Below are 71,920 nucleotides of genomic sequence, written 5' to 3' on the forward strand. Positions count from 1 at the left end.
TTAACCAAATGAGCCACGTGGGCACCCCCCCCCCAAGCTTTTATTTTAAAAATATTGGCCATGGGGCACCTGGGTGGCTCAGTGGTTGAGCATCTGCCTCCCACTCAGGGCGTGATCCTGGGGTCCTGGGGTCAAGTCCCACATTGGGCTCTCCGCATGGAGCCTGCAGATTCTCCCTCTGCCTGTGTCTCTTTGCCTCTCTGTGTCTCTCATGAATGAATAAAATCTTTTAAAAATCAATCAATCAATCAATCATAGCGCATGTGGGCTACTTCTGTGGCTCAGTTGGTTAAATGTCTGCCTTGGGTTTGGGTTCTGGTCCCAGGGTCCTGGGATCCAGCCCTGCATTGGGCTCCCTGCTCAGTGGAGGGTCTGCTTCTCCCTCTCCTCCTGGCTCCCTCTTGAGACCCCCCCCTCCCCGTTCCTGTTCTCACTCAAATAAAATATTAATAAATTTTTTAAAAATCACAGGACATGCTCCGGGAGCAGAAGGCAGCAAAAGCTTTCTATAAAGGACCAGACAGTCCATACCTTCGGGACTCAGCGAACCATAAGGAGCCTTTGCCCTCATAGCGCCAAAGCAGCCCTGGACAGTAATGCAAAACACACAAGTCTAAATAAAACTACAAAAACAGGCAGTGGGCTAGATTTGGCCCTCAGGCTGTAGTCTGTGGACTCCTGGGGTAGAAGGATGGCTACCAATATGAGGTTGCCTCTGCAAAAGAACCAGGATTGGGGCTTGGGAGACAGAGGCCACTGGCTCTGCTTCATGTCGAGCTCTGTATTAACTATATGGCAAATGCCATCCTAAGGAGTTTATGACTCACTAAACTCACCTAAGCCTTCTAATAACTTGAAACAGAAACTACCATTGTCCACGTCTTATAGGTGAGGACACGGAGGCACAGACAGGTTAAGTGGGTTTGCTCAAGGTCACACAGCTCGTCCCTGGTCGAGCCGGGGTTCACATCAGGCAGGCTACGTCTGGAGACTGTGCATCAGTGTTACTTTTTTAAAGGCCTTTGGAGGTGTTCTATTTCCTTAAATAGTGTGCTTCTAATATTCTAAACCACCAATTTTAATAAAGAATTCCATTATATATATATATGATTTCATTTATTTGAAAGAAAGAGAGCGAGCACAAGCAGGGAGAGTGGTAGGGAGAGGAGAAGCAGGCTCCCCACTGAGCAAGGAGCCCCAAGCAGGGCTGGATTGCAGGACCCTGAGATCAGGACCTGAGCTGAAGGCGGATGCCCAACCAGCTGAGCAACCCAGGCACCCCAAGAATTCCATTCTTTTGTGTTTTAAGATTTCATTTATTCATTAGAGACACAGAGAGAGAGAGAAAGAGAGGCAGAGACACAGGCAAAGGGAGAAGCAGGCTCCACGCAGGGAGCCCGACGTGGGACTCGATCCCGGGTCTCCAGGATCACACCCTGGACTGAAGGCGGAGCTAAACCGCTGAGCCACCGGGGCTGCCCCAGAATTCCTTTCTCATAATAAAAAGTATGACTGCATGGAAAAAGAAACGATGTTTCTCTATGCTGAGACCACAAAACATCATCATTTCACTGGAGTGAATAAAAAAAAGTAAAGCATGTAAAATGATGCCAACGTCACACTGCCCACTGGGTCTCCTGTTCAAAGGAAATCCGGATTGTGCCCTTTTTCAGGTAAGGAAAGTCACACGGTTGAGAAGAGAGTCCAGACTTTTTAGAAAAACAAAAGTTTGAGTTGCAGGTGGGCACCTCCCCAACAAGTCCCTCAACCTCTCTGAGGCATAGCTTCTCCAATGGCAAAACAGGTCCTTCCATGCAGGAATCGGGGGTTGGTAAGCTTACGATGGGATGATGGGATTTGCACATAAAGCACCCAAAAACCGTTGAAAAATGGGGGTACGAGGGTGGCCTGGCCCCTCTCCTGTGCCCATCACATCAATTCCTGCAGTACTGGCAGGGTCCGTTCCTGTGTCTGGTCCCCAGCTGGCAGCACACAGAGAGGCCGGAGCCTGCATCGTCCGTAGCCGCGGTTTACCTTCTGCCAAAGGCTAAGGGAAGAACTGCAGCCACAGCGGGAACCTAGGCAGGCCAGGCCCAGGGCAAGGCCGGCACCCCATGTGGTACAGCCTGGGACACAGAGGGAGGTGGAGGTGGAGGGGCAGGGTCTGAACCCTGAGGACATGTATCTGCAAGTTTCAGACCCCTGACTGCCCGGTATCCCAGACCCCAAAGCCATTTCACAGGTGGACAAGGTGAGGCCCAGGGAACCAAGCAGCAGCTTCTGAAGGACCCTAGGAAGGCATCCACCCACACATTCTCCTGAGGCCCTGACCAAGGAAGGCCCAGGTCAGCCTCGTGCACAGGGCCTCAGAGGGACAAACACCTGACTGTGAGTGTCCTGAAGGGGACCTGCAGCCTGCAATCCACAGCTATCTCTGGGGTGCCAGCTCCACTCACCTGTCCCCGGCAGCGTCCAGAGTGTGTGCCTCCCCCGACAAGCGGGATCTGGTGGGACTGTTACCATCAGCCTGGGATATTGTTACCCAGCCTCATGGGAGAGTGAGAGGTGACGAAGGACAAGATAGGCTGCAAGCTTGGCCCTTCCCAACTGGCCCGGCCACTGGATGGGGCATCGCAGCAGGGGAGGAGGGTTCTTAGGGGCAAAGAGGGGGGCTGTGGAACCTGGCAGCAGACTTGCTGGGCTCAAATCCTAACTTCAGCAACACCCGACCCACCACCAGGGACCCACCTCCACCCCCACCCCCGAGGAGCCCTGGCCCAGGAGGACAGTCCCTTTAAGGCTCTGGTGGGCGGGCCCAGCTGTTACCATGGAGCTCGCTGAGCAGTTTCTCAGTCTTCCAAATTCCAGGCCCAAACAGGAAGTGAGTCATGGCAGGAGAATGCAGGGCTCCCGGCCTTAGGGAGCCACTCAAGGGCAACCAGGGGGTCCCCCTGTGGGGGTCAGGCCTTTGCGGGGTGCTTGGCTCAAAGGGGAGTGGGACAAAATTTCAGCCTCTGCTTGCGTCATGAGCTGGCGTGCAAGTGACAGGGTCTCAAACTCAACCCAAGTTCATGGGGGTTGACCAGGGTCAGGCAGGTCACACGGGCATCTCTTTGGGTCCCTGGCCAGACCCCCAACATCAGGGGCTGTGGAACACACACCAAGAACACGCTGAATGATGTACAGATGCTCACAGCACTGTCAGGCAGTCACCTTTGTCATCCCTACTTCACAGAAGAGTAAACTGAGGCTCGGTTAAGGGGACCTCCCCAGTCCCAGTGAATTTTTGAACCCGAGCGCGCCGAGACAGGAAAGAAGCCAGACAGATCTGGGGTAGGATCCTGGTTTGGCCATTCCCTGACCCTTTCTTGGCAGAGATGGCCTCATCCTTCCAACCACTACTTACTGATTGTCTATTTCCCGAACGGACGCAGGGACAAGCCAGAGCACACACGGCCTGCGGGAAAGACAGACGCCAAACAAAAGCAGTCCAGTAAATAAAATAAATAAATAAGTAAATAAAATCTCAAGACGGAATGGGAAACAATGACCAGAGACAACAATGCATGAGTGGAAGGTCAGGGGCCTCTCCCATGAGGGGACGTGGAAATGAACTGAAAAGAGGACAGCCTTTTCAAAAAGTGGGCAGAAGGGCAGCTCGGGGGCAGACGTAAGCCAGAGAACTGTAAACACCCTGAATTGAGTGTTTAAAGGACGGAGAGGCCTGTGCCGAAGGTTCCAGCGGGGTGGACACCAGGCCCTGCCGGGTCACGCCCAGGACGGGAAATCCTCGCTGCTGGCACCTGGTGGGAAGGCCAGCCCAGGTGCCAGCACATGTGGCCCAAGCTCAGTCCTTCCCGGCCTCAAAGAGGGCCAGCCAGCTCCACACTGGGGGCCTGGAAACAACTGACCGCCCCCGCAGCACTCCGAGGCGCAGCACTCCCCGCCCCCCGCTGGGCCGGGAGCCTCGCAGGATTGCAGGACTGCAATCATTGGGCCGGTGACCCCACTGGCCAGCTACCCGTGCCTGGGACATCTGTCTGCGCTCTGGCTTCTGCTGCTGGAGGGAAGCCCACGCGTGATGGACGGAGGGAGGCAGCCCTGACTTGGCAGATTTCTTTGGGCAGGTCAGGTCCCAGCAGAGGCAGCTCTGTGGGAGCCCCCCTGGTCCTGCGTTGTGGGCGGGTTGAGGTCGAGGTCAGGGCCTTGCAACACTGGGAACAGACAGTTCCCTGCCCTTTGAGGTGGGTCCGTGCCAACCCCAGGGGTGTCACCTAAACTGTTCCGGGGGACACTGGCTGCACCTACACTGGCCGCTGACCTCAGCGCACCCCCTCCTCCTCCAGAGCGCCTCTCGCTGGGGCAGCTTCCAGCCCACCACTTCGGGAGGGCAATGGACAAACTGCAGAGCACCCAGTCTCATGGCCACGGTGCCAGGATTAACTACTCCACCACATGCCAGGGACCCGCCCATTCTGGCATTACCTCGGTTCCTACTCGCGACCCTCTTTACAGACAGGGAAACTGAGGCAGGGCTGCTCAAGAACTTGCCAAAATGGGGGACATCGTAAGCACCGAGCTCTTGGCCCTCCAGGCAGTGGCCACAGGCCCTGCACAGGGCAGCAGCCAGGAGTCACTAAAGTCTCAGCTCCCCATCTGGTCGATGGGGAGGAGGGTGGATGTTCTCCAAGCAACTTTGGGGGCGCAGGATGCAGTCTGCACAGGCGGGTAAGGGTCCCTTCCGTGTACTGTTTTTCAGGCAGATGTATATGCCAGGACACACATAACAACGTTTCATAAAGGACACCTAGTACCTCCAGACAAGGTAGGGAGACTTAGGGTGTGCAGGGGTGTGGTGGGCACACCCCGCCCTGCTATCCCGGCACAGGGACAGGTCCCTGCAACACGGTTCCGGGTTGAGAGGGGGCAAAGGTCCAGCTCCCCGCTCAGCTGCGGCCACCCGACTCCAGGCCCAGCTGCACACACAGGCACCCAGGAGGCTGCTCAGCAGCGGAAGCAGCTTCACCTGGGACCTTCCTGTCCCAACTCCCCCCAAGTGTACATACTACCCATGTCATCTTTCAAGTGTCAACAGGTAACCGGGCGGCAGGCCTTGGGAGCCATTTTTGTTTTATTCTCTTCCAGTTACCCTGTCCCCATCCCAGATCTCTGTGTTTGAGGGATGTGGGTAGTGTGCCCCGGAAATCTATTTTAAACCCCTCCCAAGCTGACATATTCCCAAACCAGGTGCAGGAGTCATCATGGGGGCATGCCTTCCAGGTCACTCCTGGTGAGCCATGGTTCACCACGCCCCAAAGCCCTGTGGGTGCAGACTTCCTCCTGCCAAGCCCCGGAAAGCACCCTGCCCCGGAGGAACGCGCTGGTCATGTCCAGACTTCCTGCAAGCTCGAGGGACTGAAGGTGGATGGGCAGGCAGCCCGAGGTGAGGGCCAGAGTCCTGACAACACCAGCTGCCCTCCGCCTCGGGGATAGTAGAGTCCAATGTCACTGGCCACCTGCCCAGTAAACACCCTGGGCAAGGGCCCCAGCAACATTCCCTCCTACGTGGTCTGCAGAAAGCACCAAAGCCCTCGTGCAGTGTGGAGCTTGGGAATCGCTGGCACCTGCATCCCATGCCGAGGAGCACCTCTAGTTTGCCTTGGGTACAGCCTGGGTGGGGCGGACTCTGATGTGCGGGCAGCCTGAGAACCATGCAATCTGAGAAAAGGGAGGAACGGGGGACAGTGAAGCTGCAGGCTTAGAGCAGAACGCGGGGAGAGCCCTCCAACAAGGGAATTTTATACAGGCACACAGAGGGCGGGGAGCACACTTAGCGCCTAACGGGTGCTGTGCTCACCATGTGCCAGCCGCCCCAGCTGGCATCTACCCCTGCCCCAGAGCCCTGGCAGGGACGCCTCCACTTCACTGACCCTGAAGTCCAGCTCTTAACCACCACACCCTGCTTCTGGAGGTACCGTGAAAGTCCAAGAGGAAAAGCAGGGCCTTTTCATGAAAACCTAGAAAATCATAAGCCACCTTTTTTCCCCTACTGTCTGGGTACCAAACTGTGCCAGCCACAGATGCCCAGAGAGCCAGGGTTTCCAATCTGGTTGTGAAATGGATGTAGTAGGATCACAAACAGCAATCTAAGGAGATAGCAAGAAACTGTGGAGTGCAGAGACAGAGGGGAACGGCCCTCTCAGCTCTCTTAGTAATAGTGTGTATGGGTCTACATCCACAGTCGGTCTCCAAGGACTGTGGATCACCATCCGAACAGCCGACAAACAGAGACATGGGCAAGAGACAAGCCTTAATGTACAGATACAAGTGGAAGCAAGCACAATTCCATGTTTGTGTTAACCTAAGCCTCCAACAGCAAACCAGAACCTCTTGGTAGTTACCAATTTTGAGATCCACCTTGACACCAACCCTGCCATTGGAGTTACAAGATTCTCTTTGGGGGAAGCCATCCATCTCTTCCCATGGCACTCAGGGACTGTTGGTAAGGTGTTCCCCTGTAACCCCCACCCCCCCACCAGGAATCTCAGCCGTGGCACCAGCACCCCCAAGGAGTATCAATGGTCTGAGATGCTCCCTCATATCTCGTCATCAGTGGCACATACCTTGGTGGATTTGGATTTATGGAGGACGCGAGCCTGAGTCCACTGGCCCAGGTGCTGAAAGCAACCCAGAGAACTGGCGGTTCCCGAGTTACCCGAGCCATCTTCCTCAGTCGACTGAGCCTCCCCACTGCCGAAGCTGGATACAACCTAAGAATCCCGGAGCTCTCGGGGGCAGGTCTATAAGTGATCGGAGCCCTGGACACTTAAGGCGGCTCAGAGTGACACATCCAACGCTAAAACAAAGCAGGGCCACGGCCCTAACTTGTGCTGTGACAGAGGTCTTCACCAAGAGCTTTTGTGACACACAGCAAACACCCCTTCATCCCAGATTCAAAAGGCGCACACCTCCCTCATTGGAGTTAAAGACCAGTGATGTGAGGCCACCTGTATTTGCTGGCCCGTGGCATCTCCTTGGGTAGGCACTCTGTCTGAAAATAGGGGCACATTCTCGTGTGGACAACTTTTGCTCTGAAAAGGAACCACTTCACACAGCACGAATGCTTCCCCATGTGTCTAATACCTACCCCTCTGGTTTTAAACTGCATTGGAACACGGTGAAATCAGTCCATTTCCAAGATTGGAGACTCCAGTTCATTTCCCACAGTGATTTACATCCCCAAAGTGTATTACCCAGCGCTCAGCGCTAAGTCCTAAGTAACCATCAATCAACATTGCACATTTTTAATGGCTGCACACATGAAAGACAAACATTAGGAAGGTTATTCTCCAGAACAATTCAGTTTTTACCTTTGGGGAAGACAAACTAAAAGGACCTTTATATTCATGTCCAACATTTTAATTCTCTTTACAAAAATGTGAGTTTTTATGTGCAAAAATGATCAGCCACAACCCAGAGCACTCAGGGGCTCCCCCGATGTGGAGGCAGATTATAGATGCAGACGGAAATGTGCCCAAGGAATTTGAGTCATTGAGCTTTATACCATTCTTTTTCTTCTTGATATATACCTATTTCACAGATGACAAAACCAGCCCAGGGAGGCAAACTTACCCAGGTTCTCACACCCATTAGTGGTGGAGTCAGCACTCAAATCCACAGGCTTTCGAGCAAAGATTCTTCCTTCACATAAGGGGGTTAAAAAAGCAAATGAAAATGGTGAGATCATCACCGCCTGCAAATGGTACAGATAGCCAACACCGGCTCAGATGTAGGGAGAACCAAGTGGATGCTTTCATTAACCGGCATTTTACAGAAGGTCCTCTGGGAGGACCCATCTTACCTGCAGAAATTTGTCCTACAGAAAGTGAAAGACACTATGAAGTTCCCTACTACACTACCACTAATTACCAGAAGCTAAAGGCTCATCCATTCAAGGAGTACCACTGAGTCATAAAACCTCCTATATAGACTCTGACGCAGCGAAGATCTGTATACACTGTAAACAGGTGTGGCTGGACTTTGGTGGGGAGTTTTATAGTGTTTCTTCAGAACATTAATGCCATACAAATGCAACAAGAGGCCCTCAGAAACTCAGAACAGCCATCAGTGAGACTCCTCGGTTTTACCAAGGACCCGGCCCGGTTCGTGTTGGACCCTCCAAACCTGTCCTACCTGCCGTCTGCTGAACTTCACAGAGAACATGCAGGTGTGTAGCAGAAGTTAAATCCGGATCTCAGCGCGTCACACGCATCAGTGCAACATGGGCCTGCTGGTCTCTCAAAATGTCAGACATTACACACCGCAGAAACATTACAATAAGGAGTCTGCAAGGTGGCCATGAACAGAGTGGTAACTGCTTTCAGGGAGAGGGGGAGTAGGTACAATGGACATCTGACCAGCACCACCACCTTTAACTAAATTAGACAGATGAACCTTCCATTTCTTTTACCTTTACGATAAACAAGGGAGGGCTCCTCTGGCAGAACCTTTCGAGTCACCGCCCCTCTCCCTACCCAGAGAGTCTGGAATGGATCTCTGAAGACCCCCCCAACCCTGTGACTAGACACCTAGGTAGTCACTCTCATGAGGTTGGCAGGCTCTAACAAACAATATGAAATCAAATGCAAGGAGGTAAATATACTGTCTCAACACCCCTCAAAAAAATCATGCCAAAAATTCAGTGATTCATTCATAATACTTTTCTGTCTACGCAGCCCGTGTTCCCAACTAGATCCCCAGCTCCATTTCCAAAATCATCCCTTGGCGTCTTGCACCTTCACTGCACTGAGGTTGGCTCACCCTCTTTGGGCTTCGGCTGCACCCCTTGACTCTCAAAGGAAGAAGCCGCCCTGCTTTCACTGCTTACGGGGAACCCCTATGGCCCAAAGACATAGTCAAGTTTAATGTGTTCCAATAGCCCCTAGGGAGGGGGGAAAAAATTAAGAAGGATGGTTCTTATCTAAAAGCCTGCACTTGATTACATCAAAAAATTCAGATGTGATGACCAAAACAAAACTGCAGACAAGCCCCATAGTTTTTCGGTTTTTTAAATGATTTATTCATTGAATGATTTAAGGTGTGTACCACTACTCCAGGTTGGGTAAATAAACCACATTGAAGAATTTGACTGTGGGTCTTTAGATTCAGCCAAATGCTTTCCATTAATTTTGCTCTATAAGGTACTAAACATTATAATTAAGTTTTTAATGCTTCAGCCATGCTCAGAACACTGCAGCAGAAGGATGAACTCAACCCACTCATGCCAAGTTAGGGTGACAGGAACAGATCTAACGAGCTGTGATGTCTAAAAAAATCTGAGAATCTAGCTTAAAAGATAAAGGGAGGTTCCATTCCCCCAAAGTAAACTGTTAAGTTTTAAAATTCAGCCTACAATGTTCTCAAGAGACTGAAGAAAAAAAAATATTAAAAAAAAGGTACCACACAATATGCAATCTTCCATGATTTGTTTGCATCTAAAATGGCACAAAGGTTTCAAAAATCTAGCAGTCAGAACTAAGTATTCCTATGAGAAATCATTTCCCTTTCTACTCCTAGATCTTAGGGTTATTTTGTGCTGGGGGGTGGGGGGAGGGGGGTCGCGGAAGAGAGCCAGGAGACAGAGCAGGTGGAGGAGTTATGAGGAGGTTGACAAATAGCATTTGAGGTTAAATGCAGTGGAAAAAAGTAACGAGTGCTAAAGTTTTTTAAAAGTTTAATGGAGCCAATAAGGCATATAAATCGTGTTCTGGCAGACATGAGACCTGCTTTCTCTTACCAAAGAAAATGGCACATGTTTTATCAAAATTTGACAATCAAGAATAAAGGGTACTGAGATTAAGCGTCAGAGCACCAACTAAAACAAAAACAAAAAAAATTAAAAAATGGTTATTCAACTCAGAGGGAGGGACGAGAACCAAGGCATAGAGGGGAGGTTATACAGGTGTTCCTCAATCTCAAAATCCTTTAGGAAGAGGAGTTCTGGCCACTTGTGAGCAACGCTTCACACCACCAAACGCCAATTCCAGAATCTAAATTTACAACGACAGAAAAAACAAAGATAACTCCAAATGCATTTCTGGGCATATTCCAAAGGGAAGCTTGAAAGTATTCATAATACACAGGCTTGTCTGTTTTAGGTAAAATGACAGATTGCTGTAATTCTTCCTCCTATTATATTCAAACAAAAACTGATTCACTTTCGCAAAAATTTAGAAAACACCTCACTTTCATTCCTAGTTTAAGTATGGAATTGACTTGTTTTTAACTAAGGGCTAGATCTATAACAAGCACAGAACTTCAGCTCACACATCTGTGACATTCCATTCACCTCCCACCCAATGAATATTATGGTTAACTTAGCAACATTTCTTCACAGAAAGATTATTATTAAATGGCTGAAGGAATTGCAAACTTCAACAAAGTGCTGTAAGTTAATTACTGGAAAAAACCCTTACACTGATTTGCAATGGTCTTTTCAGGATAAAAACAGGAAGTTAACTGATACTGGACTACAAGTTTGCAAGGAAACATTTTCACTGTCCTACTTGATATATAATATAATAATATGATAGAATAAATTACAGTACCTGGCAGGCTGACATCAGTTCTTCTTCTAAAAAAGACTATCATTCAGTTCAAGATATTAAAAATGAAGAGGAAACAATCAAACATGCTCTAAAACATTGTGGCTACAAGAGGTCTTATAGGGACTCAACAGAGGATCTACTTGGAACCTTTATTTAGGTCTACCTAACATCTAGAGAGCCTCCATGCGATTCCATCTCTTCCAGAATAAGATTCCAAACTGCAATTTTTAGGGGAGAGGGACTGCAGAGTGGGCTGTTGCTACTTAAGTTGTGATCACATTATTAGCAGATAAAAGACCTTTATCTCCCACCATTCCAACGGAAACTGCACAAAGTAGGGCATTCATAAAAAAAATGTGGAACAGGACACAAAAGACTGGAATCCCTACCCTCCCCCACCATCCATCGCCCTCTTGCTAATACTGAACCAAAAAGGAAGCCCATCCTCAAAGGTCATGACCTCTCTACTTCAGGTCCCCCTTGAATCCAGTCTACATGTTTACATTTACCATAAGGAACAGTACCCTGCATGGGAAGTAGTACTTGTCTTAAAAATGGGAGTATTTTAAGCCTACAGGGTCAATCTGGGGACAATTCAATAATATTGCTACTTTTAGAGCGCTAACACACACAAAGTGAATCCGATAAAGTTCTGTGTATTGATTCAATATTAAGTATTAATTGCATGACCATCATAGCACCTCTTTACATCACACAATCACCAGAATTAGAAACTGCTTGGAAAACTAAAAACAGGGCACAGTCCAATCGTTAGAAGTTGCACACTGACTACATAGAGACCAGGTGCATGGTACAGTGCTGCTGCAAAAAATGGAAGCCTGCAGATTTGACGAGGAAGCCAAATCATGGGTTTGAGATAATTTTAGGAACCTGGCAATACTGTTGAAGCAAAATACTCAACACAGCAGGAAATGGACCAAAAAAAAAAAAAGAAAGAAAAAAGAAAAAAAAAAAGCATTCTATAAACCAAATAAACATCTGATATTTCCTTTCCCTTTGAGAATAAATACAGTTAAGGTCACTTTTAGCCTTGGAACGGATATATGTTTGCCTATGATGATCTTGCTAATGACTACACGATATCTGATGTCCTCTGCTAGGATTATAGTTTTAAGAAAGCCATAGTTACAAGAGGCATCTACTGTAAATACCTAGAACTTCCTTTTATGGCAACCACTATAGAATTCACTTGTCTTAAACAGTGAACAAGGGAAGATGGCCTCATGTTTCCTTTGCAATAATAGTATATGTTGAGGATCAAGTGGCTTTCAAGCAGCATGGTGGGTGTGAAAATGTCTGCAGTTTAGATCATTCTGTTGCGTTTATGGGTTGGTGAGTCTGTAATGACATCGCCACACTGGGCTGAGGTACGCTTTCTAGTTCCACCATTGTCCAAGTGGAGTGCCATTTCTTCTGATATGAAAGTGTTCAAATCGACATCATGGAGTCCATTTCTCCTTCGACTAGCATTCGATCCACTGCTTACATGTGTAGGAGAGCCTGGGGTACTCGAACGCACGCTTATACTAGCCATTGCACCACTAAGACCTAGGAAGAAGAAAACAGGTTTTAGAGTTGCTCGATTCTGTAACCCTCTTGAAAGCAACCCACTTTACTCTCAATGTTTCACAGGGTCAAAGGAGGTCAGCCTGCTTTCCTAAGGGGTCACCAGGGAGCAGTTATGCTTTCTTCTGGAAAAACAGACTGCTGGGCTTTGGACATACGGAGATATTCTCTTAGTAATACAAATAATGTTGTAGATATTGGTAAATAACCAATTGGAAGCACACTGTGTCGCAAAGCACCATACTAGGGCATTCACATATATCACAAAACACTCCCACCTACTCTGCGGGACGTATATACATATATACTACTTGTAGTTTATGGCTGAAGATAGCAGATGCCTGCTTTTAAACAGGACAGTTTTGCCATCTGGTTACCATCCCCAACAGGTCCCTCCAGTGTTGTGTATGCACACACATGGGGCGGGGGGAGCAATCATTTCCAGGTCTTGGGCAGGGAGGGGGCTTGTTCCAACTACCCCTCCAAATAAGGTGACTTTTTAACTTATCATCTGAAACAGAGCACTCTTGAGCCCCTAAGGGGTCACTATTAAAAAGTATGCTGGGACATCAAATATAAAATTAGTCTGTCCTTGGACAAATCAAGATGATCAGCAAGGTCTGGACTGTATTTGGTTGGTACTCCTTAGGACAGCCTAATTTATTATCATATATAATCCCTCAGAGAAGGAGGGAGCACAATGCTGCTTGTGCTTTCAAGGTTGAATTAAACCCAGAATAAACCCAGCACTCATTGTTGGACACTTATTCCTTAGAATAGTTACAGAGGCTAACATATGTTCCACGCTGAAACGTACAGGATAAACCTGTGAGGGGCACCAGTGAGGCCAGGAAACATTAACCATAGTGGTAAGTTTGAAAACCTCCCAACCTGGACAGTGGGTCTTGCCTTATGAACTTCCCCTTATGTTATTCTAGTCTCACAGGAAATCTTGTTATTGTTGGACTAAATGTATAGAATATGATCTAGTATAACCAATGTTCCCAAAGACCAAAACCATAATTATCTTAGATTTTAAAATAGGCTTAGAGGTTGGCTTGGTAGGGGCCCCTAATTTTATGCTCTGTAAATGTGATTTAAATTTGATCATTAACTCGAGAAGAAAGTCTCTGCTTTCTACATCAAAATCTCTTTAATAAATTCCCTTGGACATCGTTCTTACTCTACAAATACTCCGTGAACATTCTCAGGTCCACAGCCTCCCTTAGGCTGACCATGTTCTACAGCCCACACCTCTTCTGAACTGTTCTCAAGTGGCCTACCTGGCACCAATCAACCCTCTTACTGCTCTTCCAGTGGAAGATGGGTCCTCCCTCTCCACTGATGGTCAGAGGAAGGCTGAACAGGTCCCTTTTCAGCTCTAAACTGTTCCAAGGCTGGTGCCTATTTAGAATATATATACTTATGACATATATGTATACATATATGTGTATATATATATATGACAAAGGCAGTCATCTTGGAACACTTCCTATGTCAGGTGCTACTACGCTAAGTACTTTTAAAATTTCAGACTCAAAATCATCCCTCAACATTTGTATTACCAGTTTTGCAGATAAGAAACCAAGGCTGAAAAGGTTGAGCAAGTGACCCAAGGTCACACAACTCCTGAGCAACAGCTGGGACCCAAACTCAAACACAATCTAACAGTTACTCTCCCTTCCTGCCCTCTGCACTCCCATCAGGTGGGCAGACATGCACTGCCAGAAGCAAAGGACCTGTGGCTCCTTCTGAGGACCGAGCCTGCACCTCCCCTTCCAACCGAGTCAGCTCCTGCAGACTGAGGCCTCTAGGGCCTCAGGAGCCTCCTCCCCACTGAGGCTTCTCTCCAGGTTCTCCTACCTCTCTCAAGTCTCTTGCTGGCTCCTCTTCCCTCCTGCTTGAAACTCTCCGCTTCCTGTTCTCCAGCCTGCCCGCTCCTTCCTCAGTGGCCTCTGCAGGCTTCTCTTCTGCCCTGACAGGTTGGCATCACCCAGGGTGGTGTCCTGGACCCCTTAGCTTACCTACAAGGCCTCGTTTTCCACGAGAGCAGGCATTTCTCCTGAGCTCAAGGGCCCCAGCCGCATCTCTGACTGTTGGACATCTCCAGTGTAACATCAAAAAGTAACTGCACTTCCTCCTCAGCCCACACAGGTTTACTAAACATAAAAAGAAGGGAAAGACCCGCCTCGAGCACACTGTCTACAGCGCCATACGATCCTGTCTCTTCCCATCACTGGGGTCGGTTCAACTCTACCTAAAGCACACGGTGCCTGGCACACAGCAATCACCGAATTCTGCTAACAGGGACGTGCTTCAAAGTCCTGCCCATTTTGAAATCCACCAAAACCCAAAGCTCCTGATGTTCATCTCTCCAACGCTAGGAAACAAACCCAGGTGGCTCATCTCTTAAATCTCTACCATCAAGTTTTTTTTAAATCTCAATTCTTCCCAAATTACTAGCATTTTTTTTTCCAGCTCTCCACCACAGTTTGAGGGAGAGCTGTGCTTTTTTCTAACCTAGCAGCCTGCAACAAACTACTAAAAAGTGTCCATGAACTTAAAACAACCTTTTCATAGTGGTTTCAGAATGCAGGATGTCCTAACATACATAATTACACTGCAAAGTTTGGGCCCTCGGCACAAAATCAGGCTATTTACTTCAGTAATTAAACTGAGGATCCCCTTTACCATTTGAAACCATCAAGAGAATTCAACAACCTCCCACACCCCAGAACCCCTCTTGTGAACATAGCATCATGTTTAGCACCTAAGGACAAATACCCAAGGCCAACACAATACTCCACCAGAAGTGAACAGGCACATCAAGCAAGTATTTCTATTGTTTCCACTGCTATTCTCCATGAATAAGAAGAGATATTAAATTAGCAATTTGGTCAATTTGAAAATTCCCCAGTAACTGCTAGAAAATCAATCTTTTTCTATTGGGTGTAGGACTAGGGGCTTGGTTTGACAGCTGAAGTCAAGTCATAATGTGCAACATTACCTGCTTTCTATCTACTCTCAGCAGTGAAAATTCTTTTCAAAGTTTATCTAAAATCTTCCCCTAAAAGACTTTCCGTGTCAAAAAAAAAAAAAAATTAAGATTAACAACCAAAAAATATGTATTTTAAACAGCCCAAATTTTATTTTATAAACCAATGACAGCTACTGGAAGATGCTTCAGGAAACCTTAGCTAAGCCACATGAACAATCAGGCCTATACAAATACAGAGTCTGAACATGCTTCAGAGCTAAAAACTAAGTTGTACGGCCCAAGGGCATACAACTTAATTTCTACCAAAACACACTTTTTCAAAAGGACTATGGGAATATCAATTGACAAAAGCAGAACAAGTAGTATGATTAGACAGAAAAGTCTCAATTGCTTAACACAAGATAAACTCAGTTTTAAAGTTTCCGCATCCATTTTAAATGATTAGTCCAGGAATAGAAAAAAAAAAAAAAAGATTAGGATGATTTCATCATACTTTGAAAAGAATGCTCCCACTGGAGCTAAAACAAAGTCACAGTCCAGGTTATATAGGAATCTAGGTTACATGGTCAATTGTTAAAAGTAGCACATAACTATTATTTTCATATCAAGTTCATGCTTGAGATAGTAAGAAAATCCTGTTTTCAGAATTAATTACATGTCATTCCAGTTTGCCAGCACAGAGTCAGGTCACACACAGGCATAGAAAGAGCAAGTGCAGAATGGTCCACCTCCCTTCCTCCGTCCACCAGCAGCCCGTGGCCTGGGTGCTTCATCTACACTGTCTAATCCCCCAATGCCCTTCAGCCTAGGAGGGCAGAGGGCCAGCCCAGGAGGAGAAAACGCAAACTTGTCCTTACTGTCGATCCACGATCCATCCACTCAGCACAGGCTCAGGACCCAGGGCCAGATCTGCTCCACCAGTTTTCTCATCTCCAGTTATGAAAAGAGGGGATCTGAAATCCCCACAATTTGAACGAAGTGGTAACTTCCTGACTGGAACCCCAGGAAACTGGCATTCTTGCATTTCAAATGAATTGGGCTATTCAAGTGGGGGATGCTCCCTTTGCACAAAGTGGTATTCTGAGGTTTTAAGCAAGCAAGCACTTGTGTGTAAATGTTGTGTTTCAAATGAACCAGAGAAGGAGTTCAAATCTTTGAAAAAGGATTTCTACTAAGATTTTAATAATTTGAAGTAGATACCACTCCCCACCCCAATATGCAAATTGTAATACTGAATTTTTATTGAAGTAAAGCACACTAAATCAAACCAGTTACAAAGATACATGTGTCATACCAAGAAAACATTTTCAGTTATGCTGACAGCCCAATGCTTTCAAATTTTTCAAAGACAGTTTTAATGCCAAGGGAAAAAATGCTCACGACGTTAAAATGAAAAAAGCAAGATACAGTACCATATATGCAATATGATCTCGACTATGAAATAGTTTTAATATTTATACATTGAAAAAAAGACTGAAAGAAAATGCACCAAACATTTAACTGTAGTTATCTCTATATAGTGGGATAACAAGATACCGAATTTTTTACTTTTCGGAAATTTTCAAACTTTCCAAGAAACTGGTATTTATAAAATCAGAAAACTAGTGGAAAAATTAAACTCAAACGTTAAAATGTTTCATAACTACCAGTACTAGGTGAGTAAAATGATGAGGCATGGCTACATGGACTCCTTTTCACATCAATGAAAAAACGTCCGACAAAATTTTACCGCAAGTTCAAAAACAATTTCCTACGGTAGCTTTAGTAAGTCCTACCCCCAGAAACTTCTGCAGCTAATATCTAATCTTAATATACAGAAAATGCCAACTTTTCATCAAAAATTTTAATGCTGTGTTAATTCCCTTCATTTTTCTTGTTCTCAAAAGCTGGCTTGAACAAAGGGCATAATTTAGAAATTCCAGCCTTCAGAGGAATTTTAATTAAAGATTCTTTGAAATAATCAATTTTAAGCAATTAAGTGATGAGACTGCTTTGGTGCATTAATCTCTTAACATCTTAATTTCCAAGCATGTTTTTAAAAATATATTAGTGTTAAGTAAACTATGGATAGATAGTTCTGTTATTTCAGGAAGATGCAGACTGCAACATTCAACACGCTTTTTATTAAGTCTCTACTATGGTGTTCACACTCTGCACTAGGAGTATGGACAGACAAGAGGAGAATTCGGAAGGACTTCGACAGATGGATGGATCAAAATCCCCCAAAGGTCAGTTCCAGTTAGTCCTTTGTCCACAGAAAGTTACAAGGAGTTTCCTGTATACTACACCATCAGTTTAAAAATACTTAACCTAAACATCTGTGTTAGCTATCAAAATCTGTTTCTAAATATTTAGCTCTATATATGGAAGGGGAAAAAGAGTGATAAGGACAGGAGAAGAAACAGAACCAAGCAAATACTTAACTTCTTAAATGTACTGGACCTCAGGGATCTGGCAAATTCTATCAGAAACCTTGTTCTCACCGAAATTTCTTCTCTTTTCTGTTGCTCTGGTGCACACAGGCTCAAGAATGTTTTCTGACAAATTAACAAAAGCTCCAAAAACCTGTGCTAAGAAAACGAACACCCTATGGATTCAGACTTCCTGGAATCTACAGGTTTTCATGAACACTAGAAGAAGGTACCAGTGTTATACAATGAATGACAACTTAGGAATTTGCCTTACACATTTTTCCTAGATAAAAATTCCTATCTGATCTTTTACATTATTCTGAAAAAGCCCTATATTCAGTTCCTTCAGATTCAAGAATCTATCAAGCAATTTAATGATTCAAGAGAATAAGGATCACCATGTATGTAGCCCAGAAAAGACTTTGTGAGGCAAAAAAGAGGAGCCAGAAACGGAGTCTATTAAATTCCTAGGGCAATGGTACTCTGTGTCTCCAACTGACTGTGTGTATTTATATACTTCAAATACTCTAAGAGAATTCTATCAGGCTAGAAGCTCCTCAAAAATATTATGGAACTCATCTTTGTACCACAGGCCCTATCACTAGCCTCTAATAGTGCTTAGTATTCAGTGTTCAGCAAATGCTGGGCAATAGAAAAGGCTACAGAATGAAAAGGATTTGAACTGCAGACAGAAATCAGAACTCAATAACACCACATCCACCAAAAGGGAGGGTTTTTAACTAAAAATGGTTCATATATCAAAATTCAAATCAAAGGAGCTGATGTCTTAACTAAGTGCTTTCTTTAAAACAACAAACTTTCCTGTTTCTCTCCTGTGTCTGAAATTTCCCATTAGAGCTGGCCTGGCCTCTTTCAGGACTTATACCAATGAGTGATGGGTACAGCTCACTGCCTTTTTAAAACCTGCTAATTTAAACATGAAAGGAACTTCAAACTGGGCAAGGTGAGATCCTAAAGCAAATGCCAATGACAGCAGTTCCCACGAGGCCTACAGGCCTTGCAGGTTAGCCCACCACCCCCCACTCCCACCCCCACCCCAGAGTGTGAATGGATAGAATTTACAGAATGGACAAACCTAGGCTCAGGGAGGTTAGTTCCTAATACCTCAGTGAAGAATGTCATCAAAATGACTTTTGGAACTAAAATCAGATGTTTCTGATCTGCACAGAGCAGTCTGTATCAGGGCCGGGAACCTACAAAGATCACCTATGGGATGACAGGAGTGAAGTCTGCCTTGCCCAGCCTGGTCTCTCTTCCTGTCCATGAATACATGTCCCATTCCTACTCTGGGCCCCTTTTCACCCAACCCCACCCCCAGAACAAAATTCAAAATGAGACCAGACTTCAATCTAAGGCTTTCTAGACACAACACTAGCTTGGGCAAATCAACTGGGAATCTCTGTCCATCCAGCAGAAAGAGTAGCACCAACTTCACTGGTTTAATATCAACAAGAAAAATGAAAGAAAAATGAAAAAAGCTTCCGATTCCAGCAAGTAATGTTAAGTAACAGTAAGTTTTACACATTATACTTCCCCTCTAGAGTGATACACACAATTTAAAAGGCCATCCTTACTGAAAAGGGAGGGGGAAAGTATCCTCAGAGGCTACCTGAGCTCCAGGTCTACTCTGCAGTAAAATACCACCCAGAGGCAAGGAGGGCACTCACAGGATTTAGAACTAAACAGAAGTCCCACTTCTCTCTCAAGGTAAAAAACACAGTGTTGTGAAAGGGTAGGTAAGGTACTTTGCTTAGTTTCTCATTTAATCTAACACCTTACACAGTATATGGCCTTCCACAAGGGAGCAGATGGCCTTGGAAAAGTCAACCGTCTTGCCCAAGGGGATACTGGGAATGGAGCCTACCTACAAAAAGTCTTAACTACTCTTCTATAAAGTAAACCAGAAACATAGCAGGTCACGAACTATTCATCATCAAGCCTACTCAATGAGATTCACTTACAACAAAAAAACCCGAGACAAAATTTATTTTCTGATGTCTTTATAGAGAAGAAAAATAAGCCTAGAGACCTTTCCCACCCCACCCTCAGACCCACAGGGGAGGGACCACAAATGTACAAATGTGGAGGCACAGTGGCTAAGAGCATGCACTCTGGAGACAGGCAGGTGCGCAGTATCTTTTCTACCACTCACTAATCTATTCCATTAAAGCCAAGTAAGCCCCTTTCTTCATCAACAAAATAGCAGTAACTCAAGACAAGCACTGGATTAAATGAGAACCTCCTCAGTAGAGTGCTGGCACAAAGCAAACACTAACATAGCTGTAACGGTACATACCCTCAAGCCCCCTGTTCAGTCTCAGTTTTTCTTTTGCAGCTCTCCTAAGGTACACACCATTCGCTCTACCCTCACTGCCATCATCCCAGATCTGTGATCCTCCAACTCTTCCATCCTAAATATTCTCTGCCCCCACTGTGTCGTATCCACTCACGTAACAGACCTCAGAACGCTGTTCACCTCAGGACATACCCACATCAGGTTCTCTCTGCCAGGTTCTGTGAAAGCCAGGAGCTTTAAGACAAGGCCCTGCCCTCAGGGAGCCCCAATCCATTTGTGGGGATAGCCACAGAAACAAAGCCTAAGGGGAGACCATCAAGCCAGGCTTCAGAAGGGAGAACTGGAAGAAAGTTTTGTTTTGGAAGAGGCGCTTGATCAGTCTTTAGGTATGAGAAGGTAGGGGGATAGAACTGGGATAGAGTATAGAGATATTCCTTAGAGCACAGTATGGTTAAGGTACCTGGGCCAAGGTCAAGACCCAGTCAGAAGGGCTTCGCAATGCCATGCTAAGTTCTGACTTCAACAAACTATTAGCTGTAAACGAAAGTTGTTTTTCATTGAAGTGACAAGATCGAAAAAGACTACTACTCCAGTGGCCCCAGGAAACAAGGCCTGAAGACTGGTTCACCTCAGGGCCAGGAAGCATGAGCAGAAAGGAGATTATTCCAAGAGAACAGGGCTCACCTCTCCCAAAGAGCCTTCTTTCTCTCAGCACACAGCCAGGCTGCACAGTAAAATGTCCCTTTCTGCCCCTAGATTGTTTTACACATACCACATTCATGATATTAAAATAAATCATCAAAGTATGTGTTGGCCTCAACAGAAATGGAAGCACTAGCTCTTCATTGATACATTCCCAGAGACAGCACAGAATCTGCCATGTATGTATTTGAATGGCTCAATGAGGAAAAGACAGGCACCTGCAGTGGGCCCCGAAGGGAAAGAAGGGGAGTCCCGTGTGAAACCCTGTGTGAGACGGATGCCTGCGGGGATGCTGGAGAGTGGAAGTCCGCCAGAGGACACTGGAGGACAGCACCCGCAGCCAGAGACAGGGATTAAACTCCAAGTATGGGGTCCTGCAGGAGGAGGCTAGGGCTCAAGACCTGGGGAGTGTAACCGAAGTCAGTGAAAGAGCCTGAGGAAAGATGAGAGGCTGAAAGAGCATACAAAGGAAAGCAAGGCCCCAAATGAGAAAGGATGCCTAAAAAGGCATCATCAGAAAGGGAGACGGAGAACCACAAAATGGTCCAGAAGATTTTAGGTCCATCTAAAATCTGCTACATTAAAAACAAGGTGGCAGGTAAGAATTCAGCACTTGGTAACCGCTTGGTGTTCTTATTTTAAGACAAGAATTAACGAGGCAAGGATAAAAAAAATCAGCTTAGTGCATGCTTATGTCTTTTTCTCTGACTTCTTGGGGAGTTTAATATCCAGATAACTAGATTCCATGGTACACAGGGGGAAAAAAGCAACCTATACCGCAGACCAGTGCCAAAATAAAGCAACAGATTATATTTTATAAGCCTCAGTAACCAACAGATTTGACTGAAATTGTTTGACAACTATTAATGTATGTATGACTGAAATTGTGTTGAGTCCGAGGCTGAGGAGGATCTCAGAAGATCTTACTCATTATCAAACCTTCTGTGTCTATGGGAAATAAACACTCTACCAGTATCTTACATGTTTGCCATTTTTCTTCAAATAAAATGCCTATTTTAGGTGTATATAGATGTGTGTGGTATAGGTTGAATATTTAGGAGCTGATGAAGAAAAATTATGCAGAACACTGTCCTCTCATAAAAAGGGATAGGATAATGTGACCTCCTACATTCATGTTTGCTGATTATAAACTAAGAAGTTTGCCTCAAAGTTCTTCATGCAACTCTCTTCCTATCCCCCCCCCACACACTTGGTAGTCCAAAACTTCATGGATTTAGACTCTCTTCCAATGTAGATCCACCTAAGAACTTCAATTGCACTTCAGTAACATTTCACTGATCCAGCTAAGCAATTATATGCAAAACTAAATTCTGACAAGAATGTACCCTACTCAAGATGTCACCATATACATTTTTAGAATCATTTTTAGAATCATCTGCACAGTTTTCACTTCAATTTACAGACTATCCAATTAACTCAGATTATGAGGACACTGTTACAAAGTTGGTCATTAATCTGCCTTACAATTTAGTGAACAATGCTCTATCACTAGAAATCATTCAAATAACTCAAACCAGACTAGCATTTTCCTCAATACATTGACGTTCTCTAAAACCACGACAGCACAAAACTCAGTGTAATTTATGTTCTATATACTCTTTCAAGGGGCCATATTACTTGACCACAACAGTGTTTTAACTAAAAATCTCAGTGTAGGAACCTCAGGAGTACAAAGAATCTCCAGTATATCCTGGACTGGCACTACTTGTTAAGTCTATTGAAGAGAAAGATTACTTTTTCTACATAGCTTTATAATTAAACTTTCTCAAACTTCACAATTTAAATGTAAATCAAGATCATAAATAGTCTATTCTTAAAACTATATTACTAAAACTCCAAAAATTCAGGATAATAACAAATCACAAGCTTATCAGTCAAAAAAAAGGGGGCGGGGGGGAGTTGGTGGAGAGAAGACCTGGCCCTTTTTACAACATATATAACTACACTAAGATTTTATAACAGGAGTGGCATTTCTAAGACTTAAAACTATCTTCTAAAGTGTAGTATAAAATAGAAAAAAGAAACTTTAATGAGAGAGGTATGGAATGAATCTTAAATGCACTTGACGAGAAGGAAAATCAGAATGCTTAGAGACAACCACATCCCAACCCAACCGTGCTTGGACAGGCCAGTTACCTGACACTACACACGCTTCCAGTTATTTGTTCCAAACTTAATGGTAAAAGATGTGAACTCTGTAACCGAGTAAGAACACATCAACCTCATTTTTGCCGGAGTTTAACAAGTTCTAATGGCATTGACTATTCCCTGCATTAGAAACAGCCAGCTGTCTTAAGTACACATAGGAGGGACTTCTTGCAATAAATGCTAGCATTTTTAACTTATCAAACTGTCAGGAGGAAAAAAACACTTCTTCCAACCCCATGTTCTGATTAGGGTTTTAGGTAAAGAATCAAGGTCTGCCAGAGAGAACAAGAATCTGTACAAGCATTAAAGCTTCAAAGATATAGAAGCTCTGTGCATATATATCCCATCTTTTTAATACCAGATTACTTAGTGTTTAGATGACCCTATACTATGGCCCAGGAATGTTCCGTCAAGGCCTCCTAACCCAACTAATTACTTCTCTCCTCTTAGTCACCTGCACCATCCATGTTTTCTGTTCAGTTCCAACTAAGTCTCATTACTTTGTTGTTATTTTTACAGCAGTATTAAATGTCATGTAAGTACCTCTCCCACCTCTACTTGTAAATCTGTATTAGAGAGGGACGAACAACAGACTTGTTGACTACACATGCCCAAGGCTTCTCCAATAATACATAAAGCCCTTAAACAAGAAGGCCTTCTTATGGCAGATCTGGCCTGGGAGATGGTGATGGACTGTCCTGACAGTCCTATCAAAACAAGGACCTAAGGGACAACAGACGTAAAGAAAAGTCGCTTATTCTTTACATCTATCCATTCCCTCTTGGGTCATCAACTCTCATTCTTTACAGGCACACTCAATAACTGAGTGTCAATGGGAGTTCCCACAAGAACCGCTTGCTCAACAACTATGGTGCCTCACCTGCCTGCCACTGACGAGGCTATCTGGGCAGTCAGAAACTAACAGAATTCTTAAGACATAAGAACTTCCTCTTTGACTCAAAATATCAAGAAAACATGTACAATAGTAAGTATAAAGCAGTAAGGTCTAATCAATGTTGCAAAAGATTCTGTTATTGTGACACCGATAAGCTCAAACTAGCCTTCTAAAAACATTTTTTAGGATGGGCTAGCTAACATTCAAAAATCGCCCACATAAATTCTTAGCTTACATTCTACTTAAACATTTCTAGAGCACGTAGTTACTGTATTAGACAAAACACAGACAATATATCTGGACCTAAATCTAAATGTGAAAATGGGTCCACAGGCACACTCTTAACCATTTTTCCAAAGAAATATGTTTAAACGGCTTTACCATGCAGAGCTATGGCTTCCCGGAAGGGTTGCAAATCAGTCTCTACAGATGAGCTAGTTTCCGTTGAAGTAGCTCGGTTAGGGGACACTACAGTCAGTCTTGGGGGAGCTCTAGAGTTTCGTGGTGGAGGAACTTTTCCACACAGGAAGCTGATCAAATCTTCTCTACGAATAGTTCTTCTGCGCTTTTTAACCCAAGCCAACACATCCTTATTGCGTCGCTGATAGCCAATCTGAATTCCAATATCAAAACTTCGCTGATGAGTATCCACGCTTTCTGTTAGAAAAAGAGAAGAAAAAAGATACATGATGATCAGTGGAGCCACCCTGCATTCTCTTCTAAAAGAAAATCATTTTACAAGTTAACCAAAATGTATAGGGTTCTGTACCTCATCCGTATTTGAAATGTTATACATGGCATTTAGTCTTAATGGCCTAAATTCAGAGTTAACACATCACATAGTCTTAAAGCGTCTGCCTCATTCTTAAATTATAATTTAATTATTTTTTAGGTTTATTTAAATAATCTCTACACCCAAGGTGGGGCTTGAACTCACGATCCCAAGAGCAAGAGCCACATGCTCTTCTGAATGAGCCAGCTGGATGCCTTACAAAAACAGTAATTTTGAATAGAAAGCAGGACTACTTTGTTAGCCAAGTTACCATTTTTAAAATGCTAATTATCCCTTAAAAATCTTGCTAAACAAAAAAAATAAGTAAAATAAAAAAATAAAAATCTTGCTAAACATAATCTAATTAAGCCAGCCTGTTTAGTAATACTAATGATGGGTAAATTATTAAATGTGTATTAGTACTACACTCCACAAACAGTAGTTAGGAACACTTTGAGGAGCACCTGGCTTGCTCAGTGGCAGAAATGCATCTCTTGATTTTGGGGTCATGAGTTAGAGCCCCACAATGGGCATAGAGATTGCTTATGTAAATAAAAAGAAGACCTTGAAAATGGTACTGGGGTCCCCCAATGCAATGAGGAAATAGGAACTAAGCACTGAGCAACTCAAGCAAGGTCACAGAATACATACAAGAGCTGGTATTTTGCTCCAGAGTCAGTATTTCTTAACCACTGAGCTCTATCACCTTCACAAAAGATAATTTTTACAATTAATTCTAAGTAGGAACATATTTCAACAGATGACTAAACATTACAGATTGATCACTCAGGCCACGTGCATTTGCCACGTGCATTTTCGGGATGCGCTCCTCCCAAAAGGTTCAGCACCAAGATGTGGGAACACAATGAAGGCAGAAGCAAACATTTTAGAAATCAGGAGGAAAAATTAATTGACTACTTCAACACCAAACCAAAGAGCACAGTACAAATAGAAAAGGCTTCATTCACTTCCTTAGGTATACTCTTTCTGCTTCTAGTTCCCAACAGTTTCCCATAATTCAATTCCCAAAAAGACCTTGCCTCAAAAATCTCAGACTGGCCTCCCAGTCTCCCTGTAAAAAAAATACTACCCATGTATACTGAACCCAAGTTTTCAATAAATGACCCCTGACCTACTGGGAAATTCAAGTCCACTGCCATCTACTTTTAGTTTAATTGCCAGGCTTGCAGAAACTCACAAGTATACCTTTAATGACATTAAAGAAGACGGTTCCTTTATCTCTGGGCCTTTTATAAGAACAAGAATTCTTTGGTAGTGCAAAGAATCATTCTACTTCTTTTCTTGGCCATGATTTCTTAATTCCTTGCCTAAAACATCTAAATCAGGGATGCCTGGGTGGCTCAGGGCGTGATCCCGGGGTTTCTGGATCCAGAGGAGTCCATGGCTCTCCATGAGAGTCAGGCTCTCCATGGGGAGCCTGCTTCTCCCTCTGCCTACGTCTCTGCCTGTCTCTCATGAATACAATAAATAAATTTTTTTAAAAATCTGGGCAGCCTGGGTGGCTCAGTGGTTTAGCGCTACCTTCAGGCCAGGGCATGATCCTGGAGACCCGGGATGGAGTCCCACATCAGGCTGCCTGCATGGAGCCTGCTTCTCCCTCCATCTGTGTCTCTGCCTCTCTCTCTCTCTGATGAATAAGTAAAATCTTAAAAAAAAAAAAAAAAAAGTAAAAAAAAACTCCATCAAGAGACTCTGAAGGGACAGCAATAACCAATAAAGAACTGTGTTCCAGAAAGAAAACAACAATCCAATAGAGACCCCTGAGCTGCACGAAGGTGCATTATTCAATAAGACTGCAAGAGGACAAGAGTAGAACTTTATTTATCACAAAGCCTATTCCTTAGATGATCAGTCCTTACTGCTAAAAAATGTTCCAAGCCAAAAAAATGGAAGTTATCCAGAGGAGCACTCTTAAAAATAGTCCACTCCATCACAACTTTGAGAAGCAGATTATTCTTTTTTGAAAGATATAAAAAGCAGCTTGGGAATGAAGTAATTTCTCTAGTGTCTTATTACTAGAACAATGGCCACGTTACAATGTGATAAGGCTTCTGATTTCACATTTCACCATAAACAAAGCAAGTGTGAACTCCATTTTTTTTTTCTTTGTGAATTCCATTTTAAATATAAGTAACACTGGGGCACCCTAGGTGGCTCAACTGGTGAAGTCCACTGCTGCCTTAGCTCAGGTCATGAATCTCAAGAGTCTGTGCTCAGTGGGGAGTCGGCTTCGTCCTCTCCCTCTCCCCACCCCCCATTTGTGCTCCTCTTCTCACTTTCTCAAATATTTTTTTAAAAAGGTAGATAACAGGGATCCCTGGGTGGCGCAGCGGTTTGGCGCCTGCCTCTGGCCCGGGGCGCGATCCTGGAGACCCGGGATCGAATCCCACGTCGGGCTCCCGGTGCATGGAGCCTGCTTCTCCCTCTGCCTATGTCTCTGCTTCTCTCTCTCTCACTGTGTGCCTATCATAAAATGGATAAAATTTAAAAAAAAAAAAAAAAAAAAAAAAAAAGGTAGATAACATGTATGAATATAAATCTTTCCAGTCTCTTAAAGACTTAGAGAACGCCAACCTGAAGTAGATAAACTTTTAATATGACCTTGGTAAAAGCTGTATCTAGAAGAGGGATTCTGAAAGAGCTGGAAGCATTTTAAGAGAAACCAAAACTGAGCAAAACCTAAGGCTATCCCACAGAAAGCCTAGCACCACAGAAAGAAATGTGAAGTGTGAACCTCGAAGCAACCAGGTTTCTACAAACCTGCTCTACCTAAAAGAACTGTTCCATTCAAACTCACATAAGTGGAGACATGGGTTTCAAACAGAATGACCATGGTAACTATTTTTCAAGAACCAAATGGAAGTAAGGCCCAGAACTAAAAGTACAGAAGGGAAATGCTGGAAGCATAAAAGGAACAAGAAACAAGAAACAAGTCTGACGCTGGCTAGCACAGTGCAAAGCAGGATGAAGCAAACATGTAAATGCACACCTGGGAAACCTGACAGCAAAATCTTCTCCCTCAACCAGATACAAAACTTAAGAGCCAGTGGCAACTCGGTGGCTCAGTCAGTTAAGTGTCTGCCTTCAGCTCAGTTCATGATCCCAGGACCTGCCACTCCACCATTTGTGCCCCCTCTCTGTCAAATAATTAGAATCTTTAAAAATACAAAAATCTCCAGAGCCAAAGAGAGGGGACCACCTGAGGTGATTATTAAAAAACTGACAACCCAGGGAAGAAAGTTGGTACATTTTGGTTTGTTTTGACTGGAGGACACAGTCCCAAAAATCAGATGTGCGAGGGCCTGAGGCTTTTTTTTTTTAAGATTTTATTTATTCATTCATGAGAGACAGAAAGACAGGCAGAGGGAGGAGCAGGCTCCATGCAGGATCCCTCCCGGGACTCCAGGATCATGCCCTGGGCCAAAGGTAGGCAGACAACCAATGCTGAGCCACCCAGGCGCGTCCCTGAGGCTTTCTTTTTAAAGCAGGCTCCACGCCCCAAGGTGGGGCTTGACCTCATGACCTTGAAATCAAGAGTCATAGGCTCTACTGACTGAAGCCAGCCAAGTGCCCCAAGGGAGGGCGATGCTTCAATCACAGATTTGAACAAAGTTGGAAAATGCAATATTCACTGGCTTAGATGAAAGACTTACCTAAGTAAGTTGTGACCTGACGCAACTAAAAAAAACTCTCTTTCACATAACTGACCAATCATTTCACCTCAAATTCTGAGCAAGTCTCAACATCAGAATCAACCAAGAACAAACTAAATATCAGGCATTCCACAAACACCGACTTTTACAGATTAGAAGGTACAGGAAGAGAAAAGCAGATACGACATTTAACATATTCAGGTACCTGCTGCTATTGCACTGCCTGAGCGTAATTTGGTTTTATACCATTAACAGCATATCCTGAAAGCCAAACCCAATTACCTTACCACCCAGATTAATCCAATCTCAGTTATTTCCCTAAACAGAAAATCTTATGTTGACACTAAAGGATTTCAAATAAAGTCCTTGTATGTTTAGGACTTTAAACAGTTACTTGGGGGACGCCTGGGTGGCTCAGTGGTTGAGCATCTGCCTTTGGCTCAGGGCGTGATCCTGGGGTCCCGGGAGGGATCCAGGGAGGGATCCACATCGGGCTCCTTGCTGGGAGCCTGCTTCTCCCCTGTGTCTCTGCCTCTGTCTCTCTCTACCCGTATCTATCAAAAATGAATAAATAAAATCTTTTTAAGAAAATAAGTTACTTGGTTGGAAATAAAATCCTCCTATCATACTCTGAACTAAACAGGAGAGATGTGAATACTTATTGGAGAATCTCAGGCATGATAAGGCTAAATTTTAGTGTAATCACAGGCTGATTTAGTGAGCAGCAGCACAATAAACATGCACAATGATGGCTTTCTGAAGGCTCTCAGCCAAAGACTGCTGTGAAAACAATCTGAACCTTGACAAAGACACATCCAAATTCTAGAAAAGCAAAGCACAGAAACTGTGGGGACAGTCTTAACGTCCAAAACTATTTTACTGAAGCCAAAGCCACTATTTTATACTGAAGCCAAAGCCACTGGGCCATAAGCTCGAAGGTTAGGCAAACCTCAAGGGCATCAAAATGTCAATCTAACCTTTAAATACAACACATTCATTTCCTTATTCAAGAAAGAAACTGATGCAGACAAGTTAGAGTAGATATCCCACGTTTCCTATGTTTTTAAAAAACTGTTTTTATATAAGCAGCTGGAATGGAATTCCAGATTTTTAGAAGTCTAATCCTCTCACCACTGACAAGGGACAACAGACAGGCACAGAATCACCTGATTTCTGAGATGAAGACCAAATACAGAGCTTTCTTACATGATACACAAGACGAGATTAATCCAATTTCGCTGTTTACAGCTTTTTGATACTCACAGACCTTATGTGAGTCCAGAGCAGACATCCCAACTTCTTAAACAAGGAACTAGAACTGAGGCTCAAAGGGCCTTGCCCGAAGTTAGGTTAAGTGACAGTTCCTTCTACAACACAGTTCTTCCCAAACAAATGAGAAACCATCTCCCATCCTCCTTACAGGACCTATAAATTGTAAGAGCACATTGCTAGATCAAAGCAGCATCTCCAAAGAATAATACCAACAACTACAAAATACTTGAACTTAGAAATTCAATCTGCACTAACTAGTCATCCAGTCTATGCGGAGAAGTATTAACAATGTTCCATTAAAAACAAAGATCTGAATTGTAGGCAAAATAAAACCACTTTCCAACTATTTGCAGAAAACGATTCAAGTACTCTCAAGTACTCCCCGACAAAGCAAGTACCCGAAAATGGGCACCAACTTCTAGCTCCTTAGGTAATTACTTTATTTTCACCTAGCACACACAACAAAGGACAAGAGCCAGGGAAGAACTGTAGCAACCCAATATGCTTGGCATCCAATCCTCACCCTCCCTCTCCTAAACGTACACCAAGTTTGTTTGGATAGCTCTGGGGTGAGCTTCCTCCACATTCACTCAAAAGGGTGGAACGTGTGGTTTAGTTAATCTTATCTGCATAGCCCCAAACAGTGGCTATGATACCTGTTCTGAGTAGGCATGTGACCCAATTCTGGCCAAGAGACTATGGAAGTCATTTGCTGGTAGTTCCTGGAAGAGCAGCAACCAGGCTCTTCGAAGTGTCAGCAAGTGACCCTAAGACGCAAGTTGCCAACGTACTGAAACAAATCCCAAAGCAAAGCTCATACATGCACGTGCATGTGTGCGCACACAGCACGGAGAGCTATAGAGGAGGACAGTTTGAACCACTGAATTCAGTCAATCCTATCCTCGACCTTTAAGTTAGACAGGAACCAGTCCGTGTTCAAATCACTGAGGCCTGTCTGACTTACCTGCCATCAAAACATCCTTTACAGAAAAGTTATACAGAAGAAAACGATTGTCTTCCATAAGAATTCACAATCTATAAACGATGCTGTGAATGACAGAGGCCACTGCTCCTTATGGTACAAATTAAAGAATACAACTTAAGACCCAGGGTTTCTAATTGTAATCCATACTAAGGTGTTTAGAACAAAGTCTCAAAGCTCAGTAATGTTTTTTTTACAGGAGTCACAAACCCGCTGCAGAAAATCAGATTTTAAGGCGATGAAATTCCACTATTTGTCTCAAGTGGAACACACCTTTTCTGAACATTCATTTCTATGTCTCTCACTCCCCATAGGGCCCACGAATTTTCAGTATATCCTGCTCAGTTTCACTTTACATACAGGTCTGAGATGGCCACAATGAAGTGAGACAGCAGGTCATGAAGGGAACTGGCATCAAGAGATCCCAGAAATAAGGACTGAAAGGGCATCATACCATCTTTCTCACCTGTCAACTCTATTTAAAGTTAGCCCTCTTAGGGAAGCACGAAGAAGGAAAGCACCACACTACAAAGCCTGTTTCAACACAAGAAACAATGCGAAGACAAAACATAATCTAGGATTGCTTCCCTTTATCTTAGGGACTGCCCATGGCCAGAAACACCTGGAAAACAACTTCAACCACAGCAAGGTAAGCCCTTGGACTATTCACCAGACCCAGCACTCAACTCAGACCTTGCTCTCTAAGGTGGGGTAACTTCTCCCCAGTCCTGTCAGAGAGAATGAAGGAGCACCGTGGTGCAGTATCATGCTCCATTATAGGCCTCCACAACCACCCACAGCTCAGTCACGACAGACCAAAACCAGAGAACTCATACAACCTAGGAGGAGATGCCATTCTAACAATGCTGGCCTTCTTCAAGCACTGCCAGAGTACAGATGATCCCTGGGCACGTAATGCTCGCAAAGAGACCCGGAAACATTCTTCACACAAATCTCAAGAGAAAGCCCTCAATACACGTGGTAGTACTCAGCCTGAAACGGAGGTTTCAAATGCAGATTTTAACAGTAGACACAGGGGTGTCTGGCTGGTTCAGTTGGCAAAGCTTGTGATTCTTGATCTCAGGGTCAGGAGTTCAAATCCCACAGTTCAAATCCCACATTGAATGTAGAGCTATTCAAAAAAATTAAATAAAAACAAAGACATGTTCACAAATATTAGTAATTTAAAATGGAGGCAAAGATGGGGACAGCTGGGTGGCTCAGTGGTTGAGCGTCTGCCTTTGGCTCAGGGCGTGATCCTGAGAGTCCCGGGAAGAGTCCCGGGATCCAGTCCCACATCAGGCTCCCTGCAGGGAGCCTGCTTCTCCCCCAGCCTGTGTCTCTGCCTCTCTCTGGGTCTCTCTCATGAATAAATAAAATTTATTAGATAAATAAATAACAAAGAGGAGGCAAAGAAATGGAACTTAGCATAAAACAAAAGTCAAACCAGAAAAAAAAAAAAATAAGAAACCTGAAAGAACCATTAGGGAAGTGCTGAGAAGTGACCTGCGGGGTCCGCTCAAGTGCTGGCTTAAGGACACTGCTAAAGAGCTAAGGCGGCACCACCACCCAGCTCAGGCTGACCACTGGGCTTCCTAGGATAACCTTATGCCAGAAGACAACCACCAGTCCAACCTCTGTTCTGAACAAGGAACCCCAAGAAGAAAAAAGTTAGCATTAAATAAGGAGAATAATTTCCTAAGGAGTCAGGACACAGCAATTACAACTGGCACCCGAGGAAAATGCAAGGAGGGGGCTTTAAGAAGCAAACCACTGTGTGACCAAGTATTTCCCAGGTAAGCATGAATCCAGGGCTAGTAACTTCTCACCCTCTCTTCAACTGCACGTATCAAAAAATATACCAGGCCAGGAATAGAACATAAACTGAAAACTAAACACACACACACACACACACACACACACACACACACACACCACACCACCCAATCAAGGGAGAAACAAGAACCAGCAACCAAGACTTTTTCCTCCCCTTTCCAAAAGAGCATACCAAAGTCTGGCCCTACAACAGGGAGTAGAAGGAACCACACACACTCCATTTTGCTGAATTCTGTCCACACTGAGAGGACAACTCACTCTCCTCTGAATCCTTCCAGCCAAACCATGCGAGTATTTGATTTCTCAAAAGCCCATGAGCAATCAAAAGGGGCCATCAGCCAGGCTTTTTTTTTTTACCTCCATTCTGAACTTCCCATGTGTGCCTATTAAGAGTCATCAAGAACCTGATAAAAGTGCCAACCTCTTCCCAGCCTGCAAAATAAGCCATTTTTAGCTTACCAGGTAAGTGTTTAATCAGACAAGATACAGAAGCACTGCCCACCTCAAGAGATCTCTCCCAATCTCCCCCCTTATAAATTACATCTAAATATTTAACCGGAGCTACGAAAAATCGTTTAGATTTACCGCTACTTAATGCTACACACACTAGTGACAGTAGCACTCTAACTAATTGTACTGGTTCTATTTAAGGTATCTAATTATTCCTACAGCTGTAGTTCTGTTCTCCAAAGGCTTCACCCCAAAAAAGAGGAATGTGAGGATCTGCAGAGCATTATCTCCTCTCCTTCAATCAGGTAAGAGTATGTTGCTACGCTACCAAATTCCACAAACCACAATTTACCTTTCCTGCCAGGTATTAAAAAAGGATACTATTTACTTTTACAAAAACAGGGTATAAGATAAAGCCAGTTCTGACACTCTAGCACACCTGCAGTAACAAGAACAGCGTGTGATTTTTCATTTTTTAAAAAAATGAATGTTCCCTCTCATTAAATTTTCTGAGCAAAGAAAGTGAATTATAAAAAGCAATTTCAAATCAAGCAATCCAATTTGGGATTTTTTGCGAGTTCAGTTTCTGAACCCATCTTCTTATACGCAGCGCTACACAAAACTGTCTGCTTTAGTCAAGAAACATTATAACACTACATAGCAGCACCAAAAACCAACAGAAAATCTGAACCACATTCATATTTCTGTACGGCCTTAATGAAAGAGAGGCATACAGAAGACACCAAAAATGGTGCCATCCCCATCCCCTTCAAGCAAAAAGCAACTGCAACAAACAAATTTAGCACCCCCCCACACACAACAGAAAGCTACTCAGATGAGGAAAAAAAAAAAAAAAAAAGACTGGGGTGGGGGAGAGGGCCAGAATAGAATGGACACTGAACTGCTCATCAACACGCACAGCATGAACTCCACGGATCAATCTCTAAAACATGGGAAGCGGATGAAGCCAGGGACAAAAGGTTGTGCCGTAAGGCTCTATTCATGACCTTATGGAAATGGGAAGCCGTACATATGGCAACCAGACCAGTGGTGCCAGGAGCTTGGGTTGAGCTGGAGGTAGATGCTCTGCCTTTACAGTACAGTACACATTTGTCAAATTCAAGTTATGATTGTTACAAGGGTGATTACACAGTATCCAAATTATACTCCCAAGAAATCGTCTTTAAAACATGTTTTAAGTACTATTTCAAAATTCTATGGCTAAAACCAAGAGCCATTCCAAATAATGCTGAAGACCCTCAAACAGTGACAGATGTTAAAATTTGCTTGAGTCAAAATTTGAGGAACTCGGCTACATAAAATCAGAGTTGACCACTGGGGCACCATCTGTGTTTCCCTTTTCTCGCAGGCCTAGACTGAGTTCCTCCTTCTCTAAAATCAACATTCTATTCACTGGCTTCAGCGAACGTTTTCAAATTACTGTCCCAAAAAACTGCAAATTCTACCCAGGACATCTCACAATAAGGGATACTTTCCCTATAAAATGCCGCCATCATTTGCACGTTCTTATGCAAAAGAAAGAATCTGAGAACCAAGTTGCTTCCCCAGCCCGTGTTTCAACCCGTTTTGATTAATTCCGAAACGCACAAAGTCCATTACTGCTATGCGCAGCTTTCTCCACCTCTAAAAGTGTTTAATTACATTTTTACTAAGATTAAGAGTCAAATTAAAATCCTTTCTCCATAGAAACCTTGCCCCAAAGAACATCAAATCCAAATCCTGAAAAATCTTCAAAATCACAGAGACCCCAAATCTAAAGCCGTGGATTCTGACAGAGCACGCAGTCAACGTGCGTTTACTTACAGATCTTCAGGTCATGGGGAAGGGAGGGGATCCAGAAAAACACTACCACAGAACACAAATCTACCAACGCAAACTCTGATCACACGTTTCCTGCCAACGATACGCGGTCAGATATGCGGTAGTTCTGAAAGCAAATATTTGAAGCTGCTGGGGAAGAGCAGTATGTCAACGTGCGCACGGACTATTCCCAGCAGCTAAGTTTCCGACACCCTTAGGCGCTACGCTAGCGCCTGGGTCTGAGCTGCCTGGCTCGCGCCTCTCCTCCGGAGGCTGGAGGGTGGCACGTCAAGTCCTCTGCTCCCTGGGGGCCCCCACTCTCCCTCTCCTCCCCTCAGCTCAGGGCTTCCCAACCTCCGCACTGCCGACATTGGGGGCGGAGCGCCCGGTCCCACGCAGGGCAGCGCCTTCAGGAGCCCCCACCACCACCCCCCGCCCGTGCCAAACGTGCCCGCGGGAGGCGGGAACCGGGTCCAACGCCCCCCCGCCCCTCCCCCACGGCTGAGCAGCAGGCACCTGGCGGCCCAGCAGCACGGTCCTGCGGGCACCGCGCACCGCGCACCGCGCACCGCCAGGGCTGCGCAGGCCCGCGCGGGGGGACAACCACCCTGAGCACGCGGGGCCCAGGCCCTGGCGCGGCCGCCCTTCCCCGCCGCCGCCGCAAGGTGATCTTTACCTTTGTAGAGGTTGGTGACGGCGGTGGCCGCGTTTTGGAAGGGGACCCAGAGAGAAAGTCCTGGCTGCTGACACACTCGGTCTGAAAGAGCGGGGGGAGGCCAGACACACACACACACACACACACACACGAGAAACACAAAAGACACACACAGAGAGACAGAGAGACGGAGATGTTACTCGCGTCAGGGACTCCGGAACGGCCATATTAGGTTTCGCCATTTTGTCCCCGGGCTTCGGGATCCCTCAGTCTGTGGGGGGGGGAGGGGCGGCGGGAAGGGGGTCGCTCCCGGAGGAGCAGCCCCGGGCCCGCCCGCCGCCGCCGCCGCCGCCGAGGGAGGCGCCCCCTGTCAGTCCCCGCCCCGAGGCCGGCTCCGGGCACAATGGGCCGGCCCCGCAGCCTCCCTTCGCCATTTTGTGAGCGGAGGCCCCTCCCCTGCCCTCCCGGCCCGGGGGCGCCGGCTGCCGCGCCGCAGCCGCGGGCGCACCCCGAGAGCGGCCCCACCGAGGGGGCGCCCCCCGCCGCCCGGCCAGCGCCGCCGCCCCGCCCCCCGGCCGCCATCTTGTGGGGAGGGGGCGCCGGGGCGGCGGCGGCGGCGGCGGCGGGGCGGGCGGCGCGGCGGCTGCCCGGCGGCAGGGGCGGCCGCGCTCGGGGTCCCCGCCGGCCGGCTGGCCCCGGGGCGGCGGCGGCGGCGGCGCGGCGGCGCGGCGGCGCGGCGGGGCGGCGGGGCGGCGGCAAGATGGCGGCGGCGGGCCTCACCTTTGTAGAGCTGGGCCACGGCGGTGGCCGAGTTCTGGAAGAGGTGCCACAGCTTCTGCTGCTTGTGCTCGGGCTGCGCGGCGGCCGCCGCCTCCTCCTGCAGCTCGGGGGGCAGCTGCTCGTCCTGCTCGGCCTCGGCCAGGCACTGCCGCTCCCACTTGGAGAACCAGTGCTCCGGCCCGTGCTCCTGGATCTCGGCCTCGCCCTCCTCCTTCCGCTCCTCCATCCTCCGCGGCCTCCCGCGGCCTCGCCGCCGCCGCCGCCGCGTCCTCCTCAGGCGGGGCGCCCGCGGGAGCGTCGTCGTCGAGCGGCCCGGCGGCGGGGCCCAGCGGCGGCTCCTCGCGGCGGCCCGGGCCTCCTGCACCCCGACGGCCTGCGAGCCCCGCCCCGCGGCCCCGCGCTGTCCGGGACGGCCCCCGCCCCGGGCCTCCCCGCCCCCGGGCCCCGCCGAAGGTCGCCGCCGCCCCGAGCCCGTCTACCGCCCGCCCATGGCGCCGCGGCCCCCGCTCGGGCCGCCGCCGCTGCCCGCCGACCCGCCGCGCAGCCCGGCCTGCGCCGCCGAGCCCACCCCGGAGACTGAGGAGCGTCGTCGTCGCCGCCGCCGTCGACGCCTCTGCGGCTGCTGGTCCCCGCCCTCCCCCGCCCACATGCTGACTGGGGAAGCACCGCCCACCGGCCGCGGCTCCCCCGCCCGATTGGGGCGCGCCCGCTCCGAGGGCCCTCATTGGTCCGATGACACCGGTTCCGCGTGCCGGTCTCGCGACGCCGCGCCGCGATTGGCCCGCCGGCCTGTCTGCCTGACGTAACCAATGGGCGGGGGGACGGAGTGTGTGTCAGGAAGGATGGAAGAGGAGGCGGGGCTGACGGTGGTTGCGTCCGAGCCGACGCGGGCAGGGGGGAGGGGCGGGGGACGAGCGGGACGCATGCGCACTCGCATGCCGCCCCCACCGCGGGGCCCCGAGTCGGGGGCCACGTGACCTGGACCGGGGACCGGAGACCGCGCCCCGCAGGGGCTTTTCGGGCGCTTCCCGGGCCTGGGGGCCGCGACCCGGCGTCGGGGGCGCCAGTCCGCCTGCCGCACCCCTCGGGGCGCCGAGGCCGGAGGCAATGCCCGCTCTCCCGGATGGGCGTCCCGGGAGCGCTCCCCGGAGCCACGTGCTGCCGCCTGCCTCCCGCGCCGGCCCCCGCCTCCCGCTAGCCCGCCCGCGGCGGCTCGGGGCCCCGGGGAGGCGGCCACGCCCGCGGGCGGTGACCCAGCACGGCCGGCCCCGGTGCAGGACGAGGCGCTGCCCCCCGCGGGGCGGGGCGGGGCCGCCTCCTTCCCTGCGCCGACACCGACCCCTTCTCGGCCTCAGGGCCTTTGCACTCACGGCTGTCGCTCTCTCTCACCGGAATCTTCCTCCCCTTCCGTTCTCCGGCTCTGCTCAGGTGTCCTGCAAGCGCACAGTCGTCGTCACGCCGGCTTTGTTAAAGCCGAGCCCTCCGCACTTGTGTTGCCTGCTTGTATCTCTAAGCATCCCCGTGTCACCACCTGAAATGACTCCCTGTCGGCATGTTTACTTACGGGTCCCTTGTCACCGAAAAGAAACTTCTCCGAGGGCAGGATCTTGGCAATCTTCTTCAAAAGATGCACACGTAGGGTTTAGGAAGACAGGCGGTTGGTTGGAGGCCACCGCCGAAAGGACATGCCAGGCAAAAGGAGGGGTGATGGGGGAACCCCAAGTTCTTCGGGCAACCAGAGGGGAGCAGCAGACAGTGCACTTTGTCCATCCGGTATCAGGCACACAGCCTGGGAGTTTGCAGTTTTGTACGAGCGCTGCAAAAGCATCACCTGCTGATTCTATTTATGAAAAGAATTTTTTTTCCAATAATGACTGCAATAGAAAAACATCTGAAAATCTGTTATTTTTATGGCAAAAAGGGCGGGGGGGAGGCACCCGGGTGGGGTGGCCTAGCTAGGCCATGGTGCACAGACAAGAGTCCTGGAAGGGAGAGGCCCCTCCAAGCAGAAGGACATGTGGATTCAGAGCTAAGAGGTGGTTAAGCATGATGCGGGAGTCCAGGGATCCAGCCCTGGGTCTGGGTCCCTGATCTGCGGGGAACCTGCTTCTCCCTCTCCCTCTACAGCTCGCTCTCTCGTTCTTTCTCTCTCAAATAGGTAAATAAAAAAAAACTTTTTTAAAGGAGGTTTAATCTGAATGTATGTGCATAGAGATTTTTCTGAGACCTGCCAAGGTCTGAAATGAGTCTCTCTCCTCCCTCCCTCGCTCTCCCCATCTCTCCCCCACCATAAGAAACACACACACACACAGAGAAATGACTGGACACCAAGCTACTGGTCACTTTCATTCTAAACTGCCCTTTATAAAACCTAAGACACGTTATTACGCATCAATACCTGGTGGGTGCTCAACCTGCAGGAGCTGTGGAATGAGGTTTATCAGGGGCCACTGTGAAAAGCAGCATGTGCCTAAATGCCATGAGGGCAGAAAGTAAGAATCATAAGGAGTATGAAAGGGTACTTCCCAGTGGAAGGAATCATGGAGGGCTTCCTGAGGTAGGAAGCATTTTTGCTAGGCCATGGTGCACAGACAAGACTCCTGGAAGGCAGAGGCCCCTCCAAGCAGAAGGACATGTGGATTCAGAGCTAAGAGGTGGAAAAAGGCTTAAAGAACCAGGAATAATCCAGCTTGACTTTTTTTTTTTTTAATTTCTGGTGTTTATTTTTAAGGATTTTATTTATTTATTCATGAGACACAGAGAGAGAGAGAGGCAGAGACACAGGCAGAGGGAGAAGTAGGCTCTCTGCAGGGAGCATGATGTGGGGACTCAATCTCAGGACCCAGGGATCACACCCTGAGCCAAAGGCTGACGCTCAACCACTGAGCCACCCAGGCACCCCTAATCTGGCTTGATGTGAACCACGTTTTCTTTCTTACTGTTGGTGAGATAGTACCACCTAGCTTGGCTTTGTAAATTTTATAAGCGCTTCCTATCTGAGTGACCTTGGGCAAATTTACTGAGACTCTTTGAGCATCATAAATGAAGTTAGTAATAGAAAGTCCTCAGGTTTGCTTTCAGGATTAAATGAGACTAAATGAGAAAAGGGCTGAGTGCCATATCAGTCCACAAAATTATTCAATAAAGACTAGCACCCTAGGGGCCTGAGAAAGTGCTCCTAGGTTAGCCTCCAACCTTGGAATGGGGAGGTCTGGACAAACCAAAGGGCATATGACGTCTCTCAGCAAAGCTCTGGAAACTTCACTTCAATCCATTTAAAGTAATAGCGTTTGAAGACTCAAGAAAATGTGGGTTAATGTATACTTTCTTCTTCCCTTTTATTTTTTATTTTATTTTATTTTTTTTTTATTTTAAGGAGGCTCCATACCCAATGTAGGTCTGGAACTCATGACCTTGAGATCAGGAGTCGTGTGCTCCACCAACTGAGCCAGCCAGGGGCCTCTGTACTTTCATTTTTAACCTGACCTGCCAAGGTCTGAAATGAGTCTCTCTCCTGGGTCTCCAGGATCAGGCCCTGGGCTGAAGGCAGAGGCTCAACCACTGAGCCACCCAGGTGCCCCATTCTTTTCTCCTTATTAGCAGTCACATAACACCCCATGGGGTAGGTTCGTCGTAAAGTATTTATCTGTTCACCACGAAAGAGCATTTGACTGCAGCGTTCTAGAACTACAACATGTAGTACATGTACTCAGTATCTTTGTATATTTGTCTTTGCCCATCTTCAATTATTTCTTTCATACACATCCCATGATGAAGAATCACCTGGTAAAAGCACTGTATTCTGTATTCACTGGTCCTGTTATTATTAGTACTATGAAACGACTCTGTGTTTCAACTGAAAAAGTCCAATTGCACAGTAAAGAGTGAAAGTCATGTCACCTACTTCATCCCAGATCCTCCTCAATTCTATACTCAAGAAATAACTTGGGGACACCCGGGTGGCTCAGAGGTTGAGTGCCTGCCTTCAGCCCAGGGTGTGATACACGAGTCTCAGGATCAAGTCCCATATCGGGGTCCCCGCAGGGAGCCTGCTTCTCCCCCTGCCTGTGTCTCTGTCTCTCTCTCTCTCTGTGTCTCTCATGAATAAATAAATAAAATCTTAAAAAAAAAAAAAAGAAATAACTTGTAGCCTTTGGAAATGTTGTCTACACGTTTGTGAGTATGTTTCACTACATACATGTATGTCTACCTTTAAGGGATAATAAGATGATCATCTTAGAGTACTATCACAAACTTTTTCCCTTAACATAATTTGAACATTGTTCCATGTCAGTTCATAAATTATTTTAAAATACTGTGAAATAGGGACACCTGGGTGGCTCAGCGGTGTAGCTCCTGCCTTCAGCCCAGGGCTTAGTCCTGGAGTCCCGGGATCGAATCCCAAGTCAGGCTCCCTACATGGAGCCTGCTTCTCCCTCTGCCTGTGTCTCTGCCTCTCTCTTTCTGTGTGTGTGTCTCTCATGAATAAATAAATAAAATCTTTTATTTTTTTTCTTTTAAATATTTTATTTATTTATTCATGAGAGAGAGAGAGAGAGAGAGAGAAGCAGAGAGAGAAGCAGGCTCCATGCAGGGAGCCCGATGTGGGACTCAATCCCAGGACTCCAGGATCATGCCCTGGGCCAAAGGCAGGCGCTAAACCGCTGAGCCACCCAGGGATCCCTAAATAAAATCTTTAAAAAAAATACTGTAAAATATTTCATTGCACTGATTAAGTATTTAATAGATGCCCTGTTGATAGAAATTTAGGGTGTAACCAGTCCTTGGTGATTATAAATAACGCTGTAATGAACCTCCCCATATAAATGTGCTGCACTGAACATCCTTGCATGTATGTACATGTGTGCATATGCAAATCTGTACCCTTAGAAATAGTATTTTTCAGTCAAAGGTATTAATAATTAAAAATCTTATATAAGACTTAGAAAATGCCCTTCTGACAAGAAGTACATGAGGGTGCTCTTTTTCCATAGTTTTGTTAATAGTATTTAAAAAAAAAAAAAAAACCCTTTGCACTTTGCTGATCAAATGAGAAAAAAAAAAGGTATCTCCTTAGGGTTATACTTTGATCGGTCCAGTTTCCCAGGTTGTCATTGGTTGTTTTTTTGTTTTAAGGTTTTATTTATTTATTCATGAGAGACACAGAGAGAGAGGCAGAGATACAGGCAGAAGGAGAGGCAGGCTCCATGCAGGGAGCCCAATGCGGGACTCGATCCCAGGACTCCGGGATCAGGCCCTGGGCTGAAGGCAGACACTCAACTACTGAGCCACCCAGGTGCCTCTGTCATCGGTTTTTTATTTTGTCTATCCTTTTCCCATTTCCTTGCCTTGGAAATTTTTTAAATGATTAAATCTTTGACTTCATAGCTTCTGAGTTTTGCATCAGGCCTAGGAAGGCTTTCCACACTCCCAAAACTATTTATTAACAATAAATGAATTAAAACTGAAATGGCAGCCCATTTTTTCCCTCCCCTACTGGACTACCGCACAGAAATGTTGAGAGAGTGCGTGATACCAACAGCTTCTCATGATATAGAATGCAGGCATTCATCACAGTAGGCAGTACAAATGAGCCCCGTAGATTAATTGTTGCCAGGAAAAGTCAAAGTTAAACTCAATGGTAAGAGTCAAAAGCCATGAGAAAAGACAACACTGTGAGCACAAAAGGCCAATAAAAATAACAAGATAAAATCAAACATCTTTTATTTGACGCTTAACAACATATACATTTATACAAGAGCAATCTTTAAAAAAAGAAAAAAGGAATTAACATTTGACCCCTGGGTGGCTCAGTGGTTGAGCATCTGCCTTCAGCTCAGGGCCCGATCCTGGGGTCCTGGGATCGAGTTCGGCATCAGGCTCCCTGCATGGAGCCTGCTTCTCCCTCTGCTTACCTCTGCCTCTGTCTGTGTGTCTCTCATGAATAAATACACAAAATTAAAAAAAAAAAAAAAAGGAATTATTCAAGAGTGATGTTTTTGTGTGTTTTAATATATGATACCTGTTCAAGTTTGAGACCAATGTTGACATATAAGTTTGCCCCCAATGCTGCGTTCAGCTCCCCGCTGAGGGTGAGATGCTTTCTTTGACTGTCCCTGTCTCCCTCCGAAGACTCCGAAGGCGGTGTGGCTTCCTGGCGGTGGACCCACTCCACTCCCATCTCATAATCCGCATGCATAGAAAACAACCATCTGCTGTTCTGGGAGGTGGAGAACTGAGAGTGGAAGAGATGTGCTCTGATCCCCATTCCTACCTTTCCTGGGGCAGGATGGACAAGCTCATGATCAAATCTGGTCGCAACTCACCTCCCTCAGTGAATAGAAGGGACATGTTTCTCCCAAAACTCTTGTTTTCAACAGAAACACAGAAAACAAAGTTACATTTTGAAGAAGGAGATTTTTCACAAAAATTGGAAGACTTCTACATTCTCCCTGCCTTGCTATAAAAATGCAGTTTACGTGGGCAGCCCGGTTGGCTCAGCAGTTTAGCGCTGCCTTTGGCCCAGGGCGTGATCCTGGAGGCCCAGGATCAAGTCCCATGTCAGGATCCCCGCATGGAGCCTGCTTCTCCCTCTGCCTGTGTCTCTGCCTCTCTCTCTCTCTCTGTGTGTGTGTCTTTCATGAATAAATGAATAAAATCTTTAAAAAAAAATGCCACTTACCTTGGGCAAGGCAAATTCCCCCTGTCTTAAAAAGCAGTAGAAAATACTGCTACTGTGTTGTCTGTGACACAGAAAAAGTGCCACAGAATCACAGGCCTCGTGGGGGAAATGGTGGATTCTCCAAAGGGTCTCTCAAAATTGAGCACAGAATTGGAGAATATAAACAGAGCTGGCTAGCGCCCTTCCCAATATGCATTCCACAGTTGATTTTTGCTAACAGAGCCTAAATTGTATTCCAGTGGGCAGTGTGCCCAGCTCGAGGACTACATTTCCCAGCCCTCTTTGCAAGGAGGGAGGATGATGAAATAATAAGAGGAAGTCATTGGGTGGGGCTTCCAGGAAAGCTATTTAGAAGGAAGTGACTTAGCTTGGTCTCTTGCTCTTGCTACTTCCTCCTTCCTGGGCCCTGGAACTTGGACAAGATGGTCAGGGCTGCAGCAGCCATCTATGGCCATGAGGTAACCTTAAGGAAGGAAGCCACATGAGGTGAATGGTGGAACAAAAAGGAGGAAGTCTGATGCATTTGTGGATGTCCTCAGACTACCTCTAAACTTTTTTTTTTTTGTAAGTGGCGGAAAAACTTTCTAGTTTACATAAGCTGCTGTAGCTAAGTCTCCACACCAACAGCAAAACACAATTCATTACTCGTTACAGCAGGTAAAACTCATGGTAATCTGCCCCATGCTGCATAAAGGCAGCATTCTGTAGTTGGGGGCAATCTGAGGTTGCTGTTTGGGCTTTCTCTTTGCTCTTCCCCACTTTTTATGAAACGTTTCCCCATAACAACAGCATATTCCATGCAAGGCCAATCCTCAGCCTAAAACTGTAGCTGCAAATTGCTGCCAATTATAACATAGTAGTCAGGTTAAGAATAATCTGTCCTTCTGACTTCTATCTGAAGAGTGAATCATAGGCAATTAAATGCATTTTCAGAAACACTGCCCATGGCCTGCCCGACTTGCCACAGCTTGGCAGGTGGTGCCCGGGGCTTGGGCTGGAGGCATGCTTTGGCTCGGTGACGATGTCACCATGAAAGGAGCCTTGTGATGGACTGTTTCTCAGGCCTCCAGCTTCTGTGTGCTAGGTGATTCCTTAGTTTTCCCTAAAATCTGTTTGTTTGTTTTAAGATTTTATTTATTCATTCATGAGAGACACAGAGAGGCAGGCTCCCCGCAGGGACCTCGGGATCACACCCTGAGCCCAAGGCAGATGCTCAACCACTGAGCCACCCAGGCGCCCCTCCTAAAATCTGTTTCAAAACAGCACAGCTCTGAAGACAGAAACAAAGGTCAGGTTGGCCACAGGGGTGTCAGGAGAGAACCAGCTTCTCTCTGGGGCCAGATGTCTACGCAGTCCAGCCACAGCCAGCATCCTGAAACAGGAAGTCAGCCTCTCAAATTCAATCCGCAGCTCCCAGATTCTCATGCAGCTCCCTGGGCGATCTCGTCCCACTGCAGAGTATGGTTGTGTGCAGCTGGCGTGGGCCTCGAGTGGGTGAGTTTCTAACAAGCTCCCAGCGGTGCCGGGGCTCTGGAGGCACTTGCTGCATGATAAGTGGGAAGGTCCTCACTGGCTGTTCTCATGACACAGTCCCAGTCTCTATCCGGTAACTTGTCACCTCCTCTGAGCAGCCCTCCCTGACCAGCCAGTTCATAGCAGAGTCTCCCCGACCCCATGATTTTCTACTACACCCAAATTTCACCTGTACCCATGTAGGGCCCCTCCCATGCCCCGAATTTTTTTTTTTTTAATTTATGATAGTCACACAGAGAGAGAGAGAGAGAGGCAGACACACAGGCAGAGGGAGAAGCAGGCCCCCTGCACCGAGAGCCCGATGCAGGACTCGATCCCGGGTCTCCAGGATCGCGCCCCGGGCCAAAGGCACGCGCCATCCAGGGATCCCGCCCCGAATATTTATATGCATCCTCCCTCCACCCCCACCTCCGGCCAAAATTGACAGAAGATTATGTCAACTGATTCTCTCAATCATAAATTTAGAATTTGGGTGGAGACCAGAAACTGGGAGCTGAGTCATATTAATGGCTGGGTTATTCTATTTATTCCTCCTCAAAGGACATAACCCCAGCCCAGGAGCCATCCCCTCAAATTCATTTCCTATCAAGCTGGAGCTTCTTGGTTTTTTATATATGCATGATCACAGGGCACTACCATTAGCCCTTTGGCATTTTTCCTTCCAGTCTTTTATATTCATATAATTATTTCCAGTGTTTTGCTAGAGCTGGCTCCTCAGGGTTTAGCAATCCAGTTGTATCCATCTATCCAGCTCGTCCCCCGGTAACATCATGAGGTAGCCACAGTGGGCATGTTTACACCCTGAAAATCAGCAAATGCGACAAATGGGAGATTTTCTTTTCAGGGAGTCAGTTATTAACAGCCTACCAGCACATCGCTGATTTTACTTACATGACATGGGGTTTCCCCAGTCATGTATCCCAACCCTTTGCTAAAGTACACCAGGAGCTTCTGTCCTAGTAAATGGACACAGATGATATATAACTAAACACATAAATGAGAAAATTCTAGGAAGCAATATGGTATGAAGAAAATGAACAAAACCACTGATACGTTGAGTTGTACTCCTTTTATCTCCCCCCACATATCATAATCAGTTGCCCAAATTTTATTTTATTTTTTTAAGATTTTATTTATTCATTCATGAGAGAAACACAGAGAGAGGCAGAGACACAGGCAGAGGGAGAAGTAGGCTCCCCATGGGGAACCCGATGTGGGACTTGATCCTGCAACTCCAGGATCATGCCCTGAGCCAAAGGCAGACACTCAACCGCTGAGCAACCCAGGGGCCCCAGTTGCCCAAATTTTAAAAAGTTCTAAGGAACATTCTCCCTAATGGCTGCATAATATTTAATCCTTATAATAATAATCTTCTAATTTCTTTATGCATTCTTCGATAATTCAGAGCTTCTCAGCCTGGGCACTGTTGATATTCTGGGTCAAATAATTCTTGTGGGGGGGTGTCTCATGCACTGATGTTGACCAGCATCCCTGGCTTTCACCCACCAGTAGCACAGCCCTACTATGCCAGTTAGGGCAATCACAAATATCTCCAGATTTTTGTCCCCCCCGTGTGGCAAAATCACCTCAGTTGAAGATCACTGCCTTAGCTGGACTTTCCATTGACAAACAAAAGCTTCCAACAAGGAAGCAGGTCTCAGAGAGTGGCTCTGGCAGCAGCTGTGCCAACTGGGAACTTGTTAGAAATGTAGATTCTCAGGCATCTCTCCAGGCTGCTGAAATCAGAATCTCTCGGGTGGGGCCAGGCAGTCTGTGCTTTAACGAGCCCTCCGGGGGATTCTGATGCACAATCCAGTTTGATAGGGGGCCTGAGATGAAGGGTTTTCTTAGAAATCACAATAGAATTTGATGGCTTTGTACTGCAATGCGTGGTTGTGGTTGCATCATAATGATGTTGCATCATAATGATGTACCCCATCTTTGGCTGCTATAGGTGATTAGAGCAAATTAGCTGAGTTCAGGTGTACTTTTGACTTAAGTACCACCTTTCAGCTCAGGATTACCGAACAACACTTATTTTTACCCCAGGGAGGCTCTGGGAGGCTCCAGGGCCAGAGAGAAAGTTAAGAATAGAAAGCAAATGGGTCCTGACTCTTAAGTTCCAACCGCCACGTGGCGTTTCTCCACTACACATAAACCCTGGTTCTCTAAATAAAGACCAGTTGGTGGGGCACCTGGGTGGCTAAGCGGTTGAGCATCTGCCTTTGGCTCAGGTCATGATCCCAGGGTCCTGGAATTGAGTCCCGCATCGGGCTCCCTGCATGGAGCCTGCTTCTCCCTCTGCCTGTGTCTCTGCCTCTCTCTCTGTGGGTCTCTCATGGATAAATAAATAAAATCTTTAAAAAAAAAAAGAGCAATTGGGTCTTTTCAGAACCCAAGGAACCACAAAATGCAAAGTCAAGCCAAGATGTACCACCTAGAGGATATCTCCTGCTCTTGCCACCATCTTGTGTTTCAGGCTTTGAGGTATGAACTCCATTCAGAAATAGGGGTTCACAAGCTTTCTTCCATTGTTCACAAATGGGGGTTCCTACCACTGGAACTAAAATGCCTCTGGTCTAGCAGTTCTCAAATGTGGCGGTATGGCCTCATTCCAAGGAGCATCTGGAAAGAGGGTTGGTGGGAGTCAGGTGTCACAGTGACTGGGACCTCTGGTATTTACTGGGTTGCTGCCAGGGTCGTTAAACATCCTATAGAGTGCTCGTGGGACTGTAAAATGGTACAGTCACTTTGAAAAATAAGCCAAGAGTTTCTTTTAAAATTCAACATATGAGGGCCCTGCCTGGCTGACTCTGTTGGTAGAGCATCCGACTCTTGATCTCGGGGTAATGAATTTGAGATTTAAGTCCTCTCTACTCGTATAGAGGTTACTTTTAAAGTAAATAAATAGGGGCTGCCTGGGTGGCTCAGCAGTTGAGCGCCTGCCTTTGACCTAGGGCATGATTCCAGAGTTCTGGGATCGAGTCCCGCATCAGGCTCCGTGCAGGGAGCCTGCCTATGTCTCTACCTTCTGTGTCTCTCATGAATAGATAAAATATTTTTTAAAATAAATAAATAAATAAAATAAATAAGTAAACTTCAAAAAATAGAATAAAATTCAACATATACTTACAATAAGACCCCCACCATCCTACTCCTAGGTATTTACCAAAGTAAAAAGAAAGCCTGGGGTGTCTGGGTGGCTCAGTCGGTTAAGCATCTGCCTTAGGTTCAGGTCCTGATGGGGGGGGGCGGTCCTGGGATGGAGCCCAGCATCATCAGGGCTTCCTGCTCAGTGGGAAGCCTGCTTCTCTCTCTCCCTCCGCTGCTCCCTCGCTTGTGCTCTCTCACTCTCTGTCAAATAAATAAATCAATAAATCTTAAAAAAAAAAAAAAAAAGCCTATGCCCACGCTATACATACAAGTTCATATCCCTCCCCCCCCCTGTTTGCAACAGGCAAAAACTAGGAGCAACTCAAGTGCCCCTCAACAGGTGGAAGGATAAACAGACCATAAAAAGTCCAGCCATAGAGCGGACTGCTGTGTAGCAATGAGAAGGGATGAGCCCTCGGTACACGGCACAACATGGATGACTCTCAAAATAATTATGCTGAGTGGAAGAAGCCAGATAAAAAAAGAGTCCGTGCTTTATGATTCATGCCCTTTACAGAAAATGCAAACTTATCTATAGTCACAGAAAACAGACCAAAGGTTGCTCAGGGGTGAGGGGAAAGCCAGAGAAGGACCAGAAGGAGGGATTACAAGGGGATTCTATTGTAATCCCCTTTGGGAAAGGAAACAGTTTGGGTGATAGTCATGTTAATTAAGTCTCCAGGGAGCGGCTCTGGAGCTGGCAACTGGTTTCTTTCAGCAGAAGAAGAGAGAGAGAAAGACGGTGCCCAAGACAGAAGTGACCGTTTTTCATAACCTACTCTTGGAGGTGACATCCATCACTTCTGCTGTATTCTATTCATTGGAGGCAAGTCAGTGGATCCAACCCACACCATAGGAAAGCGATTACACAAGGGCATGGATCTTTGGGGGACCCCCTCAGAGGCTGCCCACCACAAGGAACAGGTGCAAATGTGCAAATTCTCTGGTTCCACCCAAATGAGGGAACATTAACCATGGCCTGGCAAGTCAGAATCCTTTTTTCTTTCTTTTTTTTTTAGAATCCTTTCTTTCTTTCTTTCTTTCTTTCTTTCTTTCTTTCTTTCTTTCTTTCTTCTTCTTCTTTTTGTTTTAAAAAGATTTTATTTATTTATTTGAAAGAGTGCACGAGCGAGAACGGGGGTGGGGGGTGTAGGGAGAGGGAGAAGCAGGGTCCCCCCTGAGCAGAGAGCCCAATGTGGGGCTCAATTCTAGGACCCTGAGATCATGACCCAAGCCGAAGGCAGACACTTAATCTACTGAGCCACCCAGGAGCCCCTCACAAGGACATTTTCCTTCCTTCTTTAAAAAACAGCACTTGGGAGGCCTGGCCGGCTCAGTTGGTAAAGTTTGCAACTCTTGATCTCAGAGTCATGCAATTGGAGCCCCACTTTGGGTGCAGAAATTACTTAAAAATAATACCTTAAAAAAAAACAACAACTCCCCTTGTATAGCACGGGGAGTATAGTTAATAATACTGTATTGTACGTTTGACAGTTGCTGAAAGAGTAAATCTTAAAAGTTCTATTCACAAGGGAAAAAAATGTGGTGATGGATGTTAACTAAATTTACTGTGGTGATTATTTAACAACACATACAAATATTCAATTATCATGTCATGCACCTGAATCTAATACACTGTTATATGTCAAACGCCAGTTATATTTCATTTAAAAAAAATTAGGGGTGCCTGGGTGGCTCAGTCGGTTAAGTGCCTGCCTTTGGCTCAGGTCATGATCCTAGGGTCCTGGAATCGAGCCCCACTTTGGGCTTCTTGTTCAGCAGAGAGCCTGCTTCTCCCTCTCCCTCTGCTACTCCCCTTGCTTGTGCTCTCTCTCTCTCTCTCTCTCTGTCTCTCTCTCTCTCTCTCCCTCTCTGTCAAATAAATAAAAAGTCTTAAAAAAAAAAATCCGCCAGCATGAGTGGTGGGACAAAGGATATGAGCGGCAGTGCCCTGTATTGTCCAAATACATGGTCTGGGTTATTGTCTGGAAGCACTCAGTTATGTTATAATGGGATAAGTTATGCTGTTGTCGATGACCAAACAACAATAAAAACATCTAATGAGCTAACCCCACAAAAGTTTGTCTCTGGCCCAGGCACAGCCTACTCTGGGTCCAAGCAACAATCCACAGCTGCTCCCCTCCACGGGTTGATGCTCTGTGACTCAGGGATGTAGGCGACTTCTGTCTTGTGACCCCGCCCTCCACAAAGGGGAAGATGAAGCCTGGAGACTCTTGCAGAGGCTTTTTGCTGCCTCAGATAGGAAGTGACACATCACTTCTGATGATAATCTGTTGGCCAGAGCTGGTCATATGACCCCTCTCACACAAGAGGACCGGGATGGGTATCTCCTTGTGGCCAAGAACAAGTTAATGTCAATAATAACCTTTCTCATAAGGGTCCCCCTGCCAAACATATGATTCCACATGTTTTTTTTTTTTTTTTTAAATTTATTCATGACAGACACAGAGAGGGGCAGAGACACAGGCAGAGGGAGAAGCAGGCTCCATGCAGGGAACCCGACATGGGACTCGATCCTGGGTCTCCAGGATCACACCCCAGGCCGAAGGCGGCTCTAAACTGCTGGGCCACTGGGGCTGCCCGATTCCACATGTTTTAATATTTATGGCAAGGCCTTGGTATTCACTTATTTGATTCCAATAACTCCCTAATGAGGTTTGTATTTTTTTAAAGATTTATTATTTATTTGAGAGAGAGAGAGTGCACAGGGAGAGGAGTACAGAGGGAGGAAGAGAGACTCAAGCAGACTCCTGCTGAGCACGGAGCCCACGCGGGACTCCATCCTAAGATCCGGAGATTATGACCTGAGCTGAAACCCTGAGCTGGCCGCTTAACTGACTGAGCCATGCAGATGCCCGTGTCATCAATTTTAAAGCTAATTTCGAAAGAAAGAAAAGGAAAGAAAGAAAGAAAGAAAGAAAGAAAGAAAGAAAGAAAGAAAGAAAGAAAGAAAAGAAAGGAAAAAGAAAGGAAAGAAAGAAGAAAGAAAGAAAAAGAAAGAAAGAAAGAAAGAAAGAAAGAAAGAAAGAAAGCAAGCAACTAATTTCTTATTTGGGGCACAGAGCTAATTTCCAGTTTTTGGTTACTACAAATAATATTGCAATGAGCTAGGTTGGGTTTTCTGTTGACCAAAGTTTTGCATACATATTTATTTTCTTCATATAAATTTCTAAACATAGAATCAAAGGGTTAGAGTGGCATATTTCAAGCCTTTGCAGGTGAATTGCTGAATGTCCTCTCCATCTCCACTCTCACCCTGGACAGCGAGTGAAATGCCTGTTTCTCTATATACTCACCAACAGCGGATATTAAATATTTGTTTAAAAATCTGTGTAAAATCTCCCACAGGAAGCCTGCTTCTCCCTCTGCCTGTGTCTCTACCTCTCTGTGTGTGTCTCATGAATAAAATCTTTAAAATAATAATAAATAAAAATCTGTGCAAATTGCTTCAGTGTGATACTTTTAACGCAACTCAATGTCTTCTATCTGAAAAAAATAAAAGGTCTTTATTTAAAGTGTGAACCCAGGGATGCCTGACTGTCATAGTCTGTGGAATGTATGACTCTTGATCTCAGAGTTATGAGTTCAAGCCCCAAGTTGGGTTTAAAGGTTACTAAAAATAAATAAGTAAGTAAAACTTAAAAAAACAAATCAATAAAAAAAATTTAGGCGTATTTATTTTTAAGTAATCTACAACGTGGGGCTCGAACTCATGACCCTGAGATTAAGAGTGGCATGCTCCTCCAGACCAGCCAGGTGCCCCGTCCCCCACATTTTTAAAGGGTGAATCTAAATCAAGTGTGTTAAAACTAGTCTTCCTTTGAATAGATCTATGACACAAAAACTAGCATTAGATTTATAACCACGTGGCCAAAGGGAAGAGGCAATTGATGCAACTGTCTATTCAAATCAGACACTTTAGAGTGGAGAAACCTGACATACACTGCATCTACCAGAGGACTGAAGCTCACAGAAACAGTGAGAAATCATAATAATAGGGGCGCCCGGGTGGCTCAGTTAAATGTCTGCCTTCAGCTCAGGTCATGATCCTGGGGTCCCAGATTGAGCCTCACGGCATGGAGTCTGCTTCTTCCTCTCTCCCTGCCTCCTGCTCATGCTCTGTCACTCTCAAATAAATAAATAAATAAATAAATAAATAAATAAATAAATAAAATCTTTTTTTTTAAGAAAACTATTCTGGGGCACCTGGGTGGCTCAGTGGTTGAGCGTCTGCCTTTGGCTCAGGTCCTGATTCCAGGGTCCTGGGATTGAGTCCCACATCGGGCTCCCCGCAGGGAGCCTGCTTTTCCCTCTGCCTGTGTCTCTGCCTCTCTCTCTGTGTCTCTCATGAATAAATAAAAAATAAAGTCTTAAAAAAAAAAACAAAATAATAAACTCTTCTAAAAGTTTGTTAAAAAAAAATATATCACACCCAATCATGATAATTTGGGCCACCTAAAAAAAAAATTCAAGGATTTTTGCCTCTAGCTATAAGGACATCAGGCTATTCCGATTTTGTCATCAGGAAAACTGCCCGTTTGGAAAGAGAGCCCCACTGTGGCATGTGGGGTCACCAGGGAAGCTGTTGGCTGAGCTGAGGATAAACACCAGGGATTCTATTCTCAGTAAGTGGCTTTCACCACTAACCATCCTTCCTTCCCCGACACTGTGTATCGTGTCTGAGCCTGAATTATCCTGTTTAAGTCCTGATTCTGGGAGACTTTTGGTGTTGGAAAACATTGGGGAATTTCAGTGGATTTGCCTGGAAAGAAAAATCTTACTTTTCTTTTTTTTTTTTTTTTATTTATTTTATTTTTTTTTTATTTTTATTTTTTTATTTTTATTTTTTTTTATTTTTTATGATAGTCACAGAGAGAGAGAGAGAGGCAGAGACACAGGCAGAGGGAGAAGCAGGCTCCATGCACCGGGAGCCCGACGTGGGATTCGATCCCGGGTCTCCAGGATCGCGCCCTGGGCCAAAGGCAGGCGCCAAACCGCTGCGCCACCCAGGGATCCCTTCTTTTTTTTTTTTAAACAGATGATAAACTTCAACATTAATGCCAGCTCTTATGACAGGAGGTCAGATGATGCGAGGCAAAGCAGGAGCATCAGACTTTTCTTTTCTTTCCTTTTTTAAGATCTTATTTACTTACTAGAGAGAGGCACAGAGAGAGGCAGAGATACAGAGGGAAATGCAGGCTCCCTGTGGGGAGCCCAATGCAGGACTCTATCCTGGGATCCTGGGATCATGATCTGAGCCAAAGGTAGATGCTCAACCACGGAGCCACCCAGGCGCCCCAAGCATCAGGCTTTCAAATGACACGGGGCTTTAGGTGATAGCCAGGCCGCTGGTTTGCAAGTGCGTCCTGGTACAGCCCTGGGAAGCCACTCTCCAGAAATACCTAGGATGGTGCCTTAACTCAACAGAAGGTAACTGCTCCAGAGTTGAGAGTTTGGTTTTTCATGAAAGTTTAAATGAGGAGAAATTGTAGTTGAAGAGCTTAAAATCATAAGGGAAAACGAGGGAATGGACATCACATCTGTGAGCATTCTGAGAAATCATTTAAATTCACTAAAATTACTCTAACAACAACAAAAATAGCAACGAGGAGCATTTTTCTGCACATGCAGCAATGCTATGTTTGTTCTCTTTTTAAAAGAAATCCTGTGACCCCTCTCTCCACAAAACCCAGCATTGAGGTTGAGGCCTGGATCATTCTGGATACACACCCCTTGGAGAGGCTTGACCCAAACCAATTCAAAAAAAGAAAGCGCCAAGGAGCCAAATTCTTGGCTTTCACCAGTTCCTAAACAGGCTTTTGAAATTCATGGCAGAGATAATAATCTTGAAAGCCAAGGCTTTTGATTTGCAAGATTCGCAAAAGAGGCTGGGTTTTTTTTCCCCCAATGGCTCTGAACTGGTTTTGAGTAGCAAGACTTTGGATTCAAAAGCAAATCCCCGAAGGAATCTTGGAATAAAGTTTCTGCCACGATAAACAATACATGGGGCGGGGGGCGGGGGGGGGGGGTGTGGCGCTGGTGAAAAGTCAGATTATCCTGAGTGTGAAAATGTCCAAAATAAAAGAAAAAATCCAGGGAGGAGGAATTACAAACTCCAGGGAGCTAAGGAGAGGGTAAAACAAGGTTTGGCTGCGAGCTGATACGCGAATCATTGTTGAAATTGGCTTTATTATTCTATTTTCTCTATTTCTGTTTCTTTCTTTCTTTCTTTCTTTCTTTCTTTCTTTCTTTCTTTCTTTCTTTCTTTTAATAAGTAAGTGCTACACCCAACGTGACGCTTGAACTCATGACCCTGAGATCAAGAGTTGCATGCTTCATCAAGCCAGCCAGGCGCCGTGATTCTCTCTACTCTTGAAATTTTTTATATTAAAAACTCTGCTATAGTTAGTTTTAATGGTGAAGCTGAGAGTCCAGCAAGGACGTTATCAGGATTGTGCAGGCAGGAGGTGGTGGTTGTGTGGGGCCAGGGTAGCTGAGAGGCAGCGGGTGCAGGAGGCTGGAGAGAACTGGATTAAATCCCCAGGCATTTTCCCTCCTCCTTCACCTCCGGATTTAGGATACTGGGCACGCAGCACTGGAGGGGAGAGGAGAGGGAAGGTTGAGAGGAGAACAATCCTAGGTCAACCCGGCTGCCACCTACAGCCTGGGGATGTTGGTTGCACCCAGATGACTTAGTTTCAGCCTAGGAGCCTTGGGAACCTCGAGGCAGTGGCCTGAACTAGTTTTCAAAATCCCCTAGGGACACCTGGGTGGCTCAGTGGTTGAGCATCTGCCTTGGGCTCAGGTCGTCATCCCAGGGTCTTAAGATCGAGTTCCACATTGGGCTCCCTGCAGGGAGCCTACTTCTCCCTCTGCCTGTGTCTCTGCCTCTCTCTGTGTCTCTCATGAATAAATAAATAAAATCTTAAAAAAGAAAAGAAAAGTCCCCTCTATTGCAGCTATTGCACGGAGCAGCTGGGAATGGGCTGCCTACGGAAACAGTCCAGTTAGGAGGCCCGCAGCCTTCAGAGTGCTAACATAAATACCCTTTCTTACTTCTCAGGGCTAGCCCTATCTCTCATGAATAAATAATAAAATAAAATAAAAAGCAGCCCTGTACAATGGGGATCGGTAACCTCCTTGGGAACACAGGGAATCTGAGATCAGAGAGATGGAGTGAAGCACCCAAGGCCACACAGCAATTAATTACCTGTAAGGTCGCCAGATGAAACGCAACAAGACATGGCACACAACATAATTATACTGAGAAATTATTCACTGTTTGTCTGAAATTCAAATGTAACCGTGTGACCTATACTTTTATTTGCTAAACCTGGCAACCTTAATTACTAACCAAGCCAGGATTTGAGATCAGGGTCTGACTCCAAAGTCACGGTCCTCCCTCCACAACCGCCCCAACTCTGGGGCAAGGATTTGCTCTGGTTCATCTCCGTATCCCGGCTCTTTGCCTCCCCGGGGCCCTGCGGACAACCAGAGAGCCCCCTAGAGAATCTTTGTTGTGTGAATATAGAAGTGGGGAGGTGCAATGAATGTCTGAGAATTTGGGGACCTTTCTGGACAGTCCAGAATGTTCGGACAGTGAGTCCAGCAAAGTGGGGTAAGAGCGGTGATTCTGGTAGCTGGGTTCACAACCTGCCACTGTCACTCACCTTCCAGCTGTGTGAATTTGGGCAAGTGGCTTAAGGCCCCGTGCCTCAGTTTCTCCATCTGTAAAATGTAGGGGTTAATAGGAGCACTCATGATAGTACATTCCCCCATAGGTCACCTTTGAGTAATAAACTCATGCAATGCAGTGCTTTATATAGAGAAAGATCATGGGAAATCTGGCTATGATAAGTGGGCAAGAGTTAGATAAAGAAACAATGAAAATGCTGCAAACCCTCCTGGCGCTGCCAGAAATGCCCAGAGAATTTTTTTTTGCCCCCGGGGTGGGAGTTTTCTCACCCGTTGGCTCTAGCCTGGTGCATAGAGCTCTGCTCCCCGTAGGGGGCGCGGTAAATATTGACTCCACAAGCCCAAGAGCCAGGAGAGGAGTTTCTCACCGGCCAGAATCCATCCCTTACAATAACCCAAACCTCAAGATCCCACAAAAGCAAAAGCTGTATCAGAGGGAGGTTATTTGAGGTACAACTCCCGAATGTGATGAGTGGGTGAGGAAAAGTTTCTCTTATTGAAAAGATTGTGTGTTTTGATTTTTTTTTAAAGATTTTATTTATTTATTCATGAAAGATACAGAGAGAGGCAGAGACAGAAGCAGCCTCCCTGCGGGGAGCCCGATGTGGGACTCGATCCCAGGACCCCAGGATCATGTCCTGAACCAAAGGCAGATGCTCAACCACTGAGTCACCCAGGTGTCCCTCTTTTGAATTTTTTTTGACATCATCTCTACACCCAATGTGGGGCTGGAACTCACAACCCCGAGATCAAGAGTCACATGCTCCACCGACGAAGCCAGCCAGATGCTCCAAAAAGATTGTGTTTTGAGACACATGTTTGCTCACTCAGAAAAAGAAGAAAAGGTTTGGGGGTAGCAAGCCACAACAAATACTGTCATTAAAACAAAATTAGTACAGGTCTTAAATTCCGGAGGTTACAAAACAGCCTGGCTGAGGTCATTTGTGCCTAATTATTGTGCCTAATAATTACCTTGACTAATTAGAGCAAAGGTTTTGGAGTATGTGTCTATTCCCAGACACTGAGTCATCAGTGACCCAGAATAAATCATTTCACTCTATTTGTGTCTTGGATCTTCCGCATGGAAGCACCCGTGGCCAACTCCTCAGGGAGATTCCAAAGGCTTCATTAATTAATATTTGGAAAACAATTTAATTTGTGTATGTCGGGCCTTTGGAAACATGACATCAGTATGTTTTGTATGTTGGGTTCATTTATTTAATTATTCAACTACTCTCCAGGTGCACTTAATATTTGTTAAGCACCTACCCTGAGCCAGGTGCTGAGATAAGAAGTGGGAGCACCAAGCAAACAAGACAGATGGGCCCCTGTCCTCATGAAGCTTATAGTCTAGGGGTGGAGGCAGATAGTAAGTATGTACAGCAACAGAGGAAATAATTGCAAACTGTTAAGTGCTATGAGGAAAACTAACAGAACTGCCATCAGTACGAGCAGGAGGGGGGATCATGGAAGGCTTCTTAGAAGAGGTGGTCCTCAAGCTGAGACCTGAAGGCAACAGCCAGGAGAGTGGGCGCTCTGTATATATGGAAGGCAAGACAGGAAGCAAAACATGACAGGCAGGCAGGTGTGATAGGTGGTCAGGACAAGCACAGACTTTCTGGGTTTGAACCCTGCTCTGCCACTGCCACTAGCAGACTAGTGGTTGCAGAGGACAGAAGAACAGGGAACAGGCAGTGACTGCTTGGCCGGCATGGGGTTTCCTTTTGGGGTGATGAAAATATCTTGGAAACAGATGGAGATGATGGTTGCACAACAGCGTTGCACGTACTAAACATCACCAAATTGTTCACTTTAAAATGATTAATGTTTTGGGGCGCCCAGGTGGCTCAGTGAGTTAGGCGTCTGCCTTTGGCTCAGGCCATGATCCCAGGGGCCTGGGATAGAGCCCAGCATCGGGTTCTCTGCTCAGCGGGGTGTCTGCTGCTCCCTTTTCCTCTGTCCTTCCCCTCCCCCTGCTCGTGCTCCCTCTCTAGCTCTCTCTCTCAGAGAAATAAATAAAACCTTTAAAAATAAAATGATTAAGGTGAATTTTATGCTATGTGAATTTCATCTCAATAAAAAATATATTTTTAAAAAATATTTTATTAATTTATTCATGAGAGACAAAAAGAGAGGGGCAGAGACGCAGGCAGAGGGAGAAGCAGGCTCCATGCAGGCAGCCCGATGGGGGACTCAATCCCAGGATTCCGGGATCACGTCCTGAGCCGAAGGCAGATGCTCAACCACTGAGCCCCCCAGCATCCCTCAATAAAAAAATATCTTAAACACACAGATACACACGCACACATACTGAGCAAGCAGCTGGGAATCCCCAGCCCAGCCCTGGCACCCTGTGGGAATGACTTCCCATCCCCTGCAAGGAATGGAGGCTGTTCAGTCCTGCAAACCACACAGTGCTTACTCCCTAAACTACAAGGAGGGGGGAATTCAGATCTCTTTGTGGAGGCCCTACTATGTGCTGACATTATAATGCAGACATATGATCTGATCATTTTGTTTTTTTTCTCCCCGGAATGTAAGCTTCACCAGGGCAGGAGTTTTGTCTGTTTTGTTTACTACCATATTCCTCGTGCCTGGCACAGAGTAGACGCTCAAAACATTACTGATTAAGTGGAGCAACCTGGCAAGATAGGGGTTGGCCTCTGCAGCTTACAGGTGGGGAAACGCAGGCTCAGTGATTTGCTAAAGTCCCATGATGGCTGAGGAGCTGAAACAGAATTTGAACTCAGGCCATCTGGGACCGAGCCAATGCTGCAGGGAGCTTTCCTTCATCTGCTTCCTATTCCCTGCTGGGATGAGTTAGAAGTCTGAAAATTAAAGGTATATAGGCCATGACTCATCTCTTAGGCAAAGAAGAGGGAAATCATGACCTGGAGCTGAGTCATCGTTTCTGCTTCTCTGTGTGCTGACTTGTTCATACTCCACTTGTTGGCCTTCCTGAGTTCTTTTATGGGATGAGGCCAGGGGCTCAACATAGTCCAAGGCTCCTTTCTCATCTTGACTCTGCCCTCTTGGCTGGGACATTCTGACCCAGACAAAACCACTGACGTTGGGCCAGGCCAGCAATGCCCAGAGGGCCGTGCAGATCCAGAGGCAAGCATCTGAGGCCACTGCAAGGTCTGAATGCTGGCACTGTGAGACCTCAGAAAGCACTCCTGCTTTTTGGTTTTCTTGGACAGATGATGCCAGGAGTGACTTATTTAAAACACTAATGAAATCTAACTTTTTAAAAAACATTTTATTTATTTATTCACGAGAGACACAGAGAGAGAAGAGGCAGAGACACAGGCAGAGGGAGAAGCAGGCTCCTCGCAGGGAGCCCAATGTGGGACTCGATCCCGGGATTCCAGGATCATGCCCCGAGCCAAAGGCAGACGCTCAACCACTGAGCCACCCAGGTGTCCCGAAATCTAACTTTTAATAAAAGACGCAAGCCTTAACATTAGAAAGAGGTGGGATTGAAACCCAGCTCTGCTGCTTATTAGCTGTGCGCCCTTGGGCATGCTACTTGACCATTCTGTTCTTCAGTTTCCTCATCCGGGAAACGAGGAAATATTATCTACTTCTGAGAGTCGGCAAGAGGACAGAACAGGGCCGTTTGCACAGCCTAAAGGAGGAAAACATGTCCTGAGGGCAAAAAGACCATGGAATGCTGAGGACTGAACTCTGTGGCACAGATGCTGATGGGGTGAGGTTAGAGGTAACAAGATTCTGGGTGTGGGCCCCAGGCTGGCCAGTGAATCAAAGCTTGAGGCTGGACACGTAGCTTAATCTCTGGCCGCTTCCCTTTCTCCAACTGCACGAGAGTGGGGGCTGGACCATGCTAGACCCTGCCTGTCCCTCACAGAAAGAATATTCCACAAAAGGAAGCATGTTCATTGACATCATGGTGAGGGATTGGGGGGTGGGGGCTGTAAAACTATTACCCTGGGATACCTGAGTGGCTCAGTGGGTTGAGCATCTGCCTTCGGGTCAGGTCATGATCCCAGGGTCCTGGGATCGAGTCCCACGTCAGGCTCCCTGCTCAGCGGGGACTCTGCTTCTCCCTCTTCCTCTGCCTGCCGCACTGCCTACTTGCTCTCTCTCTCTCTGTGTCAAATAAAAAATAAAATCTTAAAAAAATAAAATTTTTACCCTAGTGATACACAAATATATTTTTGTGAAAGATTCTACTAATTCAGATCTATGTAGAGCAAAATATGAAGTTCCTCTTCATCAGCTTCTACTACCAACAGTTTGGAGCACATCCCACAGCCCCCTTGCTTTGCATCTATGTGACTATGTGCACAGGGCTACTAGCTAACACGAATTAAGCACTTAGTACCTGTCAAGCACTGTTCCAAAGAATTTATATGTTAATTTATTTAATTTTCACACCAACCACATGAGGCAAATTCTATTATCTCTTTTACAGAGGAGGAAAGACAGGCCCAGAGAGGTGAAGTAACCTCCCCAAAACCACACAGCTTCAGAGAGGAGGAGCTGGGATTCAAACCCAGATGGCCTGGCCCCAGATTCTATATACATAACCATTGCATTCTACTATCTCTTAAATATCTTCTCTGGGGCAGCCCGGGTGGCTCAGCGGATTAGTGCCGCCTTCAGCCCAGGGCCTGATCCTGGAGACCAGGGATCAAGTCCCACATCAGGATCTTTGCATGGAGCCTGCTTCTCCCTCTGCCTGTGTCTCTGCCTCTCTCTCTCTCTCTCTCTCTCTCTCTCTCTCTCTGTCTCTTGTGAATAAATAAATAAAATCTTTAAAAATAATAAAAAATAAAAAATAAAGATGGGTAAATTAAAAAGAATATATATGGGGGAAGTGATGCTGGGTAACTTGCAATACAAGGTCATGAACAGTAATACAACTTCCAGCTGCCTCTCTCTCTCTCTCAGGATGTTCAACCCTGGAACCCAGCCGCCACACTGTGTGAAGGCCCAAACCAACCACGCAGAGAGACCCATGTGGAGAGAAACTGAGGCCCAGGCTACAAGTGGCCTCAACTGCACAAACGGGAGTGAGGGAGCCTTCAGATGTCTCCCAGCTGCAGCCCTGCAGATAAGGAAGAGCAGAGACAGGCCCCACCAGGGCTGGGGCGCTCGGTCTGCATTCCCGACCCACGGCATCTGTAGGGCATAATACATGGTCGCTCTGTGGCACTGAGGCTGGGGGTATGTTGTGTTGTAGTTATAACAACTGGAGCAGCTAGCAAGTGGGGGAGTCAGGGTGTGAAAATGGGAGTCCTCAGATCTGTCCACTCACCTTGCACCCTTTCCCTGCTCTTGCTACCTGGCAAACTGGCAGTGTTGTGGGTTTCATTGTTTAACATTCTATTTGTTTATTTGGTGGAGAGAAAGAGAGATAAGCAGGGGGAGCGGCAGAGGCAGAGGGAGAAGCAGATTTCCCGCTGAGCAGGGAGCCTGACTTGGGGCTTGATCCTAGAACCCTGGGATCACGAGCTGAGCCGAAGGCAGGTGCTCAACTGACTGAGCCCCCCAGGCTCCCCAAATCGGCAGGCAGTAGCGTTATCAGCTGTCGGCAGCATCCTCTCTCCCAACCCCAGGGACCACAGACTAATCATTTGTATTGGGAAAAGAAAAACCAGAATTCAAAGCCAGTTGTTCACAGAATGTGGAAGGGGCTCCCCTGGCGAGAGCTGCAGTTCTTTCTGCAAAGGAGAGCCTCCGCCCATGGACCACCCACCCCCGTGCCAGAAAACCCGAGTCAAACAAAAGTGATGAGAATGTCTGTTCATTCCGGCCGCCCCTGCTGTTTGCTCAGATCACAAAGGCTCCTCTTTTATTTTGTTTTTGTTTTTGTGTTTGTGTTTTTTACATGAAATCTTCAAGCATCTGCCAAGGCAGGCATTCTCTTTTCTTTGCCCACCTTACTCCCCGCCAAAACAGTGGGGCTCATTTCTTCCATTTGGTTTAGCATTTAAAAAAAAAAAATTGAAAAAAAAATTGAAAAAAAAAAATAAAATAAAAAATTGCACTTAACTTTTCCTGGGTGGGCCTAGAAGCACACCTGCACACCTTCAGGCTAGACAGAGGAGCTTGGCTGAACGTGAATCTGTTTTCTTCCTTCTGGCATGAAGATGGATTAGGATGCATTGCAAGGTGGGAAACAAACAAACAAAAAAAAGCCCCAAAACCCAAAACCCAACCATCTCCACTTAAGCTCTTTAAAAATAAGGATAATTAAAACAAAGACATGTATTCATTTATCCACCACCAGGAAGTTCAAGCATAGTTTGACTTTGGATGAGGGAGGATCCAGCAGCTCAGATAATACCATCCAGCCTCCGAATCTCTGCATTCCTCTGGCTCCCTCTTTGCCTTCCCTGTGCTGTCTTCATTTCCTGGGGTTCCATAGCCACTTCAGGTGTTTCATCTCCGTGAACCAAATGCAGAGGAAGACAGAGTTTCTCTGCCCAACAGCTTAAAAAGACTTCAAGGAATGGAGACTTATTTTCTCTGGCTGCCCCTTCTTTGCGTCATGAGCGCTGCCCTAACCCCATTAGCATGGCCCAGTGAACAGAATGCACCTGTTGGCTCCCTTTGGGTCAAAGGCTGTGAATTTGAGCTCATGGGAGACTGGTGAAGAGGCTTGGGGCCAGACAGCCTGTTATCTCCAGAAAGGGTAGAGGCTTTGGACAGCAGAACATAAGTGGCCATGAATGGATGGAACTGGGGTGTACTGAGAAAGAAACATTAAATATCCATGGCCTCTTGGGCAGCCCTGGTGGCTCAGCAGTTTAGCGCCACCTTCGGCCCAGGGTGTGATCCTGGAGACCTGGGATGGAGTCCCACGTTGGACTCCCTGCATGGAGCCTGTGCCTGTGTCTCTGCCTCTCTCTGTGTGTGTCTCTCATGAATAAATAAATAAAATCTTAAAAAAAAATATCCATGGCCTCCAATGAAACATATCCACTCACAGAAGACAATCCAGAAATGGTCCTTATACAGACTTGAAAAGATGCCTGAGCTCACTGGTAACCCAGGAAATGCAGAGAGGCAGGCTCCATGCAGGGAGCCTGATGTGGGACTTGATCCCGGGTCTCCAGGATCACACCCTGGGCCAAAGGCAGGCGCTAAGCTGCTGAGCAACCCAGGGATTCCCCACCCCCATATGTTTTTTTAAAAGATTTATTTATTTATTTTAGAGAGAGACAGCACAAGTGGAAGAAGGAGAAGAAGAGAGAGTCTTAAGCAGACTCTACACTGAGCATGGAGTCTGACTCAGGGCTCGATCCGCCCCTTTCCCCTACTCATCCGCGCATTCTCTCAAATTAGTGAATAAAATCTTTTTATTGTATTTTATTATTTATTTGACAGAGAGCAAGCAAGCACAAGCAGGGGGAGCAGGGGAAGGAGAAGCAGGCTCCCCGCTGAGCAGGGAGCCCGATGCAGGGCTCAATCCCAGGACCCTGAGATCATCACCTGAGCTGAAGGCAGATGCTTAACTGACTGAGCCACCCCCTGAATAAAATCTTTAAAAAAAGTCGGATGCCCAACTGACTGTGCCACCCAGGCAGTACCCTTGCCTCGCCCCATATTCTATGAATTGAAGCAGTTACAAGGTCAGACAGAGAGGAAACAGATTCTGCTTCTTGACAGGGGATCATAAGGTTCTGGAAAGGCACGTGGGGCTGGAAACATTGCTGTGGCCATTTTTGGAAATTATAAGCTGCCACACTGACTGTACGAGATACCAGGCAATTTGCTTCACCTCTCTGGTCTCAGTTTTCTCATCAGTAAGATGGGGGCCATAATAGTGTCTACTGTGTCAGGAAAGACTCACATAAGATTATGTATAAAGAGTACTTAGTGCTGTATTTATGTGTACCAAGTGGTCAGTGGCTGAATTTATCATTAATAATAGTTATTATTGAGCAATGATGCATCTTGGTACTGCTGAAACAGGGTGTTGTGAGTCGAATTGTGTCTTCTAAAAAGATATGTTCGGGATGGCTGGGTGGCTCAGTTGGTTAAGTGTTTGCCTTCAGCTCAGGTCATGATCCTGGGGTCCCGGGATTAAGCCCCATGTCAGGCTCCCTGCTCAGCAGGGAGCCTGCTTCTCCCTCTGTCTATCTCTCTCAAATTAATAATCTTATAAAAAAAATAAAAAATAAAAACATATGTTCTAGTCTTGACCCCCGGCACCTGTGACTGTGACCTTGTTTGGAAATTGGGTCTGTGGGTGCCTCGGTGGTTCAGTCGGTGAAGCATCTGCCTTCGACTCAAGTCATGATCCTCGGGTCCTGGGATTGAGTCCCACATCGGGCTCCCTGCTTGGCGGGGAGCCAGCTCCTCTCTCTGCCTCTGCAGCTCCTCTTGCTTGCATTCTCTTGCTCACTCTCTCTCTCATATAAATAAATAAAATCTTCCAAAAAAAAAAAAAAAGAAATGAAAATTGGATCTTTTGCAGATGTAAGTTGAGGTGAGATCAAATTGAATTAAGACAAGCTCCAAATCCAATCCCTGGGAACCTCGCACAGAGACACACAGACACACACAGGAAGAATGTCACCTGACAATGGAGGCAGAAACCAGTGTGATGCATCTGCCAGCTGAAGAGCTAACTGCAAGGATTGCTGTTGGCCCCCAGAAGCCAGGAGGAGCCAAGGAAGGATCCTTCAGAGACAGCGTGGCCCTGTGGACACCTTGACTTCAGGCTTTGATTCTCCAGAACCGTGAAAGAATACATTTCTGTTGTTTTAAGCCACTCAGTTTGTGGTACTTTGTTACAGCAGCCCCAGGAAAAGGATGCGCAGGGTTTTCCTGGCAGCCAGGAGGGCACGAGTTCTAATCCCAGGGCTGCCTCTGATTAGCCAAGTGTTGCTGACTTCTTTCCTTCCATTCTCTGAGTCTGTTTCCTCAGTTGTAAAAGGAGGGGCCTGGGTTTGCTGGCGTTTAAAGTCCCTAGCCCCCCAAAAAATAAAAAATAAAAAATAAAAAATAAAAAATAAAATAAAGTCCCAAGCCCCTCAGGGGATGCTCTGATACACACGCAACAAAACTTCAAAATCCATTGTCCCCAGGGCCCCTGACTGGCTCAGTTGGTAGAGCATGAGTTCAAGCCTCACGTTGGTCATAAAGCTTACTTTAAAAAAAGCAAAACAAACAAAACGCATTGTCCTCTGAATATTCTGGAACTGTGATGCTGATACAAGCATGTGACAATTACAAAGATGATCCTTTTGCTTTTGGACTCTGAAGGGGTTCCCAAGCCCTCTTTTTCTGTTTTTTTTTTTTTTTCTCAACTAACTTTGTTTTCTGGTTAAAAGCATTATTTTCAAATTAGTTTGACAAAAATAACGTGGGGGTTATGGTTAAAATAATCAGAAAACAATACCAAAGAGTGTAAGTTAAAAAGAACAAAGCTGGAAACCTGGGAGGCTCAGCAGTTGAGCATCTGCCCTCAGCTCAGGGCGTGATCCCGGGGTCCTGGGGTCGAGTCCCACATCGGGCTCCCCCCAGGGAGCCTGCTTCACCCCTGCTTATGTCTCTGCCTCTCTTTGTGTCTCTCATAAATAAATAAATAAAAATCTTTATAAGAGAATAAAAATAAAAAGAGCAAAGCTCCTGTGATCACCATTTCCACTTTATTTTTATTTTTTTTTAATTTTATTTAATTTCGGATGCCTGGGTGGCTCAGCGGTTGAGTGTCTGACTTTGGCTTAAGGCGTGATCCCAGTCCGGGGATGGAGTCCCACATTAAGCTCCTGCGGGGAGTCTGCTTCTCCCTCTGCCTACATCTCTGCCTTTCTTTTTGTATCTTCCATGAATAAATAAATAAATAAAATCTAAAAAAAATTAAAATTTTATTTTGACAGATAGAGTGAGAGAGAGTACAAGCAGGGTAGCAGTAGAGGGAGAGGGAGAGGCAAGGCTCCCCGATGAGCAGGGAGCTGGATGCGAACTCAGTTCCAGGACCCCAGGATCATGACCTGAGCCAAGGGCAGACGCTTAACCAACTGAGCCGCCCAGGCTTCCCACCGACCCCCACTTTAATGTGACAAACACAATTAACATTTTGGTATATATCCTATATATTTCTGTTTTCGTTTTTTAAGATTACCTTTATAAGTAAACTACACCCAACATGCGGCTCGAACTCATGACCCTGAGATTAAGAGTCACATGGGCTTCCAACTGAGCCAGCCAGATGCCCCTCCTTCTACATATTTCTGTAAACATATTCAATAATTTGTGCCCAATGTGTATTCTATGAAAACCCAAATGTGCATTCCGTGTGTGTTTTTTCGACAGTGAAATCATGCCATATGTGTTCTTTTACTACACGTCAACATATCTGGGAGGCCAGGCCCGGGGCCACCGTGTTGCCCTGCGCCAGAGGGCATCTTGGCAAAGAACACGACGTGAATGTGTCGGAGAGGAAGCATCACGGGAACCACCCGTACCATGAAGGTTCAGCACTGTGGACAGGGCTGGGCTGGCTCCTCCACTCCTCAGCGGTAGCTGTGTCATGGCCAACGCAGACCGCCTACACGTGCCATGGCCCTCGAGCTCGCAGACCTGTGGGAGAAACACCAATGTGGTTGAACGATGACTTGATAATGATGTATGTGGATTACATTCTTTTTTTTTTTTTAAGATTTTATTTATTTATTCATGAGGAACACAGAGACAGAGGCAGAGACATAGGCAGAGGGAGAAGCAGGCTCCATGCAGGGAGCCCGATGCGGGACTTGATCCCTGGACTCTGAGATCACACCCTGAGCCAAAGGCAGACGCTCAACCTGTGAGCCACCCAGGTGTCCCGTGGATTACATTCTTATCCAAGAAAAAAAAAAAAATACCAATAATGATAATTATTATCATCTCTTGAGTGCACTGGGCTAATCCTCAGCTAATCCTCGTGACCTCGTTATGGTGGGGTGACCACAAAATCGTGACCTTATTTTGCAGGTAAAGAAACTAAAGCTCTGAAAGGTGAATTAACAGGAGTGAATGGTCACGACCTTATGTGTACACGTCATACTGCCTTCTGGGAAAAGCTCTAGACATGGTATTTGGGAGGCAAGTGCCTGTGGCTGGGTATGACATTCGGTCAACTGGCCTTGAGGGGGTTAAGCACATTCCCATAATAGATTTGCCTGTTGTCTGGCTACTTATGTATTCATGCTGCAGTAAGAACTGCTGAAACCCGCTCATCTTTTACTTATTTCTGCACAGGGACAACGGACACGAATCTCCTAAGACACCCTCAAGGGCCATGGCCACATCTTGTGCTGGCTTTTGTCTGTGGAGGCATCCAGAGCAGGACACCCCTATTCTGGGCATCCCCAGGCTTGCAGGTGGATGTCCCAGGATGACCTCTGCTGGCCTCCTCACGCCGCCTGCTGTCTGCTTTCCATACTGCAGCCAATGTCATTTTTCTACCAAACGCTTATCTGACCCTCTTGAGGCCACCCACCCCACTCGGGGTGCAGTCAAGAGCTCCCCATCCCGGCTCCCAACCTGGCCCTCAGGCCCCCGTTGTGCACTCTGACCCTGCCTCCCACTCCAGTTCTGCTCCCACAACATGGATTGGAGAGTGTGGTGATGCCAAGCCGCCCAGGGCACCCCCTCCCCCTGCCCCCACCACCGGTCAGCCTCTTCCAGCTAGCCTGTCTCCTGATGGGGAGGCCTTCTCCACAGGAAAGAGTCTGCTCTCTGTGGCTCCTGGCAGCCTCCTGGCTAATTTCACCAAGCAAGCACCTATTATTTTTTAAGATTTTATTTATTTATTTATTTATTTATTTATTTATTTAGGGGGGAGAGAGAGAGAGAGAGAGAGGCAGAGACACAGGCAGAGAGAGAAGCAGGCTCCCTGCAGGAGGCCAGATGCGGGACTCGATCCCGGGACTCCAGGAGCACGCCCTGAGCCGAATGCAGACGCTCAACTGCTGAGCCACCCAGGCATCCCAAACCTGCACTTTTAATGTATATTCGCAAAATACCTTTTGTAAAAAAAATAAAAAATAAAAATACCTTTTGTACTGTTTTGTTATATGTGGAATATTCCAGGAAGTTAACTACTAAGAAATCCTAGAAAGATCACGCTTTGTTGTTATTGTCATTGTTGTTGCTTTAAGATTTTATTTATTAAAAAAAAAAAGATTTTATTTATTTATTTGGCAGAGAGAGAAAGAGAGAGAGAGACAGAGCATACAAGCAGGGGGAGCTGCAGAGGGAGAGGGAGAAGCAGACTCCCCACTGATCAGGGAGCCCGATGCAGGACTCGATCCCAGGACCCCGGGGTCACGTCCTGAGCTGAGGCAGATGCTCAACTATGAGTCACCCAGGCGTCTGACTTTCTTTTATTTTTTTTATTTTTTTTAATGGCTTTCTTTTAATGTTTCCTTTTTAGAATACAGTTGGGGCATTATCATGAGTTTTGTAAATTATGTACAGAGAAAAGCTACCTCATTCATGGATTTTCTGTCAGTACAGTCAAGTGAGGTTATAAAATATTTGCACTAGGGGCATCTGGGTGGCTCAGTTGGTTAAGCATCTGCCTTTGGCTCAGGTCATGATCTCAGGGTTTTGGGATTGAGCCCCACATCAGGCTCCTTGCTCGTGGAGAGTCTGCTTCTCCCTCTCCCTCTACTACTCCCTCTCCTTGTGCTCTTTCTTTCTCTCTGTCAAATAAATAAATAAAATATTTAAAAAATAAAATAAAACATTTGCACTAAAAGGGAGCTGTGGATCTGATGAGCTGTCCACATGACTCAGGCTCCGACCCAGCCCAGCTCCTAGGTTGACCCTGAGGAGCCCAACTGTTAACTGTATCTCTCTCACCTGGGTTTCTAGGGTGTCTACTGATGACACACTTTGATTGCACGTTCCAAACCCTACATGATCTGGGAATAGTAGTCAGACCAGGAAGGATCTTGAATGCTATCCCGAGGGCTTTGAACTTAATCCTGAAGGCAGCAGGAAGCCACTGAAAGTTTGCTATTTGTTTCTTTGTTTTGTTTGTTTATTTAAAAAAAAATTCCATGCCCAAAGTAGCTCTTCAGTTTTTCCCCATTAAAAAAAAATCTGTTAAAAAAATTTGGGGGGTAATCTCTACTCCCAATTTGGGGCTTGAATTCATGACACTGAGATCAAGAGTCACATGCTCCGCTGACTGAGCCAGCTTCAGGTGCCCCTTCCACATTTTTAATAAAGTCTTTATTTTAGACTTACACAAGGTTGCAAAAAAAAAATAATTTTAGACTTACACAAGGTTGCAAAAAAAAAAAATAGTACAGAGATTTCTCATGTACCCAGCTGCCCCTGATGATAACATCTCACATAAATAATGTCGTCAAAACCAGGAAATTAACACTGGTGTAATGCTGTTTGCCAAACTGCAAACCTCATCCAGTTTCATGAGTTTATACACCCATTCTGTGTTTGTGTGCTCATTTCTATGAGATTCTATCACACGTGTACAGATTCGTGTAACCACAGCCACAATCGGGGTTCAAACTGCTTCTCCACCACAAAACGTGTCTCCTTCTCTTTTTTTTTTTTTTTTTTTAATGATGGTCACACAGAGAGAGAGAGAGAGAGAGGCAGAGACACAGGCAGAGGGAGAAGCAGGCTCCATGTAAGGAGCCCGATGTGGGACTCGATCCTGGGACTCCTCTTTTTTTTAAAACCCCACCTAATGTAAGGCTCAAACTCACAACTCCTAAGATTAAGAGTTGCATATTCTACTGACTGAGCCAGCCAGGTGGCCCCAAATGTGTCTCTTTTTAACAGTTGTGTGCTTTACTGATGTAAAGGTAATTGAGCATTATTGGGGAGGTAATCAATATGATCAAAAATATTCATAGTTAGGGGCACCTTGGTGGCTCAGTGGTTGGGTGTCTGCCTTTGGCTCAGGGGTCCTGGGATTGAGTCCCACATCACGCTCCCCGCATAGAGCCTGCTTCTCCCTCTGCCTGTGTCTCTGCCTCTCTCTCTGTGCCTCTCAGGAATAAATAAATCAATCTTTAAAAAAAAAATCAATTCAAACGCTCCATGACCAGGATCATTGCTCTTCCTTCCACACAGCAGTACTTCTGGGTACCTACTTCTCTATCAAAAACAGGAAAGTTAGATGACAAGGCTCGTTGGCATTTGAAAAGTAACCCTAAGAACTGTGTTATGCAAAGTGAGAGATTACTCAAGGCTCCCTGGCATTTAGTTCCATGAACTTGCCTTTTTGAACTTCAGATTCTTGCGAACACCTGTCAGAAGCTGACAGGATGAGGAGGGAGGGGCTGGGTGTGGGGGGAGATTGGAGAATATGGAGGAGTTTCCGGGACTCGAACTTGCACTGCTGCGACAAAATCTAGTGTGGGGGCATGAAAGCCAGCTCTGGGAGGCTCTGAGGAGCAGAAGGGAGATGGACACACTGCTGTTTCCTTCAAGGCCCCAAGCAGAGCCAGCATTCTCGGCAAGCATGGACTTGCCTGCAATCAGAGAAGGCATTTGTCAGCAACGTGTGTTACAATTAATGGCTGGATTCTGTGCATTTATTTTCCCCCTCCAATAAAAAGTAGTTGTGTTGGGACACCTGGGTGGCTCAGTGGTTGGGCATCCGCCTTCAGCCCAGGGCCTGATCCTGGAGACCCGGGATCGAGTCCCAGGTCGGGCTCCCTGCATGGAGCCTGCTTCTCCCTCTGCCTGTGTCTCTGCCTCTCTCTCTCTGTGTCTCTCATGAATAAATAAATAAAATCTTAAAAAAAAAAAAAAGTAGTTGTGTTGATGGCCCTAAGAATTATTGAACTGAAAGGTTTTTTTGTTTGTTTGTTTTTCTTTGTTTGTTTGTTTTTGTTTTTTAGAGATTTGAGGAAAGAGCAAATAAGAAGGACATTAATCATTTATGTGATCGCCTAATTCACGGGCTATGCACTTAATATATCCTGCGTTTCCTCTCTGGGTCTCCCCCTTCCTCTTTCCTGAATTCACACTGAAGTCAGCCTGGTGCTCACTGCCTCAGGGGAAGGGACGTGGCAGGGGACAACATAGAAGGAATCTTTGAATCGTTGGGGCTTTTTTTTTTTTTTTAAAGATTTTATTTGTTTATTCATGAGAGACACAGAGAGAGAGAGAGGCAGAGACACAGGCAGAGGGAGAAGCAGGCTCCATGCGGGGAACAAGATGTGGGACTTGATCTCAGGTCTCCAGGATCAGGCCCCGGGCTGAAGGCGGCGCTAAACCGCTGAGCCACCTGGGCTGCCCTCTTTGGGGTTTTCTATTTCCAAAGTCGGAAGCTTGTTATGTGGAGCAATATCCAAGATACACCATGTAGCGGAGAAGACGCAGAAGGGCTTGATGATTAGTTTGCCAGAGTTTGTGTGTGTGGAAAAAAGAAAGCAGTGCAACCCTAGCGCCCAGATAGTCCTTGGAGAAATGGCTGATTTTAGGTCTGGAGCAGGAAGGGTACCAGGTGAGCATGGCAGCAACTGAAGACGATGGGAGTTTATCAGATTGTCTTGGGGCCAAGTTAAAGAGGGTCCCATGGGCCAAAGAGGGGATGATAAGGATAACTCAAGCATGCTGAAATGTAGCAAATATATTTAAAGCTATAAATTCGGGGTACCTGGGTGGCTCAAGGAACTAAGCATCTGGGTGGCTCAGGGGACTGGGTGGCTGGTTGGGTGGTTCAGGGAACTAAGCATCTGACTCTTGATTTCTGCTCTGGTCATGATGTCAGGGTCCTGGGATCTAGCCGCACATTGGGCTCCCTGCTTGGCGGGAGGTCTGCTTGTCCCTCCCCCTCTGCCTCCACTCCCCTCCCCACCCCCACTTGTGCTCTCTCTCTCTCTCTCTCTCTCTGTCAAATAAAGACATAAAATGTATTTTTTAAAGATTTTATTTATTTATTCATGAGAGACACACACAGAGAGAGAGGGAGAGGCAGAGACACAGGCAGAGGGAGAAGCAGGTTCCATGCAGGGACCCTGACGCAGAACTCGATCTGGGGTCTCCAGGATCAGGCCCTGGGCCGAAGGTGGCGTTAAACCACTGAGCTATTCGGGCTGCCCAAGACATAAAATCTTTTAAAAAATAAATAAAATAGGGGCACCTGGGTGGCTCAGTGGTTGATCATCGTCTGCCTTCAGCCCAGGTCGTGATCCTGGAGACCTGGGATCAAGTCCCACATCGGGCTCTCCGCAGGGAGCCTGCTTCTCCCTCTGCCTGTGTCTCTGCCTGTGTCTGTGTGTCTCTCATGAATAAATAAATAAAATATTTTAAATAAATAAAGTAAATAATCTATACTTAAAAAAGAAAACCTCACCTTGGCAGATACTAATAAACCAATTCATTATTTCAAAAATTGGTAAATAAAAGGAAAGAAAGAAGCATCCATTCTGCCTTCTGAGAACGGTACCTCAGGATAACCAAAGAGTTGATTAAGGGAAGATTCCACCCAATACAGGAAGAGGAATGGATGCCCTCAGAATGTCACAGTTTTGCAACTTCTAATGAATTAGTGATAGGTGGAGGTAATGAGTACCAACGGCATCAACGTGACAGCTGCACACCCTGCCCCTGCCACCCCATGAAGCAGTCTTGCTCAAAACTGGAATCTTTTTTAAAAATATTTTATATTTTTATTTATTTATTTATGATTATTATTTTAAGATTTTTTTTTTTATGATAGTCACAGAGAGAGAGAGAGAGAGAGAGAGAGGCAGAGACACAGGCGGAGGGAGAAGCAGGCTCCATGCACCGGGAGCCTGATGTGGGATTCGATCCCGGGTCTCCAGGATCGCGCCTTGGGCCAAAGGCAGGTGCTAAACCGCTGCGCCACCCAGGGATCCCCTATTTTAAGATTTTATTTATTTATTCATGAGAGAGACACACACACACAGAGGCAGAGACACAGGCAGAGGGAGA

General features: G+C 46.2%; 1 protein-coding gene across 2 annotated transcripts; it reads right to left on the reverse strand.

Annotated features, from left to right (window-relative positions):
• Positions 1–9,055: 9,055 nt before the first annotated feature.
• On the reverse strand, positions 9,056–37,203 carry HAPSTR1 (HUWE1 associated protein modifying stress responses). 2 transcript variants are annotated; one of them, XM_072753879.1, is made up of 5 exons: positions 36,479–37,203; positions 35,929–36,001; positions 35,170–35,250; positions 24,068–24,343; positions 9,056–12,176 (listed from the first exon to the last, which is right to left on the reverse strand). In XM_072753879.1, exons 1-5 carry the CDS (start codon positions 36,575–36,577, stop codon positions 11,932–11,934), a joined length of 774 nt encoding a protein of 257 aa, XP_072609980.1. In that variant the 5' UTR covers positions 36,578–37,203; the 3' UTR covers positions 9,056–11,931. The 2 variants fall into 2 exon arrangements, with proteins under 2 accessions (XP_072609980.1, XP_072609979.1); XM_072753878.1 differs by having other exon boundaries at positions 35,929–36,521.
• Between the last annotated feature and the right edge of the window lie 34,717 nt (positions 37,204–71,920).

This window comes from Vulpes vulpes, chromosome 3 (assembly GCF_048418805.1).
Source record: "Vulpes vulpes isolate BD-2025 chromosome 3, VulVul3, whole genome shotgun sequence".
In the NCBI taxonomy this organism is placed as follows: Eukaryota; Metazoa; Chordata; class Mammalia; order Carnivora; family Canidae; genus Vulpes; species Vulpes vulpes.

Bases quoted from the DNA above. Each gene is read 5' to 3' on its own strand.
- HAPSTR1 (XM_072753878.1), bottom strand. From the start codon at position 36,154: ATGGAGGAGCGGAAGGAGGAGGGCGAGGCCGAGATCCAGGAGCACGGG. The intron at 35,251-35,928 runs GTGAGGCCCGCC...CCGCTCTTTCAG, and splicing joins CGTGGCCCAGCTCTACAAAG to ACCGAGTGTGTCAGCAGCCA. The intron at 24,344-35,169 runs GTAAAGATCACC...TTTTTCTAACAG, and splicing joins CGTCACCAACCTCTACAAAG to AAAGCGTGGATACTCATCAG.